This window comes from Strongylocentrotus purpuratus, unplaced genomic scaffold, assembly GCF_000002235.5.
Source record: "Strongylocentrotus purpuratus isolate Spur 01 unplaced genomic scaffold, Spur_5.0 spur5_scaffold_21, whole genome shotgun sequence".
Classification (NCBI taxonomy): domain Eukaryota; kingdom Metazoa; phylum Echinodermata; class Echinoidea; order Camarodonta; family Strongylocentrotidae; genus Strongylocentrotus; species Strongylocentrotus purpuratus.
In genome coordinates, this window is record NW_022145607.1 from 41,047,072 (window position 1) to 41,111,999 (window position 64,928).

At 38.0% G+C, this 64,928-nt stretch overlaps 1 protein-coding gene across 3 annotated transcripts; it reads left to right on the forward strand.

Moving 5' to 3' along the window:
• The first annotated feature begins 27,142 nt into the window (after window positions 1-27,142).
• Window positions 27,143-60,109, forward strand: LOC100891178 (serine/arginine repetitive matrix protein 2). 3 transcript variants are annotated; one of them, XM_030994811.1, is made up of 13 exons: window positions 27,143-27,273; window positions 37,127-37,375; window positions 40,658-40,756; window positions 41,443-41,544; window positions 45,224-45,325; window positions 47,214-47,312; window positions 49,436-49,534; window positions 50,983-51,081; window positions 52,297-52,374; window positions 53,588-53,731; window positions 55,432-55,557; window positions 56,502-56,678; window positions 57,371-60,109. In XM_030994811.1, exons 2-13 carry the CDS (start codon window positions 37,259-37,261, stop codon window positions 60,032-60,034), a joined length of 3,906 nt encoding a protein of 1,301 aa, XP_030850671.1. In that variant the 5' UTR covers window positions 27,143-27,273; window positions 37,127-37,258; the 3' UTR covers window positions 60,035-60,109. The 3 variants fall into 3 exon arrangements, with proteins under 3 accessions (XP_030850671.1, XP_030850673.1, XP_030850672.1); XM_030994813.1 differs by having other exon boundaries at window positions 56,502-56,669; XM_030994812.1 differs by lacking the exon at window positions 27,143-27,273 and adding an exon at window positions 33,206-33,437.
• The last annotated feature ends 4,819 nt before the right edge of the window (window positions 60,110-64,928 follow it).

Sequence of the window (64,928 nt, forward strand, 5' to 3'; positions counted from 1 at the left end):
AAACTCACATGAAATGTAGATTATTATATACCTCATCGAATACAGGGTGCAAAAATTCTAACAGCCGACATTAAAAAGGTATTATTTGAGCGCATATCAACCAATGTTCAGAACAAACTTAAACTTTTGGTGCATAAAACGTCCAGAGTATATAGAAGGTGGTGGGGGTTTATACATTCGTTGCTGATTTCCCATTTGCTTTAAATGTGCTGAAACTCACATGAAATGTAGATTATTATATACCTCATCGAATACGGGGTGCAAAAATTCTAGCAGCCGACATTAGCAAGGTCTTATTTGAGCGCATATCAACCAATGTTCAGAACAAACCTAAACGTTTGGCGCATATAACATCTAGAGTATATAAAAGGAGATATGGGTTAATACATTCGTTGCTGATTTCCCATTTGCTTTAAATGTGCTGAAACTCACATGAATAGTAGATTATTATATACCTCATCGAATACGGGGTGCAAAAATTCTAGCAGCCGATAATTAAAATGTTTTATTTGAGCGCATATCAACCAATGTCCAGAACAAACTTAAACTTTTGGTGCAAATAACGTCTAGAGTATATAGAAGGTGGTGGGGGTTTATACATTCGTTGCTGATTTCCCAGTTGCTTTAAATGTGCTGAAACTCACATGAAATGTAGATTATTATATACCTCATTGAATACAGGGTGCAAAATTTCTAGCAGCCGACATTAAAAAGGTCTTATTTGAGCGCATATCAACCAATGTGGCAGAACAAACCTAAACGTATAGCGCATAACATGTTGAGTATATCGGTGAAGGGGGTTTCGGGCTTTAATACAGTCGCCGCTATTTCCCATTTGCCTTAAATTTGCTGAAAATCACATGAAATGTAGATTATTATATACCTGACCCAATACGGGGTGCAATATTTCTAGCAGCCGACAATAAAAAGGTCTAATTTGAGCGCATTTTAACCAATGTCCAGAACAAACCTAAACGTTTGGCGCATATAACGTCTACAGTATAAAGAAGGGGGTGGGGGGTTATACATTCGTTGCTGATTTTCCATTTGCTTTAAATGTGCTAAAACTCACATGAAATGTAGATTATTATATACCTCATCGAATACAGGGTGCAAAAATTCTAACAGCCGACATTAAAAAGGTATTATTTGAGCGCATATCAACCAATGTTCAGAACAAACTTAAACTTTTGGTGCATAAAACGTCCAGAGTATATAGAAGGTGGTGGGGGTTTATACATTCGTTGCTGATTTCCCATTTGCTTTAAATGTGCTGAAACTCACATGAAATGTAGATTATTATATACCTCATCGAATACGGGGTGCAAAAATTCTAGCAGCCGACATTAGCAAGGTCTTATTTGAGCGCATATCAACCAATGTTCAGAACAAACCTAAATGTTTGGCGCATATAACATCTAGAGTATATAAAAGGGGATATGGGTTAATACATTCGTTGCTGATTTCCCATTTGCTTTAAATGTGCTGAAACTCACATGAAATGTAGATTATTATATACCTCATCGAGTACGGGGTGCGAAAATTCTAGCAGCCGACATTAAAAAGGTATTATTTGAGCGCATATCAACCAATGTCCAGAACAAACTTAAACTTTTGGTGCATAAAACGTCCAGAGTATATAGAAGGTGGTGGGGGTTTATACATTCGTTGCTGATTTCCCAGTTGCTTTAAATGTGCTGAAACTCACATGAAATGTAGATTATTATATACCTCATCGAATACGGGGTGCAAAATTTCTAGCAGCCGACATTAAAAAGGTCTTATTTGAGCGCATATCAACCAATGTGGCTGAACAAACCTAAACGTATAGCGCATAACATGTTGAGTATATCGGTGGAGGGGGTTTCGGGCTTTAATACAGTCGCCGCTATTTCCCATTTGCCTTAAATTTGCTGAAAATCACATGAAATGTAGATTATTATATACCTGACCCAATACGGGGTGCAAAATTTCTAGCAGCCGACAATAAAAAGGTCTAATTTGAGCGCATTTTAACCAATGTCCAGAACAAACCTAAACGTTTGGCGCATATAACGTCTAGAATATAAAGAAGGGGGTGGGGGTTTATACAATCGTTGCTAATTTTCCATTTGCATTAAATGTGCTTAAACTCACATGAAATGTAGATTATTATATACCTCATCAAATGCGGGGTGCAAAAATTCTAGCAGCCGACTTCAAAAAGGTCTTATTTTAGCGCATATCAACCAATGTGGCAGAACAAACCTAAACGTATAGCGCATAACATGTAGAGTATATAACAGGGGATATGGGTTAATACATTCGTTGCTGATTTCCCATTTGCTTTAAATGTGCTGAAACTCACATGAAATGTAGATTATTATATACCTCATCGAATACGGGGTGCAAAAATTCTATCAGCCGATAATAAAAATGTTTTATTTGAGCGCATATCAACCAATTTCCAGAACAAACTTAAACTTTTGGTGCATATAACGTCTAGAGTATATAGAAGGTGGTGGGGGTTTATACATTCGTTGCTGATTTCCCAGTTGCTTTAAATGTGCTGAAACTCACATGAAATGTAGATTATTATATACCTCATCGAATACAGGGTGCAAAATTTCTAGCAGCCGACATTAAAAAGGTATTATTTGAGCGCATATCAACCAATGTCCAGAACAAACTTAAACTTTTGGTGCATAAAACGTCCAGAGTATATAGAAGGGGTGGGGGTTAATACATTCGTTGCTAATTTCCCATTTGCTTTAAATGTGCTTAAACTCCCGTGAAATGTAGATTATTATAAACCTCATCGAATACGGGGTGCAACAATTCTAGCAGCCGACATTAGCAAGGTCTTATTTGAGCGCATATCAACCAATGTTCAGAACAAACCTAAACGTTTGGCGCATATAACATCTAGAGTATATAAAAGGAGATATGGGTTAATACATTCGTTGCTGATTTCCCATTTGCTTTAAATGTGCTGAAACTCACATGAAATGTAGATTATTATATACCTCATCGAATACGGGGTGCAAAAATTCTAGCAGCCGATAATTAAAATGTTTTATTTGAGCGCATATCAACCAATGTCCAGAACAAACTTAAACTTTTGGTGCAAATAACGTCTAGAGTATATAGAAGGTGGTGGGGGTTTATACATTCGTTGCTGATTTCCCAGTTGCTTTAAATGTGCTGAAACTCACATGAAATGTAGATTATTATATACCTCATTGAATACAGGGTGCAAAATTTCTAGCAGCCGACATTAAAAAGGTCTTATTTGAGCGCATATCAACCAATGTGGCAGAACAAACCTAAACGTATAGCGCATAACATGTTGAGTATATCGGTGAAGGGGGTTTCGGGCTTTAATACAGTCGCCGCTATTTCCCATTTGCCTTAAATTTGCTGAAAATCACATGAAATGTAGATTATTATATACCTGACCCAATACGGGGTGCAATATTTCTAGCAGCCGACAATAAAAAGGTCTAATTTGAGCGCATTTTAACTAATGTCCAGAACAAACCTAAACGTTTGGCGCATATAACGTCTACAGTATAAAGAAGGGGTGGGGGGTTATACATTCGTTGCTGATTTTCCATTTGCTTTAAATGTGCTAAAACTCACATGAAATGTAGATTATTATATACCTCATCGAATACAGGGTGCAAAAATTCTAACAGCCGACATTAAAAAGGTATTATTTGAGCGCATATCAACCAATGTTCAGAACAAACTTAAACTTTTGGTGCATAAAACGTCCAGAGTATATAGAAGGTGGTGGGGGTTTATACATTCGTTGCTGATTTCCCATTTGCTTTAAATGTGCTGAAACTCACATGAAATGTAGATTATTATATACCTCATCGAATACGGGGTGCAAAAATTCTAGCAGCCGACATTAGCAAGGTCTTATTTGAGCGCATATCAACCAATGTTCAGAACAAACCTAAACGTTTGGCGCATATAACATCTAGAGTATATAAAAGGAGATATGGGTTAATACATTCGTTGCTGATTTCCCATTTGCTTTAAATGTGCTGAAACTCACATGAATAGTAGATTATTATATACCTCATCGAATACGGGGTGCAAAAATTCTAGCAGCCGATAATTAAAATGTTTTATTTGAGCGCATATCAACCAATGTCCAGAACAAACTTAAACTTTTGGTGCAAATAACGTCTAGAGTATATAGAAGGTGGTGGGGGTTTATACATTCGTTGCTGATTTCCCAGTTGCTTTAAATGTGCTGAAACTCACATGAAATGTAGATTATTATATACCTCATTGAATACAGGGTGCAAAATTTCTAGCAGCCGACATTAAAAAGGTCTTATTTGAGCGCATATCAACCAATGTGGCAGAACAAACCTAAACGTATAGCGCATAACATGTTGAGTATATCGGTGAAGGGGTTTCGGGCTTTAATACAGTCGCCGCTATTTCCCATTTGCCTTAAATTTGCTGAAAATCACATGAAATGTAGATTATTATATACCTGACCCAATACGGGGTGCAATATTTCTAGCAGCCGACAATAAAAAGGTCTAATTTGAGCGCATTTTAACCAATGTCCAGAACAAACCTAAACGTTTGGCGCATATAACGTCTACAGTATAAAGAAGGGGGTGGGGGGTTATACATTCGTTGCTGATTTTCCATTTGCTTTAAATGTGCTAAAACTCACATGAAATGTAGATTATTATATACCTCATCGAATACAGGGTGCAAAAATTCTAACAGCCGACATTAAAAAGGTATTATTTGAGCGCATATCAACCAATGTTCAGAACAAACTTAAACTTTTGGTGCATAAAACGTCCAGAGTATATAGAAGGTGGTGGGGGTTTATACATTCGTTGCTGATTTCCCATTTGCTTTAAATGTGCTGAAACTCACATGAAATGTAGATTATTATATACCTCATCGAATACGGGGTGCAAAAATTCTAGCAGCCGACATTAGCAAGGTCTTATTTGAGCGCATATCAACCAATGTTCAGAACAAACCTAAATGTTTGGCGCATATAACATCTAGAGTATATAAAAGGGGATATGGGTTAATACATTCGTTGCTGATTTCCCATTTGCTTTAAATGTGCTGAAACTCACATGAAATGTAGATTATTATATACCTCATCGAGTACGGGGTGCGAAAATTCTAGCAGCCGACATTAAAAAGGTATTATTTGAGCGCATATCAACCAATGTCCAGAACAAACTTAAACTTTTGGTGCATAAAACGTCCAGAGTATATAGAAGGTGGTGGGGGTTTATACATTCGTTGCTGATTTCCCAGTTGCTTTAAATGTGCTGAAACTCACATGAAATGTAGATTATTATATACCTCATCGAATACGGGGTGCAAAATTTCTAGCAGCCGACATTAAAAAGGTCTTATTTGAGCGCATATCAACCAATGTGGCTGAACAAACCTAAACGTATAGCGCATAACATGTTGAGTATATCGGTGGAGGGGGTTTCGGGCTTTAATACAGTCGCCACTATTTCCCATTTGCCTTAAATTTGCTGAAAATCACATGAAATGTAGATTATTATATACCTGACCCAATACGGGGTACAAAATTTCTAGCAGCCGACAATAAAAAGGTCTAATTTGAGCGTATTTTAACCAATGTCCAGAACAAACCTAAACGTTTGGCGCATATAACGTCTAGAGTATAAAGAAGGGGGTGGGGGTTTATACATTCGTTGCTGATTTCCCATTTGCTTTAAATGTGCTGAAACTCACATGAAATGTAGATTATTATATACCTCATCGAATACGGGGTGCAAACATTCTAGCAGCCGACAATAAAAAGGTCTAATTTGAGCGCATTTTAACCAATGTCCAGAACAAACCTAAACGTTTGGCGCATATAACGTCTAGAATATAAAGAAGGGGGTGGGGGTTTATACATTCGTTGCTGATTTCCCATTTGCTTTAAATGTGCTGAAACTCACATGAAATGTAGATTATTATATACCTCATCGAATACGGGGTGCAAAAATTCTAGCAGCCGACATTAAAAAGGTATTATTAGAGCGCATATCAACCAATGTCCAGAACAAACTTAAACTTTTGGTGCATAAAACGTCCAGAGTATATAGAAGGGGTGGGGGTTAACACATTCGTTGCTTATTTCCCATTTGCTTTAAATGTGCTTAAACTCCCATGAAATGTAGATTATTATATACCTCATCGAATACGGGGTGCAAAAATTCTAGCAGCCGACATTAGCAAGGTCTTATTTGAGCGCATATCAACCAATGTTCAGAACAAACCTAAACGTTTGGCGCATATAACATCTAGTGTATATAAAAGGGGATATGGGTTAATACATTCGTTGCTGATTTCCCATTTGCTTTAAATGTGCTGAAACTCACATGAAATGTAGATTATTATATACCTCATCGAATACGGGGTGCAAAAATTCTAGCAGCCGACATTAGCAAGGTCTTATTTGAGCGCATATCAACCAATGTTCAGAACAAACCTAAACGTTTGGCGCATATAACATCTAGAGTATATAAAAGGGGATATGGGTTAATACATTCGTTGCTGATTTCCCATTTGCTTTAAATGTGCTGAAACTCACATGAAATGTAGATTATTATATACCTCATCGAGTACGGGGTGCAAAAATTCTAGCAGCCGACATTAAAAAGGTATTATTTGAGCGCATATCAACCAATGTCCAGAACAAACTTAAACTTTTGGTGCATAAAACGTCCAGAGTATATAGAAGGTGGTGCGGGTTTATACATTCGTTGCTGATTTCCCAGTTGCTTTAAATGTGCTGAAACTCACATGAAATGTTGATTATTATATACCTCATCGAATACGGGGTGCAAAATTTCTAGCAGCCGACATTAAAAAGGTCTTATTTGAGCGCATATCAACCAATGTGGCAGAACAAACCTTAATGTATAGCGCATTACATGTACAGTATATCGGTGAAGGGGGTTTCGGGCTTTAATACAGTCGCCGTTATTTCCCATTTGCCTTAATTTTGCTGAAAATCACATGAAATGTAGATTATTATATACCTCACCCAATACGGAGTCCAAAAATTCTAGCAGCTGACAATAAAAAGGTCTTATTTGAAGGTATATCAACCAATGTCCAGAACAAACCTAAACGTTTGGCGCATATAACGTCTAGAGTATATAAAAGGGGATAGGGGTTAATACATTCGTTGCTGATTTCCCATTTGCTTTAAATGTGCCGAAACTCACATGAAATGTAGATTGTTATATACCTCATCGAATACGGGGTGCAAACATTCTAGCAGCCGACAATAAAAATGTTTTATTTCAGCGCATATCAACCAATGTTCAGAACATACCTAAACGTTTGGCGCATATAACGTCTAGAGTATATAAAAGGGGGTGGGGGCTTATACATTCGTTGCTGATTTCCCAGTTGCTTTACATGTGCTTAAACTCACATGAAATCTAGATTATTATATACCTCATCAAATGCAGGGTGCAAAAATTCTAGCAGCCGACTTTAAAAAGTTCTTATTTGAGGGCATTTCAACCAATGTGGCAGAACAAACCTTAACGTATAGCGCATAACATGTAGAGTATATCGGTGAAGGGGGTTTCGGGCTTTAATACAGTCGCCGCTTTTTCCCATTTGCCTTAAATTTTGCTGAAAATCACATGAAATGTAGATTATTATATACCTCACCCAATACGGGGTGCAAAATTTCTAGCAGCCGACATTAACAAGGTATTATTTGAGTGCATATCAACCAATGTTCAGAACAAACCTAAATGTTTGGCGCATATAACGTCTACAGTATATAGAAGGGGGTGGGGGCTTATACATTCGTTGCTGATTTCCCAGTTGCTTTAAATGTGCTGAAACTCACATGAAATGTAGATTATTATATACCTCATCGAATACGGGGTGCAAAAATTCTAGCAGCCGACATTAAAAAGGTATTATTAGAGCGCATATCAACCAATGTCCAGAACAAACTTAAACTTTTGGTGCATAAAACGTCCAGAGTATATAGAAGGGGTGGGGGTTAACACATTCGTTGCTTATTTCCCATTTGCTTTAAATGTGCTTAAACTCCCATGAAATGTAGATTATTATATACCTCATCGAATACGGGGTGCAAAAATTCTAGCAGCCGACATTAGCAAGGTCTTATTTGAGCGCATATCAACCAATGTTCAGAACAAACCTAAACGTTTGGCGCATATAACATCTAGAGTATATAAAAGGGGATATGGGTTAATACATTCGTTGCTGATTTCCCATTTGCTTTAAATGTGCTGAAACTCACATGAAATGTAGATTATTATATACCTCATCGAATACGGGGTGAAAAAATTCTAGCAGCCGACATTAGCAAGGTCTTATTTGAGCGCATATCAACCAATGTTCAGAACAAACCTAAACGTTTGGCGCATATAACATCTAGAGTATATAAAAGGGGATATGGGTTAATACATTCGTTGCTGATTTCCCATTTGCTTTAAATGTGCTGAAACTCACATGAAATGTAGATTATTATATACCTCATCGAGTACGGGGTGCAAAAATTCTAGCAGCCGACATTAAAAAGGTATTATTTGAGCGCATATCAACCAATGTCCAGAACAAACTTAAACTTTTGGTGCATAAAACGTCCAGAGTATATAGAAGGTGGTGCGGGTTTATACATTCGTTGCTGATTTCCCAGTTGCTTTAAATGTGCAGAAACTCACATGAAATGTTGATTATTATATACCTCCTCGAATACGGGGTGCAAAATTTCTAGCAGCCGACATTAAAAAGGTCTTATTTGAGCGCATATCAACCAATGTGGCAGAACAAACCTTAATGTATAGCGCATTACATGTAGAGTATATCGGTGAAGGGGGTTTCGGGCTTTAATACAGTCGCCGTTATTTCCCATTTGCCTTAATTTTGCTGAAAATCACATGAAATGTAGATTATTATATACCTCACCCAATACGGAGTCCAAAAATTCTAGCAGCTGACAATAAAAAGGTCTTATTTGAAGGTATATCAACCAATGTCCAGAACAAACCTAAACGTTTGGCGCATATAACGTCTAGAGTATATAAAAGGGGATAGGGGTTAATACATTCGTTGCTGATTTCCCATTTGCTTTAAATGTGCCGAAACTCACATGAAATGTAGATTGTTATATACCTCATCGAATACGGGGTGCAAACATTCTAGCAGCCGACAATAAAAATGTTTTATTTCAGCGCATATCAACCAATGTTCAGAACATACCTAAACGTTTGGCGCATATAACGTCTAGAGTATATAAAAGGGGGTGGGGGCTTATACATTCGTTGCTGATTTCCCAGTTGCTTTAAATGTGCTTAAACTCACATGAAATCTAGATTATTATATACCTCATCAAATGCAGGGTGCAAAAATTCTAGCAGCCGACTTTAAAAAGTTCTTATTTGAGGGCATTTCAACCAATGTGGCAGAACAAACCTTAACGTATAGCGCATAACATGTAGAGTATATCGATGAGGGGGTTTCGGGCTTTAATACAGTCGCCGCTTTTTCCCATTTGCCTTAAATTTTGCTGAAAATCACATGAAATGTAGATTATTATATACCTCACCCAATACGGGGTGCAAAATTTCTAGCAGCCGACATTAACAAGGTATTATTTGAGTGCATATCAACCAATGTTCAGAACAAACCTAAACGTTTGGCGCATATAACGTCTACAGTATATAGAAGGGGGTGGGGGCTTATACATTCGTTGCTGATTTCCCAGTTGCTTTAAATGTGCTGAAACTCACATGAAATCTAGATTATTATATACCTCATCGAATACGGGGTGCAAAATTTCTAGCAGCCGACATTAAAAAGGTCTTATTTGAGCGCGTATCAACCAATTTGGCAGAACAAACCTTAACGTATAGCGCATAACATGTAGAGTATATCGGTGAAGGGGGCTTCGGGCTTTAATACAGTCGCCGATATTTCCCATTTGCCTTAATTTTGCTGAAAATCACATGAAATGTAGATTATTATATAGCTCACCCAATACGGGGTGCAAAAATTCTAGCAGCTGACAATAAAAAGGTCTTATTTGAAGGCATATCAACCAATGTCCAGAACAAACCTAAACGTTTAGCGCATATAACGTCTAGAGTATATGAAAAGGGGTTGGGGTTAATTATACATTCGTTGCTGATATCCCATTTGCTTTAAATGTGCTTAAACTCACATGAAATCTAGATTATTATATACCTCATCGAATACGGGGTGCAAAATTTCTAGCAGCCGACATTAAAAAGGTCTTATTTGAGCGCGTATCAACCAATGTGGCAGAACAAACCTTAACGTATAGCGCATAACATGTAGAGTACATCGGTGAAGGGGGCTTCGGGCTTTAATACAGTCGCCGATATTTCCCATTTGCCTTAATTTTGCTGAAAATCACATGAAATGTAGATTATTATATAGCTCACCCAATACGGGGTGCAAAAATTCTAGCAGCTGACAATAAAAAGGTCTTATTTGAAGGCATATCAACGAATGTCCAGAACAAACCTAAACGTTTGGCGCATATAACGTCTAGAGTATATGAAAAGGGGTTGGGGTTAATTATACATTCGTTGCTGATATCCCATTTGCTTTAAATGTGCTGAAACTCACATGAAATGTAGATTATTATATACCTCATCTAATGCGGGGTGCAAAAATTCTAGCAGCCGACTTTAAAAAGGTCTTATTTGAGCGCATATCAACCAATGTGGCAGAACAAACCTTAACGTATAGTGCATAACATGTAGAGTATATCGGTGAAGGGGGTTTCGGGCTTTAGTACAGTCGCCGATATTTCCCATTTGCCTTAATTTTGCTGAAAATCACATGAAATGTAGATTATTATATACCTCACCTAATACGGGGTGCAAACATTCTAGCAGCCGACAATAAAAATGTTTTATTTCAGCGCATATCAACCAATGTCCAGAACAAACCTAAACGTTTGGCGCATATAACGTCTAGAGTATAAAGAAGGGGGTGGGGTTTATACAATCGTTGCTAATTTTCCATTTGCTTTAAATGTGCTTAAACTCACATGAAATCTAGATTATTATATACCTCATCTAATGCGGGGTGCAAAAATTCTAGCAGCCGACTTTAAAAAGGTCTTATTTGAGCGCATATCAACCAATGTGGCAGAACAAACCTTAACGTATAGCGCATAACATGTAGAGTATATCGGTGAAGGGGGTTTCGGGCTTTAGTACAGTCGCCGATATTTCCCATTTGCCTTAATTTTGCTGAAAATCACATGAAATGTAGATTATTATATACCTCACCTAATACGGGGTGCAAAATTTCTAGCAGCTGACAATAAAAAGGTCTTATTTGAAGGCATATCAACCAATGTCCAGAACAAACCTAAACGTTTGGCCCATATAATGTCTAGAGTATATAAAAGGGGTTTGGGTTAATTATACATTCGTTGCTGATATCCCATTTGCTTTAAATGTGCTGAAACTCACATGAAATGTAGATTATTATATACCTCATCGAATACGGGGTGCAAAATTTCTAGCAGCCGACATTCACAAGGTTTTATTTGAACGCATATCAACCAATGTTCAGAACAAACCTAAACGTTTGGCGCATATAACGTCTAGAGTATATAGAAGGGGGTGGGGGCTTATACATTCGTTGCTGATTTCCCAGTTGCTTTAAATGTGCTTAAACTCACATGAAATCTAGATTATTATATCCCTCATCGAATACGGGGTGCAAAATTTCTAGCAGCCGACATTAAAAAGGTCTTATTTGAGCGCGTATCAACCAATTTGGCAGAACAAACCTTAACGTATAGCGCATAACATGTAGAGTATATCGGTGAAGGGGGCTTCGGGCTTTAATACAGTCGCCGATATTTCCCATTTGCCTTAATTTTGCTGAAAATCACATGAAATGTAGATTATTATATAGCTCACCCAATACGGGGTGCAAAAATTCTAGCAGCTGACCATAAAAAGGTCTTATTTGAAGGCATATCAACCAATGTCCAGAACAAACCTAAACGTTTGGCGCATATAACGTCTAGAGTATATGAAAAGGGGTTGGGGTTAATTATACATTCGTTGCTGATATCCCATTTGCTTTAAATGTGCTGAAACTCACATGAATTGTAGATTATTATATACCTCATCGAATACGGGGTGCAAAAATTCTAGCAGCCGACATTAAAAAGGTATTATTAGAGCGCATATCAACCAATGTCCAGAACAAACTTAAACTTTTGGTGCATAAAACGTCCAGAGTATATAGAAGGGGTGGGGGTTAACACATTCGTTGCTTATTTCCCATTTGCTTTAAATGTGCTTAAACTCCCATGAAATGTAGATTATTATATACCTCATCGAATACGGGGTGCAAAAATTCTAGCAGCCGACATTAGCAAGGTCTTATTTGAGCGGATATCAACCAATGTTCAGAACAAACCTAAACGTTTGGCGCATATAACATCTAGAGTATATAAAAGGGGATATGGGTTAATACATTCGTTGCTGATTTCCCATTTGCTTTAAATGTGCTGAAACTCACATGAAATGTAGATTATTATACCTCATTGAATACGGGGTGCAAAAATTCTAGCAGCCGACATTAGCAAGGTCTTATTTGAGCGCATATCAACCAATGTTCAGAACAAACCTAAACGTTTGGCGCATATAACATCTAGAGTATATAAAAGGGGATATGGGTTAATACATTCGTTGCTGATTTCGCATTTGCTTTAAATGTGCTGAAACTCACATGAAATGTAGATTATTATATACCTCATCGAGTACGGGGTGCAAAAATTCTAGCAGCCGACATTAAAAAGATATTATTCGAGCGCATATCAACCAATGTCCAGAACAAACTTAAACTTTTGGTGCATAAAACGTCCAGAGTATATAGAAGGTGGTGGGGGTTTATACATTCGTTGCTGATTTCCCAGTTGCTTTAAATGTGCTGAAACTCACATGAAATGTTGATTATTATATACCTCATCGAATACGGGGTGCAAAATTTCTAGCAGCCGACATTAAAAAGGTCTTATTTGAGCGCATATCAACCAATGTGGCAGAACAAACCTTAATGTATAGCGCATTACATGTAGAGTATATCGGTGAAGGGGGTTTCGGGCTTTAATACAGTCGCCGCTATTTCCCATTTGCCTTAATTTTGCTGAAAATCACATGAAATGTAGATTATTATATACCTCACCCAATACGGAGTCCAAAAATTCTAGCAGCTGACAATAAAAAGGTCTTATTTGAAGGTATATCAACCAATGTCCAGAACAAACCTAAACGTTTGGCGCATATAACGTCTACAGTATATAGAAGGGGGTGGGGGCTTATACATTCGTTGCTGATTTCCCAGTTGCTTTAAATGTGCTGAAACTCACATGAAATCTAGATTATTATATACCTCATCGAATACGGGGTGCAAAATTTCTAGCAGCCGACATTAAAAAGGTCTTATTTGAGCGCGTATCAACCAATTTGGCAGAACAAACCTTAACGTATAGCGCATAACATGTAGAGTATATCGGTGAAGGGGGCTTCGGGCTTTAATACAGTCGCCGATATTTCCCATTTGCCTTAATTTTGCTGAAAATCACATGAAATGTAGATTATTATATAGCTCACCCAATACGGGGTGCAAAAATTCTAGCAGCTGACAATAAAAAGGTCTTATTTGAAGGCATATCAACCAATGTCCAGAACAAACCTAAACGTTTAGCGCATATAACGTCTAGAGTATATGAAAAGGGGTTGGGGTTAATTATACATTCGTTGCTGATATCCCATTTGCTTTAAATGTGCTTAAACTCACATGAAATGTAGATTATTATATACCTCATCGAATACGGGGTGCAAAAATTCTAGCAGCCGACATTAAAAAGGTCTTATTTGAGCGCATATCAACCAATGTGGCAGAACAAACCTTAACGTATAGCGCATAACATGTTGAGTATATCGGTGAAGGGGTTTCGGGCTTTAATACAGTCGCCGCTATTTCCCATTTGCCTTAAATTTGCTGAAAATCACATGAAATGTAGATTATTATATACCTGACCCAATACGGGGTGCAAAAATTCTAGCAGCCGACAATAAAAAGGTCTAATTTGAGCGTATTTTAACCAATGTCCAGAACAAACCTAAACGTTTGGCGCATATAACGTCTAGAGTATAAAGAAGGGGGTGGGGTTTATACAATCGTTGCTAATTTTCCATTTGCTTTAAATGTGCTTAAACTCACATGAAATGTAGATTATTATATACCTCATCTAATGCGGGGTGCAAAAATTCTAGCAGCCGACTTTAAAAAGGTCTTATTTGAGCGCATATCAACCAATGTGGCAGAACAAACCTTAACGTATAGCGCATAACATGTAGAGTATATCGGTGAAGGGGGTTTCGGGCTTTAGTACAGTCGCCGATATTTCCCATTTGCCTTAATTTTGCTGAAAATCACATGAAATGTAGATTATTATATACCTCACCTAATACGGGGTGCAAACATTCTAGCAGCCGACAATAAAAATGTTTTATTTCAGCGCATATCAACCAATGTTCAGAACATACCTAAACGTTTGGCGCATATAACGTCTAGAGTATATAAAAGGGGGTGGGGGCTTATACATTCGTTGCTGATTTCCCAGTTGCTTTAAATGTGCTTAAACTCACATGAAATCTAGATTATTATATACCTCATCAAATGCGGGGTGCAAAAATTCTAGCAGCCGACTTTAAAAAGTTCTTATTTGAGGGCATTTCAACCAATGTGGCAGAACAAACCTTAACGTATAGCGCATAACATGTAGAGTATATCGGTGAAGGGGGTTTCGGGCTTTAATACAGTCGCCGCTTTTTCCCATTTGCCTTAAATTTTGCTTAAAATCACATGAAATGTAGATTATTATATACCTCACCCAATACGGGATGCAAAATTTCTAGCAGCCGACATTAACAAGGTATTATTTGAGTGCATATCAACCAATGTTCAGAACAAACCTAAACGTTTGGCGCATATAACGTCTACAGTATATAGAAGGGGGTGGGGGCTTATACATTCGTTGCTGATTTCCCAGTTGCTTTAAATGTGCTGAAACTCACATGAAATCTAGATTATTATATACCTCATCGAATACGGGGTGCAAAATTTCTAGCAGCCGACATTAAAAAGGTCTTATTTGAGCGCGTATCAACCAATTTGGCAGAACAAACCTTAACGTATAGCGCATAACATGTAGAGTATATCGGTGAAGGGGGCTTCGGGCTTTAATACAGTCGCCGATATTTCCCATTTGCCTTAATTTTGCTGAAAATCACATGAAATGTAGATTATTATATAGCTCACCCAATACGGGGTGCAAAAATTCTAGCAGCTGACAATAAAAAGGTCTTATTTGAAGGCATATCAACCAATGTCCAGAACAAACCTAAACGTTTAGCGCATATAACGTCTTGAGTATATGAAAAGGGGTTGGGGTTAATTATACATTCGTTGCTGATATCCCATTTGCTTTAAATGTGCTTAAACTCACATGAAATCTAGATTATTATATACCTCATCGAATACGGGGTGCAAAATTTCTAGCAGCCGACATTAAAAAGGTCTTATTTGAGCGCGTATCAACCAATGTGGCAGAACAAACCTTAACGTATAGCGCATAACATGTAGAGTATATCGGTGAAGGGGGCTTCGGGCTTTAATACAGTCGCCGATATTTCCCATTTGCCTTAATTTTGCTGAAAATCACATGAAATGTAGATTATTATATAGCTCACCCAATACGGGGTGCAAAAATTCTAGCAGCTGACAATAAAAAGGTCTTATTTGAAGGCATATCAACGAATGTCCAGAACAAACCTAAACGTTTGGCGCATATAACGTCTACAGTATATGAAAAGGGGTTGGGGTTAAATATACATTCGTTGCTGATATCCCATTTGCTTTAAATGTGCTGAAACTCACATGAAATGTAGATTATTATATACCTCATCGAATACGGGGTGCAAAAATTCTAGCAGCCGACATTAAAAAGGTCTTATTTGAGCGCATATCAACCAATGTGGCAGAACAAACCTAAACGTATAGCGCATAACATGTTGAGTATATCGGTGAAGGGGGTTTCGGGCTTTAATACTGTCGCCGCTATTTCCCATTTGCCTTAAATTTGCTGAAAATCACATGAAATGTAGATTATTATATACCTGACCCAATACGGGGTGCAACAATTCTAGCAGCCGACAATAAAAGGTCTAATTTGAGCGCATTTTAACCAATGTCCAGAACAAACCTAAACGTTTGGCGCATATAACGTCTAGAGTATAAAGAAGGGGGTGGGGGTTTATACATTCGTTGCTGATTTCCCATTTGCTTTAAATGTGCTTAAACTCACATGAAATGTAGATTTTTATATACCTCATCTAATGCGGGGTGCAAAAATTCTAGCAGCCGACTTTAAAAAGGTCTTATTTGAGCGCATATCAACCAATGTGGCAGAACAAACCTTAACGTATAGCGCATAACATGTAGAGTATATCGGTGAAGGGGGTTTCGGGCTTTAGTACAGTCGCCGATATTTCCCATTTGCCTTAATTTTGCTGAAAATCACATGAAATGTAGATTATTATATACCTCACCCAATACGGAGTCCAAAAATTCTAGCAGCTGACAATAAAAAGGTCTTATTTGAAGGTATATCAACCAATGTCCAGAACAAACCTAAACGTTTGGCGCATATAACGTCTACAGTATATAGAAGGGGGTGGGGGCTTATACATTCGTTGCTGATTTCCCAGTTGCTTTAAATGTGCTGAAACTCACATGAAATCTAGATTATTATATACCTCATCGAATACGGGGTGCAAAATTTCTAGCAGCCGACATTAAAAAGGTCTTATTTGAGCGCGTATCAACCAATTTGGCAGAACAAACCTTAACGTATAGCGCATAACATGTAGAGTATATCGGTGAAGGGGGCTTCGGGCTTTAATACAGTCGCCGATATTTCCCATTTGCCTTAATTTTGCTGAAAATCACATGAAATGTAGATTATTATATAGCTCACCCAATACGGGGTGCAAAAATTCTAGCAGCTGACAATAAAAAGGTCTTATTTGAAGGCATATCAACCAATGTCCAGAACAAACCTAAACGTTTAGCGCATATAACGTCTAGAGTATATGAAAAGGGGTTGGGGTTAATTATACATTCGTTGCTGATATCCCATTTGCTTTAAATGTGCTTAAACTCACATGAAATGTAGATTATTATATACCTCATCGAATACGGGGTGCAAAATTTCTAGCAGCCGACATTAAAAAGGTCTTATTTGAGCGCGTATCAACCAATTTGGCAGAACAAACCTTAACGTATAGCGCATAACATGTAGAGTATATCGGTGAAGGGGGCTTCGGGCTTTAATACAGTCGCCGATATTTCCCATTTGCCTTAATTTTGCTGAAAATCACATGAAATGTAGATTATTATATAGCTCACCCAATACGGGGTGCAAAAATTCTAGCAGCTGACAATAAAAAGGTCTTATTTGAAGGCATATCAACCAATGTCCAGAACAAACCTAAACGTTTAGCGCATATAACGTCTAGAGTATATGAAAAGGGGTTGGGGTTAATTATACATTCGTTGCTGATATCCCATTTGCTTTAAATGTGCTTAAACTCACATGAAATGTAGATTATTATATACCTCATCTAATGCGGGGTGCAAAAATTCTAGCAGCCGACTTTAAAAAGGTCTTATTTGAGCGCATATCAACCAATGTGGCAGAACAAACCTTAACGTATAGCGCATAACATGTAGAGTATATCGGTGAAGGGGGTTTCGGGCTTTAGTACAGTCGCCGATATTTCCCATTTGCCTTAATTTTGCTGAAAATCACATGAAATGTAGATTATTATATACCTCACCTAATACGGGGTGCAAACATTCTAGCAGCCGACAATAAAAATGTTTTATTTCAGCGCATATCAACCAATGTTCAGAACATACCTAAACGTTTGGCGCATATAACGTCTAGAGTATATAAAAGGGGGTGGGGGCTTATACATTCGTTGCTGATTTCCCAGTTGCTTTAAATGTGCTTAAACTCACATGAAATCTAGATTATTATATACCTCATCAAATGCGGGGTGCAAAAATTCTAGCAGCCGACTTTAAAAAGTTCTTATTTGAGGGCATTTCAACCAATGTGGCAGAACAAACCTTAACGTACAGCGCATAACATGTAGAGTATATCGGTGAAGGGGGTTTCGGGCTTTAATACAGTCGCCGCTTTTTCCCATTTGCCTTAAATTTTGCTGAAAATCACATGAAATGTAGATTATTATATACCTCACCCAATACGGGGTGCAAAATTTCTAGCAGCCGACATTAACAAGGTATTATTTGAGTGCATATCAACCAATGTTCAGAACAAACCTAAACGTTTGGCGCATATAACGTCTACAGTATATAGAAGGGGGTGGGGGCTTATACATTCGTTGCTGATTTCCCAGTTGCTTTAAATGTGCTGAAACTCACATGAAATCTAGATTATTATATACCTCATCGAATACGGGGTGCAAAATTTCTAGCAGCCGACATTAAAAAGGTCTTATTTGAGCGCGTATCAACCAATTTGGCAGAACAAACCTTAACGTATAGCGCATAACATGTAGAGTATATCGGTGAAGGGGGCTTCGGGCTTTAATACAGTCGCCGATATTTCCCATTTGCCTTAATTTTGCTGAAAATCACATGAAATGTAGATTATTATATAGCTCACCCAATACGGGGTGCAAAAATTCTAGCAGCTGACAATAAAAAGGTCTTATTTGAAGGCATATCAACCAATGTCCAGAACAAACCTAAACGTTTAGCGCATATAACGTCTTGAGTATATGAAAAGGGGTTGGGGTTAATTATACATTCGTTGCTGATATACCATTTGCTTTAAATGTGCTTAAACTCACATGAAATCTAGATTATTATATACCTCATCGAATACGGGGTGCAAAATTTCTAGCAGCCGACATTAAAAAGGTCTTATTTGAGCGCGTATCAACCAATGTGGCAGAACAAACCTTAACGTATAGCGCATAACATGTAGAGTATATCGGTGAAGGGGGCTTCGGGCTTTAATACAGTCGCCGATATTTCCCATTTGCCTTAATTTTGCTGAAAATCACATGAAATGTAGATTATTATATAGCTCACCCAATACGGGGTGCAAAAATTCTAGCAGCTGACAATAAAAAGGTCTTATTTGAAGGCATATCAACGAATGTCCAGAACAAACCTAAACGTTTGGCGCATATAACGTCTAGAGTATATGAAAAGGGGTTGGGGTTAATTATACATTCGTTGCTGATATCCCATTTGCTTTAAATGTGCTGAAACTCACATGAAATGTAGATTATTATATACCTCATCGAATACGGGGTGCAAAAATTCTAGCAGCCGACATTAAAAAGGTCTTATTTGAGCGCATATCAACCAATGTGGCAGAACAAACTTAAACGTATAGTGCATAACATGTTGAGTATATCGGTGAAGGGGGTTTCGGGCTTTAATACAGTCGCCGCTATTTCCCATTTGCCTTAAATTTGCTGAAAATCACATGAAATGTAGATTATTATATACCTGACCCAATACGGGGTGCAACAATTCTAGCAGCCGACAATAAAAAGGTCTAATTTGAGCGCATTTTAACCAATGTCCAGAACAAACCTAAACGTTTGGCGCATATAACGTCTAGAGTATAAAGAAGGGGGTGGGGTTTATACATTCGTTGCTGATTTCCCATTTGCTTTAAATGTGCTTAAACTCACATGAAATGTAGATTATAATATACCTCATCTAATGCGGGGTGCAAAAATTCCAGCAGCCGACTTTAAAAAGGTCTTATTTGAGCGCATATCAACCAATGTGGCAGAACAAACCTTAACGTATAGCGCATAACATGTAGAGTATATCGGTGAAGGGGTTTCGGGCTTTAGTACAGTCGCCGATATTTCCCATTTGCCTTAATTTTGCTGAAAATCACATGAAATGTAGATTATTATATACCTCACCTAATACGGGGTGCAAAATTTCTAGCAGCTGACAATAAAAAGGTCTTATTTGAAGGCATATCAACCAATGTCCAGAACAAACCTAAACGTTTGGCCCATATAATGTCTAGAGTATATAAAAGGGTTTGGGTTAATTATACATTCGTTGCTGATATCCCATTTGCTTTAAATGTGCTGAAACTCACATGAAATGTAGATTATTATATACCTCATCGAATACGGGGTGCAAAATTTCTAGCAGCCGACATTCACAAGGTTTTATTTGAACGCATATCAACCAATGTTCAGAACAAACCTAAACGTTTGGCGCATATAACGTCTAGAGTATATAGAAGGGGTGGGGGCTTATACATTCGTTGCTGATTTCCCAGTTGCTTTAAATGTGCTTAAACTCACATGAAATCTAGATTATTATATCCCTCATCGAATACGGGGTGCAAAATTTCTAGCAGCCGACATTAAAAAGGTCTTATTTGAGCGCGTATCAACCAATTTGGCAGAACAAACCTTAACGTATAGCGCATAACATGTAGAGTATATCGGTGAAGGGGGCTTCGGTCTTTAATACAGTCGCCGATATTTCCCATTTGCCTTAATTTTGCTGAAAATCACATGAAATGTAGATTATTATATAGCTCACCCAATACGGGGTGCAAAAATTCTAGCAGCTGACCATAAAAAGGTCTTATTTGAAGGCATATCAACCAATGTCCAGAACAAACCTAAACGTTTGGCGCATATAACGTCTAGAGTATATGAAAGGGGTTGGGGTTAATTATACTTTCGTTGCTGATATCCCATTTGCTTTAAATGTGCTGAAACTCACATGAAATGTAGATTATTATATACCTCATCGAATACGGGGTGCAAAAATTCTAGCAGCCGACATTAAAAAGGTCTTATTTGAGCGCATATCAACCAATGTGGCAGAACAAACTTAAACGTATAGTGCATAACATGTTGAGTATATCGGTGAAGGGGGTTTCGGGCTTTAATACAGTCGCCGCTATTTCCCATTTGCCTTAAATTTGCTGAAAATCACATGAAATGTAGATTATTATATACCTGACCCAATACGGGGTGCAACAATTCTAGCAGCCGACAATAAAAAGGTCTAATTTGAGCGCATTTTAACCAATGTCCAGAACAAACCTAAACGTTTGGCGCATATAACGTCTAGAGTATAAAGAAGGGGGTGGGGGTTTATACATTCGTTGCTGATTTCCCATTTGCTTTAAATGTGCTTAAACTCACATGAAATGTAGATTATTATATACCTCATCTAATGCGGGGTGCAAAAATTCCAGCAGCCGACTTTAAAAAGGTCTTATTTGAGCGCATATCAACCAATGTGGCAGAACAAACCTTAACGTATAGCGCATAACATGTAGAGTATATCGGTGAAGGGGGTTTCGGGCTTTAGTACAGTCGCCGATATTTCCCATTTGCCTTAATTTTGCTGAAAATCACATGAAATGTAGATTATTATATACCTCACCTAATACGGGGTGCAAAATTTCTAGCAGCTGACAATAAAAAGGTCTTATTTGAAGGCATATCAACCAATGTCCAGAACAAACCTAAACGTTTGGCCCATATAATGTCTAGAGTATATAAAAGGGGTTTGGGTTAATTATACATTCGTTGCTGATATCCCATTTGCTTTAAATGTGCTGAAACTCACATGAAATGTAGATTATTATATACCTCATCGAATACGGGGTGCAAAATTTCTAGCAGCCGACATTCACAAGGTTTTATTTGAACGCATATCAACCAATGTTCAGAACAAACCTAAACGTTTGGCGCATATAACGTCTAGAGTATATAGAAGGGGGTGGGGGCTTATACATTCGTTGCTGATTTCCCAGTTGCTTTAAATGTGCTTAAACTCACATGAAATCTAGATTATTATATCCCTCATCGAATACGGGGTGCAAAATTTCTAGCAGCCGACATTAAAAAGGTCTTATTTGAGCGCGTATCAACCAATTTGGCAGAACAAACCTTAACGTATAGCGCATAACATGTAGAGTATATCGGTGAAGGGGGCTTCGGTCTTTAATACAGTCGCCGATATTTCCCATTTGCCTTAATTTTGCTGAAAATCACATGAAATGTAGATTATTATATAGCTCACCCAATACGGGGTGCAAAAATTCTAGCAGCTGACCATAAAAAGGTCTTATTTGAAGGCATATCAACCAATGTCCAGAACAAACCTAAACGTTTGGCGCATATAACGTCTAGAGTATATGAAAAGGGGTTGGGGTTAATTATACTTTCGTTGCTGATATCCCATTTGCTTTAAATGTGCTGAAACTCACATGAAATGTAGATTATTATATACCTCATCGAATACGGGGTGCAAAAATTCTAGCAGCCGACATTAAGAAGGTCTTATTTGAGCGCATATCAACCAATGTTCAGAACAAACCTAAACGTTTTGCGCATATAACGTCTAGAGTATATAGAAGGGGGTGGGGTTTATACATTCGTTGCTGATTTCCCAGTTGCTTTAAATGTGCTGAAACTCACATGAAATGTAGATTATTATATACCTCATCGAATACGGGGTGCAAAATTTCTAGCAGCCGACATTAAAAAGGTCTTATTTGAGCGCATATCAACCAATGTGGCAGAACAAACCTAAACGTTTGGCGCATAACATGTTGAGTATATCGGTGAAGGGGGTTTCGGGCTTTAATACAGTCGCCGCTATTTCCCATTTGCCTTAAATTTGCTGAAAATCACATGAAATGTAGATTATTATATACCTGACCCAATACGGGGTGCAACAATTCTAGCAGCCGACAATAAAAAGGTCTAATTTGAGCGCATTTTAACCAATGTCCAGAACAAACCTAAACGTTTGGCGCATATAACGTCTAGAGTATAAAGAAGGGGGTGGGGGTTTATACATTCGTTGCTGATTTCCCATTTGCTTTAAATGTGCTGAAACTCACATGAAATGTAGATTATTATATACCTCATCGAATACGGGGTGCAAAAATTCTAGCAGCCGACATTAAAAAGGTATTATTTGAGTGCATATCAACCAATGTCCAGAACAAACTTAAACTTTTGGTGCATATAACGTCCAGAGTATATAGAAGGGGTGGGGGTTAATACATTCGTTGCTAATTTCCCATTTGCTTTAAATGTGCTTAAACTCCCATGAAATGTAAATTATTATATACCTCATTGAATGCAGGGTGCAAAAATTCTAGCAGCCGACTTTAAAAGGACTTATTTGAGCGCATATTAACCAATGTGGCAGAACAAACTATAACGTAATAGCGCATAACATGTAGAGTATATCGGTGAAGGGGTTTCGGGCTTTAATACAGTCGCCGCTATTTCCCATTTGCCTTAATTTTGCTGAAAATCACATGAAATGTAGATTATTATACACCTCATCGACTACGGGGTGCAAACATTCTAGCAGCCGACAATAAAAATGTTTTATTTGAGCGCATATCAACCAATGTCCAGAACAAACCTGAACGTTTGGCGCATATAACGTCTAGAGTATATAGAAGGGGGTGGGGGTTTATACATTCGTTGCTGATTTCCCAGTTGCTTTAAATGTGCTGAAACTCACATGAAATGTAGATTATTATATACCTCATCGAATACGGGGTGCAAAAATTCTAGCAGCCGACATTAAATGGTCTAGGTTATGAACTCTGCGATCGAACAGAAACAAACAACATTTTAATGTGGTTAGACTTTCATGAAATCATCTGCGAAAACCCAGATGATAAATTATATAAGATACAGACTTGCAAATTCATGCACTACCTGAATATAAGCGTGACGGTTGCACAATTGTTGTTATGTTGATAGGCTTATTTAAAATTTTAGGGCGAGAAGGCGAGAGCTGCAAATACCACATCCCCCCCCCCCCCCGCCGCATCATCAAGCTTTTCAGCAAAAGCTTTTCATTATATGGGTTTCTTATTATTGTTCTCTTTGATTTACTGATGGATAAAAGCTACACTGATTAGCAGATCAAAACTATATTATTGTTTAATAGAGATGTAAATTCGATGTAAACAGCTACCAAATCTAACTGATTCCAACCGATTGAGACGGACTGTTTATACAACTTTTGACTCCATTTTGCCTTAATCACAATAGCGAAACTTTACTAACCATATACCTTTAGCAGTTTATCAACAATTCACTGATAGCATATGCGTGCACATGGGTGTCGCTAGACATTTTTCAGTGGGAGGGGGGGGGGGGGATGTAGAGGCAACCGATTACCGAAAAAACTAGCCACCAATTACCGACAAATATATTATTCCCATTGTCTACAAATCCAGCCCTACAAACCCGGAAGCCAGGAGCTAAATTATTTGTCAGTCCCCCCCCCCCCCCCCCCCCGCGCGAAGCTTTGACATTTCATTAAATTATTAGAGAAAGAATACGATTCGTTGTACTTTTTTCGACTCTTAATCCTTGTCTGAATTCAGTTTCTCCCTTTCGCACGAAGCGCGGAAGCGTTGACGTTTCATTAAATTATTACTGTTTATCCTTTTCTAAATTCATTTCCACCTTTGATGTTTCATTAAATAATTTTTATTAGAGAGAAGACGATTCTTTGTACCGACTCTAAATCATTGTCTGAATTTTCAAACGATGTCAGTTCCTAGGGGGGAAAAATTGCCGGCCGACCGACATAATACAATCATCTAACCGACTTCAATCTTCTGTATTGATTTAGAACACGAGGATCGAGCAAGAATCCCGACACAGCGGACCCGACACAGCACCATAATCATCTACGTATCTTTTTTGCCCCCTCGACGTGGTGAATCCACCCAACATCCCACACTCTCTCTCTCTCTCTCTCTTACTCCCACCCCTCTTCTCTTAGGCTCTTACCACCCTCTCTCTCTCTCTCCTCTCTTTCACCCCCCCCCCCGTTTCTTTTGTTTCCTTTTCTCTTTTTTCTTCATTTTGTCCTTTTGTCCTTTTGTCCTTTTCTTTCTTTTCTTTCTTTTCCTTTCTTTCCTCTTTTTCTTTTTTCTCTCTCTTTCTTCTCTTTTCTTTCCTTTCTTTTCTTTCCTTTCCTTTCCTTTTTTTCTTTTCTTTCATTTTCCATTTCATTTTCCCCTTCCTCTTTTCTCATTTTTCCCGACAGCAGTGCAATATTACCGACAATATCCTGACAGAAGGGAAGGGGGTGTCGCACCCCTCCCCACCCCCCCCCCCCCCCTTTTTTTTTAGCGACGCCCCTGTACGTGCATACATTAGAAAACGACTTAAACCCCGTCTGCACTAGTTTGGCCAGGAGGGATTAGACCTCCCTGCAAGGTCAATGACAAGTGGTTATCTCATCAAATCAGTTCTCAATTAACATAAGAAAAAGGAGACATGGGGGACCAACAGGCGAACCGATTACTCATTGTTTGCCATAATAGAGGGCGCAAGTAGCTAGGCAATTTTCCAATGAACTGAAATAAATTAGATGGCCTAAAAATAAACTGATTTATTGTTGCAGTATGTGCGTGTGTGTGTGTGTCTCTCTCTCTCTCTTTCTCTCTTCATCCCTCTATTTTTCTTTCTCTCTATTTTTTTATTTTTTCTTTCTCTCTCTCTCTCTCTGTATGGGATGATGCTTAAACATTATGAGGGGAAATTAACCTCAAGTGAGCTTGGGAACAGACAAAAGAAAGAGAAAACGGGGAACTCGGGGGAAAACCAAAAAAAATGCGGACAAATAATATGGAAGTTGAAAATTCATAAAACAAATCTACTCCTATAGATGAGTCCGTCACGGTGGGTGATGTTATTTTGGCACAATTTATCGATTCTTTTGTAACAAATCGAATTCCTCATTTTGTTTTGTTTTTATTGGAAAGTGGACGTTTTCGTTTGGAATTCTAGTACGCAGTAGATGTTTACATGAAACAAACTTATACTATGACATTACTAATCAGACTTCATATAGTAGGAATCAGGGGCGTACGCAGGGGGGGGGGGGGGTTGGGGGTTCAAACCCCCCCCCCTTTGGTATTTTTATGTGTGTAAACCCCCTAAAAAAAAACTAAACCCCCCCCCCCCCTTTGTATTTTTTTTTTTTTTTTTTTTAAATTAAAAAAAAAAATTATACCCACGGCTAACGTAAAGTGACCTTACCCCCCCCCCCCCCAACGAAATCAAATTTTCAAATTTCGAGACCAAAAAAAAAAGTGTCCGCTTACCCCCCCCCCCCCCCCCCCCCCCCCCCCCCCCCCCCCACTGAGTGACTTTTCATTTGGCTGATTCGTTGCGATTTTTTTTTTGGACTACCAAAAAAGAAAAGTGTCCGCTTACCCCCCCCCCCCCCCCCCCCCCCCCCCCCCACTGAGCGACTTTTCGGGCGGCGCGATTTTCAAATTTTCGGGAGCAAAATATTTTGGGCCAGATTTTAAACCCCCCCCCCCCCTTAAAAAAATCCTGCGTACGCCCCTGGTAGGAATATCTCTGTATCATAACTGATTTTGGCTGTTTCCCTGCTATCAAATTTCTTTTCTGTCTTTTCTTCTTCCACAACTCACATTTTTTTCTTTTTCGGGGGGGTCTCGATATTTGAAAAATTGACATTTTGCTCCGTAGGGGGGGGGGGGGGGGGGGGTAGAGCCACTTTTTTTTTAGGTCAGCCATTGGCATATTTTGTTATTAAAAAAAAAAAAAAATCCACAAAAGGGGGGGGGGGTGGTTGATCAAAAATACACACATTAAAAAAAAATCAAGGGGGGAGGGGTTTAAGCCCCCCCCCCCCCCTTGGTAGAGGTAACTCGTTATTAATTAGTTGGAACATAAGGATACCGAGGTATCAAGAATACAAATTATTTATTTTTTATTTTTTTTGGTCTAACTTCCTTACTATTTTTCCTATTTATTTCAAACTGTTGCCATTCTGTTCCTGTAATTTTTCTGCTTTCATAGAAATAATTGTTTTAATTATTTCTCAAGATTTCGGTGACTTTTTAAAGAGCGCCATCTCGATTATATCGACATAGGCCCTACAGGTGGTTGTTATAATTGACGCGACGCTGTCTCCATCGAAGAAGTACGGAGCTGCTTTCTCCTCGGAAATAGGCAATATATCGCATCTGTATCGATATTATATCATCATATGGTTAAATAGGAAGCCCGTCAGAATATATAAGTGAGTTTCGTTATATTTATTTCATTTCCTGAAAATAAATTTAAGAGAAGTCATACACAACGAACTGCACCAAGCTCTCAGCTCAGCTGAGTCTCTCGGGCTCAATGGCAAGACGGCACTAAACGACATGTCGGCTTGGCCGCCGCCGTCGGGCGCTAGACTAGAGCTAACTCCGGGATCGGGAAGCTCCAACACCGGCGCCGCAGTCCTCGGAGCTTCGGTAAAACTGTCGTGGGGGCTTCTAAAACAGCCGATGGGGTAACATTATCGTCAAATCTGCAAAGGTAGTCTAGGCCTACTTACAATTTTTACATCATAGGGTGCACGAATTCTCGGGGCATTCTGCGCTGCCGGTGTTGGAGCTTCCCGGAGTTAGACTAGAGCCTAACAAGTTAGACGGGCTTAGACCGAAAGCTTCAGTCTCTATATCGTCGGTTGTTCCACTGAGACTACGTCTGGCTCCACTAGACCTTCGGATATAGAGACTGAACGATCTGCTACTCATGTTTGAGTTCTCGTGTTGTCTGCTTCACGTGCGTGCGCTATCCTCGACGTGACGCACTGAGGAGCTAGCCGAGGCAAGGTCATTGAATATTCATTAGCCACCATTTTGATTTTTGTCGGTCAATGCTTGACGTGGGTCATCGAGAAGCAGCCAAAAGCTCGGTTAGTCCTTTTATTTCTATTATATTTTATATTTCGTGGGGAAGGGGGGTAAAAAGGGACTGACAATTGCCTAGAAAATTACTGCAATTGAAGATAAATGATGTATTTTTCGTGAAGTTTGTCATGTTTGTGGGAGGGGCCTAACGGCTAAAATCTAGCCGTGATATCTTCAACATACGATGGCATAGGCTATCGTTCAGTCTCTATATCCGAAGGTCTAGTGGAGCCAGACGTAGTCTCAGTGGAACAACCGACGATATAGAGACTGAAGCTTTCGGTCTAAGACGGGCTGTGCTGTGCTCGACCTAGGCTGCTCGCTTATTGTAACCGTTGGACCGAAAATGTCTGTCTCTTTCGTTCGTTAGCTTCTAATTTGGGTAGGGTCGGCTCCTCTCTTTAGAGACAAAAACTGACCACACAGTAGGGCCTTTTTTCCGGATTTTTTCCGTCGAAATTGAGCTCTGAGTTGATATTCTTGCAGCTGTATTTTAAACTGTTCAACAAGTTCAATGACAATGGCAATGCCATGGATGATGTCATCTTCCTTAATGCGACAGCAACAATATGCGTTGCAGATCTAGATCTAGAGTCTAGGCCTAAATCTAGATTATTCTGGTGTTGAGGTCTCTCGTCATTTAAAAAAAACATCATGAAATTAGAAAATGACGGACCATAGGCATAGCTTGATATGGTTGGCCCAATCGGTAAAACTAGACTAAAATAGATTCTAGGTCTATCTGCAAAACCAATGAAATTTTCACAAAAGAAACTTGTCAGGAGGCCTACCATTCGTTACTTAGGGTCTATTTTTAATCAACATTGATTCATTTAATTGTTTATCATATCATTTGAAAGTATCATAGGGCCTATAGCACCCAAAGAATTTTACGCATTGAGCACTGTAGGTTACAGTGAGTTTACGTGCTCCCATTGGCCGATCCACTTGAGTGACTTCGAATTAAAGTGAGAGAGGGCATACTTAACTTAAGCGCAACTTAAGTTCAATGGCAATGTCAATACGTAATATTACGTCACACTAAGGAGATTTTGACATGTCATGCTTTAAACAGGTGATGCACTAACTGACGCACACATGAAATTGGACATGCATAAAATAGAAATATCAACGAACATTCAGAATAAATTTCAAGTTTGTACCTTTAATATTATGACGTACTGTAAATGAGAATGGCCAGTATACATTTTCTACCAAAATTGTTCGGCGAATGACATTATTTGTAATCTTGAAAATTTAGTGTAATTTTCGTTTGATTATGTGAGAATTCATTTTCGTTTTTTTACCAGAACTCACCTTTATTTTTAAGTTGTACGTGTAGCAGGTTTGAACAAATGTTGTGTGAATGGACTGCAGTACAATGTTGCCCAGCTTAATAGTAACTTTCTCTTTGTCCTCCTATTACATGTAAGTGCATTATTCCTTGGGACACTACTCAAAATATATTATGGATATTATACAAATAATGAATGGTTATGAGTTCAATGAATGACAAACATTCATTATTTGTTTATACAACATCGAAGAAGATCTGATAAAAGGTTAATCAACAAGTTATGCTTTACTCCTTATATCAAAGATAAATTAAAGTTGGAGTCAAGCGTTTTCGATTACATTCAGTTGCCTTCGCATCAGATACACGCAGGGATACACGCACGACAGAGAGGTATGCAGTCTGCATATAACCAAAAATGCTCGGCGAGTATAACCAAAAATGCACGCCCGTGCAATAGAAGTTAGAACCTCATTGAATATCATGTGACCAACAATCCTCCAATCAAATAACAAGGATCCACGTAGGGGTTGTATAAAGTAAATTATTATCGGTCATCTAAAAAGAGAAGACGCTCCTAAATCATTTTAATCATTTTGTGGTTGAAACAAATGGAAAAGTAGTCCTGCGTTTATTTTGTCACAGTGCCATTAATGATTCAGCCAATTTCAGCCATATGTACATGTACATGTATAGTGATTACAACACCAGAAGAAAATTCACTACAACTGATCATTATGGACAAATTATGCAATGTGCATGTATATTGATGGAAAGATTTCCTGTTGAAAAACACTTAAGAATTTGCTGAAAAATCATATACCGGTACGGGTAGATATCATGGAAAGGCGTAAAATGCAATTTTCCAAGACCCTTCTCAGACCCCTGAACGTAAGCCAGCACCCCCCAAAAGAAAAAAAAATTCAAACAAAAAGGGTAAGAAAGATAAGACTTTTAAATCATGCCCATTCAATTGCTCAATTTCCTAGCCTACAGTTTATCCCCGTGGCCACACACACATTTTTCTGTGATTACTGATTAGGCATGATTAGTTATACCGTTTCGGGATAGTTATAAGATGAAATTGTGTGTGTGGGCGCTTATTAACTATACGTCGTATAACGAAATGTTGTATAACTAAACGATGCCCAAACATGCGTTTCGTTATACGACGTATAAATAATCACGAATAATCACGCCTAATCATGCCTAATCACGGAATGTGTTGTGTGTGGACGTAATGTAACTAGTGTAATTAGTCGAACTAGAACAGTATAACTGGGCGGGGCTTAACGTGACCTCGAGCAAAAGGAGACCTGATCTCTCATTTCCGCTTCCATTCATGATCGCAGTAGCAAACTGCGCACCTATACAACATTTCACTATCTAGTTTCAGGATTACTTTCTTCTATGTGTGGACATCCTGGAATTTATATGATGATTCTTTATACAACGTTTCTTGTGTGTGGACACCCACAAATTTATACGATGGTTCTTTATACTACGTTTTGTTATAGAGTTTCGGGATAAATTGTTTTGTGTGTGGACACGCTGTATAACACTGGCATTGTCTACATAGTGTGGTACTGGTAAGCAATGAATAAATTAACATGTTTAGATTGGTGTGATGTGAGTTCAGAGCTGAGCAGGTGGGGTCTGTGATGCATGAAATTAAAATTATTTGTGAACACTAAATGATCTCCATAATTTGATGTGTGTTTGATATACACCACATGTACGTGTACAGTATGAGTGATCACGCATTTTAATTACAAACCAGAAATAATCGACATATGACAAATGTACATGTACATTTTGTACATTAAGTTTGGAACTGAATGACCTCTTAAAACCCTCCATCAGATTCAGTTTAATATCATGTTGACAGAAAGGATTGCCCAAGAAGAAGCTTATTTAATTTTTGCAGTAAAAATCAAACAAGCAAACTTTCCCTCCTTTTGAAATCCAAGCTTCAAATATATGTGGTTTGCCATGTTTTGAAACCCAATACCCCGAAATTACGTTTGCAATAAGGCCATTCTTTTTTTGCTTTGCATGATTAATGTACTGGTAGCCCCTGTAATGGCGTGAGAAAATTATTGTAATTGGTGATGAAAAGAAAGGCAAATTGCCATTTTATTTCAGGAAATTGAAGTTTGAAATCAAATCTATTTTATCCCCACATTGAAGGATTTATCATTTGAAATGATTTCTATGCTGCTGCTTTTTTTTTTTTTGCTTTTTTTTTTTTTGGGGGGGGGGGGGGTAATCTCATAGTTCTCTTGTACTGTATGTACTGATCATACATGTATTTCATTGAATTATGTTATTTCTGTCTTGGTACATCATATACAAGTCAATAAAAGTTACACTTCTCCAAAATACAGGCAACACTCATCTCTGATTTTGAACTCACTGTTGAAGTTTTGAACCAGTTTGCCAACTCAATTAAGATGTCAGATACAAGCCTTATTGACCCAGGAAAGGGATTAGAGTTGGATTAAGGGCTTAATTGAATGGGGTTTCAAAGAGCAATCAGATTATACTTGACACTAATCCCAAATTTTAACCCAATTACACTTCCTAGTTTCCATGCTTGCATAAAGCGTGCTTCACAAGATGAATGAGATCTGACACATTTTTTTAGGGTGGAGCTTAGCAGGTCTGAGAACATTATTTTTAAAAAATATTTAAAAATCAATGAAATATATTTAGATGTTTGAATAACAAAATATGAGTTTTGTGCAACCCCGCACATCAACAGGAATCAACTTTTATTTGGATGTCACCCAACCTTTAAGCATGTACACTGTTGATTTATCAAGAAGAAATCATATTCTTTATACAGTCACTTCATCAAAAATTATTCCAACTTTATAGGCAACATTGTTTAAAATCACAAACTTTCATACATGTATGTACAAAATGTTAGCAGAATTCATGAGTAAAGATTTGTTTCATGCTGTAAAATTATTCGCATCGCCACTGACACTACAAATTTTTTGCAATACATGCTAGCATTTTACCTGTGAAAATTGCTGATCGTTTTGTAAAAAGTGTATGTTTTAAAAAAAAACTGAGTTTATAGTTGTCAGTGTCAAATATGGTAGCTTGATCTCACTAGGAAGATACTTAGAGAAAAGCTTTTGAAATTGGGTGGAAAAAAATCAAGGCATACCGATTAGTTCTGATTTGGTGATAATTCATGAAAGTTGTACAGTCTTTATAGTTTATACACTGTACATCTTGAATGATTGAAAAAAATAATTTGTTTCTTAGATAATTATCACCAATCCGTGTTAGACAAGTTAATCTGACATTCTTAGAATTAAAAAACAAGAGAGTATTACTTAGCCAATATATGTACTGTAGTAAATACTGCTTCATCTGAATGTAAACAATATCACCAGGAGTCATTTTCAGATTTTTCATCTTCTTTCTCCATTATAAAGAGTTCTACTTTTAGATCACAGGCTTATAGCCACATTCATGTATTATCGCAGCTTGTAAATGTTAGCATTCCTATGATAAAGGCCTTAAGCATTGATGATGGCAGCAGACCCCAAACCTTGTGCCAAACACTCATCACAGTCAGAGCAGAACAATAGTCTTTTTCTTGCTCCTTGAGCCCAAAGCTTGACTTCAAAGGATAACAATAGCAGGCTCTTGCACTTCATTGATCCGATAGCGTACCCATGCTTTGGTGTGTAGTACCTGTGATGAAAACACCACGCTACGTGGTATTCTGGATTTGCAGACCCTATGTGGGTAAATGAAGTTTGTGCAGCTCAATTTAAAAGGTTGAGAAAGGTTGCCAATAGATAAACCAGTTTACATGTACATGGTATAACACCATGGAGATACATGACAAGTGTTGGCCACATGCATTCCATGTGGGATCCACTGGATGTAAAGTAGGAGAGCTAGGAGGAATCGTTGACCATCGTTAGCGTTTCACAGGATCTGATTCTCTAGACTACTTGGATAAAAAGAGATAACTGGAATGGGATCCATTTATTTGGTTTGTGAAGTGGCATCCAAACACACAGCCTTCAGAGTAGAGTGCAGTGGTGTGTAATCATATTATGACCTACGCTAATGGATTGTTTTACAGGATCAGAACATCGTGCAAAGATTGGAATCTAACTGTTAATAGTTGTGGATCACTTGTGAATGAATTTAGCCATTATGGAACAAAATGGGAGGCAGGTAATGTTCAATTCTAATAGGAATTCTCTTACCAAGGAGGTACCACAACGAACAGTTTGGGTTTGCATGTACATTTACACTACATAATTATTGCATTGATACCCATTGTGAAATTGATGTTTATTGTATTTTTCGTATTAAAGTCAAGAATGAAAGATTGACTGGTTGAATTAGGGCCTTTGTTGAAAACTTTTAGTTATACAATGTAAGCTTCATTCTGTCACATTCTCAAGAAACATAAATAAATTTTTCTTATATTAAAAAATGTACAAACTTGGTAAGACTATTAAATTAAAGTAAGAGTTTTAATGATTTAGTTACGGTATAAACTGTACCGGTATCTACAACTTTTTTTTTGTCAATGTGACTTAATTTTGATACAAACATAGCTGTTATTATCATGTGTAGGACTAAATAGAAACGGTGGCAAATAATAATAATAATGATATTCCGCTTTTATAGCGCTTAATACATCAATGATGTCTCTAAGTGTCTTTACAGATCATTACCTGGGTCATCAGATTCAGGCTTACCCTCACACAATGTACATACATTCCCTACCCCCTGGGGAGCATTCCAGCCAGCTGTCATTTAAGTGTACACTTTCTCATCTATAAACCACATTAACTTTCGCATCCTACATGTACCAGGTACCCATTTAACACCTGTGTGGAGAGTGGCAAATGTAGATTACCCGGTTACGTCTTGCCAAACGACATTAGTGCCGCGGCGGCCGGGACTTGAACTCCGTACCTTGTGATCTGCAGTCAGGTGACTTATCCATTAGACCACAACACCTCTGTTAATAGTATATATGTTAACTCTGTGTCAAAATAATACCCTTCTGGCTCCAAACAGACTAAACGTTGAGTTTTGTAGCTCATTGACCCTGTGACATAATTTGAAATAGAAAGACTCTACTTGAGTTTTTACTGTGATTGCTTATATTTGCTTATTTTTATAATAACCCATCAGATGGAAACAAATCGGCCATTTACCCATAATGAGCTTGTTTACTCTGTCATTAAGCTACTGTTCATTCTGCACTTTATTGTACAATGTAGGTCCTGTGTGGTATAAAATGGAGGCTTTTGTTCTCAGTTCTGGGAGGTTATATGACACTTTATCTGGAATTATCCCTACATCTTGAACTATTATCCCTTGAGCCTGTGCTTGTGCTACATGCTAAGAATACTGGTAAAAAATCTCTACACATTGATGGCTAACAAATTTTACAAACATTTGATGGAAACTGTTGTGCAAATCTTGAAGGAATATTTCCTATTTTCAAGAGGATCATACATGTACATGTCCGATCTCATATCCTTACGTTCCCGTACGTCGTCACGAACACTTCGTTCATCTTCCACATTACTGTTAACACCTGGACCCCGCACTAACACCCGGTATGGTGACCGCGCCTTTTCAGTTATTGCCCCCGCTCTCTGGAACAAACTGCCCGCCTTTATTCACTGCGCCCCCTCTGTATCTCAATTCAAATCTCTACTCAAAACCTATCTTTTCAAATTTTAAATTGCAGTTGTGCGTCGGTCAATGGAGGTGCGCACCATATTTGTCTTTATTTAGTTGATTGCCACTGTTTTTCTTACCTTATCTATGTTACTTTTGTATTTTTGCTTTTTCTTCTAATTTAATTCTACGGGTTATAGTCTTCTCTTAATCAGAACACTGTGCGCTTAGAAACATCAGTATTAAGCGCCTAATAAATGTTATGTATTATTATTATTATTTACATGTATGTTCCAAAATTTGTATTGAAGACCGTCAATACTACCATGGAAATATACCATGATACTACTGGGCCAGAAGGGATTAGACCACCCAGGAAGGTCACTGACAGGTGGCTATCTCATCAACTCAGCTCTCAACTAACATAAGAAAAAGAGGATCATGGGGGACCAACAGGCACCGATTGGGGAAGTTTTCTATATAGAGGGAGCAAGTACATGTAGCTACAAGTAGTATAGTGGGGCTCAAAGAGAAAGCTTCTGTTTTATCAGGTGACAGATGTTTTGTGGTACCAGGCCCATTTACACAGCCCTGAAACCATTTTGAAAAGCCATTCTTTCATTTTACTGACATTTATTTTACACTACTGGAAAGACTCATGAGATGAGAGACTGTCAGCTAGTGTTTGATTATTCTGGTGTTTTGGTGAGTTTTGCGCATACATGTGCTACTTATTTCTGCCCTGCATACGTATTGTACATGAACATGTACATGTATGTGTTAGCACAGAAGCAAGGAGAGACATGTCACCAAATACCAGAATGATTCACCGATGTTTTGAGAGCAAATATTTACTCCGCCAAACCGGTGAAGTTTTTTGCTTGCAGTACAAATGCAGCCACTGATAAAAGATCCATCGTTGACAAGAAGTTACATGTACATTGATTCAATTGATGTCTTTTTCCATTGTCAGGATGCTGGAGACTTTTCATAAAGAATTATATACACACTGGTTATATTCAGGGGCATCCTGAACCTGCAGTGAAAAAAATACACAGGGGCTCAGGCGAATTAGCCCCCAAAATGCCAAAAAGAGCCCAGAAAGTCATGTGCATAGAGTTCAATGCAAAACAAATTAAAGGGTGATATTTTCATGCAAGCAAGGTTGAAAAGTAGCCCCCCAAATTGTTTAAATAATTTTTTTCCCTGTCAGAACCTGTCCACAGCCCTTGAGCAATTGTTGCCAGAGAATTATGAGCACTATCTCTTCTGTTTTTGGTGAACTTTGATAATAGCCAGACAGACATGACTTGAACGTGACTTTGATCTGCTGATACTATAAACCATGGTCAGGGTTTGTTTGACAGCTAGTCTGGTGATTAATGACTTGTTATAAAGGCAGTAGCATCTTCAATCTGCCCATTAGAATGTAAACCCTCCATGTACAGCATTCTTCTTGTGAGGCCCACTACTGCCTCAAATCTGGGGAGGTTGTACAATATTTATTCCAGTACATGTACAGCGTATCAATAGATGTTAATAAAATATCAAAATTACATTTATGTCAGATACTACTTTGCATGTACAGGTATGTACACAATGTATGCTACATGTGCATGTACTGGACATGTATATTAAGTGGACTTTATCCTTTTGATAGTAAATGTTTTAATTGTTTTATATGCGGAGTCCTTAATCTCATGATGACGTGTAAACAGTACTTTTTTGTTAACGGATGCCCTGTGAGGATTTGGTGTAGTATAACTGTGATTTTCTCACAGTGATATTTAAGTATTATTTTGTTTGTTTACCAGAGCTCTTTTGTCAGTTCACCAGAGGTAAATTGCTCGCCACTCCTGTGTATTATTTTTGCTAGGTAAAACCAAGTCACTGCATGTTGCCAAGTGTTTGTGAAAAGTTGTTTTTACTTTTGTTTCTCCCTACAGTATTGACCATTCACATTCACTAGTTGTTTTCAAAATGTGCTGATACCACTTTTTAAAATGTTGCATACAATTAGATATTGGTATAATACACTATTAATATACCTCATTGTGAGATAACACAGTAACATTTAAAATCTATTTTCGCTTTTCCTGTAGCCCTGATCATGGAATATCTGAAATTATTTTGTATTCCCTACTAAATGTACCGGGGATCAATTTCTACTATTTTTAGAACAGTCATTTACCAAAGTTTTGTGTCTTTTATTCTTGCAGATCGTGATGCTTGGACCCGCACAGTGTGTATTCCTGTAGCTTTTCTGCTGAAGTCCTAGGCTAGGGAGAATAGTGGAGAAGGGCTAAACAGACGGGGGCTGGCCCAGCCCTGCGAAGAAGAAGGGATATAAAATGGCCTCTGGATCGATCAGCGCACTTAACGAGCGCTTGAGAAGCTCCGCTGGCAAAGGAAACTGGGAGGAAATCGAGCAGCTACTTCGGCATGGGGCAACCTTTGAAGCTGATAAGGTACATTTATATTGTACTTTAAATAGGATCCATGTTATTTTGAAAATAGGAAGGAGGAGGCACTTTTTTTCTCTTCAAACTGGCCACTCAAAATGGTCGCTCAGTACATTTTCCCTGACAATCTGGTTATTTTTCAAGATGGCCACAGGCATTTAAAAAAAAAAAAATCAGAAATAGATCGTTTTAGCAGTGTTTATCATGATTTTTTTCTTTAAAAAAATAAATAAATAAAAAAATTAATAAAATATTTATTTAAAAAAATGGAAGCGTGCGGGGACGCTGAACATGTACATGTATATATTTTTTAATGGCCCTAGGTTTTAACATTTGACTATGAAACTAGAAACTTTCACAATTTGTTAATGATGGGCCTTTTTCTGTGATATGAATTTCACATATTTTATCAAAATTCAGGTTGTGATAATGTGAATATTCTGTTTAGGCATGCCTACATATACATCAAACTGAGATTGTAGGACTATGCCTTCTATGTATTAAATAATTCATCTTTCTTTGTATTTGTTATACTGTAGGGTTATCTTGAAACAAAGCTATTTGGGTACCGGTATATGTAGTTTTGAAAAATATATACTATTTATGCTAATGATATCTTTAGGGTTTCAAAAAGATATGTGTGTCAAATAGACTGGTATCCAAACTGAGTACTTGCAGGAGTAAGGAAACTGATGCTGGACAAAATTGTGTGCAAATTAGTCCAGCTTCCTTCTCTGTCCTGTTCCTCTGTGCGTCCCGCTGCTAGCGCCCTGTGATGTTAAGTACTTAGGCACTTTGTATCTCTGCATGAATCTTCTCTCAGTCTTGCCTGGAGTATAGGGCTCTCTTTCTAAACTATTTGGACGTATCTTGCTGTGTGTGCAAACATACCTCTAACCTTTGACCCCACACTGACATGCCGTGACCTCTACTCCAAGTTGGTTTTGGCATTAGGAAGAAATTGTAGATAGTCTGTAGATACATGTAGTCTGTAGACATGTCAGAACAATTTAGACGTTAGACTAAATGATGCGCTCTTTTATAGGCTATGGTCAACTGTATTTGTACCGTGACATACATTGTATGTTGGTTTTAAAAATTGAGCCTTTCAAATTTCAAAATTTTCCATGCAAACTGCAAAGGAATTATTTTTATAATTATTTTTTTTACAGGGAATAAATGCATGCTCCAGAGTCAGAAATTATCCTTAAATGTGGATCAGTAGTGACCTAACAATCTAAAACTGTATTTAATAAAAGTAAGAAAGCTTACAGTGTTTTCTGACTTTCTACGTTTTTACTTTCTTCTGTCCGCCTGTCATGTCACATTTGTTTGTAAATTTACTAATTACTGCAGGTTATGTGCTAAACCTATCATTTGCAACTCCCACGCACAAATTTTAAAGTTAAGCATCCCTTCTTCTTTAATAACGACATGTACGTTTGAAGGTATATTTTGTATACTACCACATGTAGAAAAGGTACATACTAGTATTGTACTATCTTGTCCAATATTTGCTTTGTTGTACCGGTAATTGTCCATTGATAAAAACAACATGCAAATAGTGGTCTTTGTTTTCTCAAACTCCTCAAATATACATGATAGAGTCAGAGCATAGTCAGCATACCTAAAGATCCATGATGCTCAGCTAATTAAAAGTAAAGATGATAGTTTGTTTCAAAACAACTTCTTCAAGATTGCAAACATACATGTACATGTACATACATGTAGATGGGGGTAGTGATCTTCATCACAATGATGTGTGTACAGCCAGGGGTTTAGCTATTAAAGGGACCAGAGGGGTCATGTGTCCCCTTAGCCTATAATCCCATGTCCTCCCCCCCCCCCCCCCCCCCCCCCCCCCCCCCCCCCCCGTATCAGACGTTCTGCTTAAGGTTAGTCTAGCAGCAAAGAAAAACGCTCGGCACTCCGCCTAGATTATAGGCTAGTGTCCCCTAGGCAAGTGACAAAATACAGAAGAAGAAAGGAAAGTCATATGGGGAAAGAAAATATATAAAATGAAAATGCAATGCCCCAGTTCCCCCACCTCCCCCACCTCCCCCATGGCTGGACCTATGCTTAGCCTCTGTCTACAGATGTGATTTTGCAGTTTTGCTGGCATTTTATTGTTTGGTGCAGTTTCTTTTGGTGATGAAGATAAGTTTGTTGAAAGATTTAGACTTATTCATAATAAGAATTGTTTTCATTTCATTTCATCGAAAATTTGTCAGCTGCTGAGCAATGAATATGAACCTATAAACTGTACATAAAAAGACCAACAGTATACATGTACATATAAACATGTACAGTACATCTGATATACATGTACTGTACATGAAATATAGCCTGGAAGTTATTTATCAGCTGTTTGCACTTTGCACTACACAGTTAATGGAACTTCTAGTCAGCAAGTAAACTTGTTAGTGGTCTTACATTGCAGGTTCACAGGGCTAAGTGATTTGAGGGCATTTCACAGTATTATGTTACACCGGTTGTCATGGATATGAGATGGTTTGTTTGAAAAGATTAGCACTCGGGAATTCCACATACTGATATACACCTACAGATCTACTTCATGTACTTTTGTAACATTGAGATTAAATGTTGATATCTTGTTATTGCAATAGTTTATAGGAAGACTCTGATTTTCAGTATTTTTTTTATTCATCTCCTCTCTCTCTCTTTCTCTCACACACTCTCATTTGATAAATTCTCTCTCTGTCTCTGTTTGTCTCTGTCTCTGATCATCCCCCCCCCCCCATCTCTCTCTCTCTCTCTCTCTTCTCTTTTTTCGTTGGTTTGTCTTTGTCTTCCTCTCTTTCTTAATATGTCTGTCTCTCTCTTTCTCCCTCTCTCTCTCTCTCTCTCCCCTCTCTCTCTCTCTCTCTCTCTCTCTTGCCTCTCTCTCTCTCTCGCCCTCTCTCTCTTCCCCCTCTCTCTCTCCCCTTCTCTCTCTCTCTCTCTTGCCTTTCTCTCTTGCCTCTCGCCTCCTCATCTCCTTCCCTCCTCTCTTCCTCTCCTTCCCTCCTCTCTTCCTCTCCTTCCCTCCTCTCTTCCTCTCCTTCCTCTCCTTCCCTCCTCTCTTCCTCTCCTTCCCTCCTCTCTTCCTCTCCTTCCCTCCTCTCTTCCTCTCCTTCCCTCCTCTCTTCCTCTCCTTCCCTCCTCTCTTCCTCTCCTTCCCTCCTCTCTTCCTCTCCTTCCCTCCTCTCTTCCTCTCCTTCCCTTCTCTCTTCATCTCCTTCCCTCCTCTCTTCCTCTCCCTGTCTCTTCTTTCCATCCCGTTCACAGTATGGGAGAACAGCTCTGCACTATGCTGCACACTATGGGCAAGTCAAGACCCTCAGAGTCTGCATTTCAAGGGGGTGTGAGCTAGACAAAGTGGACACAGTAAGTGGAATTACTTATCAAATTACCATCTCTTTTCACTGAAATTTATTGTCAAGAATATTTCATTCTGTCAGTTGTATCTCAAAGTGTTGACAAGTTGAGAAGATTTTTAAAGATGTACTGTAAACAAAAATTACTGTTCAGAGCACCGTAAAAAAAGTGACCTTATCAAAACGATGCAGCTAGTCTCTTTAAAGGTATTTTAGCACTTGACACCTACATGTAGGGCCTACATGGAACAATAATGAGTTCAGGAAAGAAAATAAACAAATTAATTTTATGAGAAGGATGCTTTTAACATCAATTGCTTATTATTTCAATCTTCTATTCTCCCAGTCATATAAAGGCATTTGTTTCCACATTTTTGTCATGTATAAGAGTCCATTGTTGCTTTCAACTTAATATGCATTTGTTTCTAGATTCTATTGGCATTTGCTGTAAATGCAGTTTTACTCAAAGGAATGAATAAGAATTGTTTGCTCTCAAGTACATGTTTTTAGTCCAGTCTAGAATATTTGGTAATCTACAATGTAGGTGTACAATTGTTAATGCCAAGCGAATGTATCTTGTATTTTCAATGTTAGAACTACATGTACATGTAAGTGGGTAAATTAAGGATTGGTGATTTTCCCCAGAACTTGAAACCATCTTTCAGCTGAATTTATTCTTTTATTACGTGTCCCCAGTATGGCTGTACTGCGTTGCACAAAGCTATAGCACCAGATGGACACGTGGAGGCTGTGAGGGCGCTCATCGACGAGGGGTGCGATGTGGACGGCCAAGATGGAGTAAGTATATGCAAATTGGCAACCTTATAATTTTTGTTTTTTAATGTGTTTTTTTTTGCAACCTTATAATTTTAAGTGTACGCAGGAAGTCTTTGGTAATTGGACAGGCCCAAGGTATTTTGTCCCATTCGTTACTGGCTACATCCACTGTTCTACTTCATTTTAAATGCCAAAGATGAAGTAATGTACTTAATAAATTGGCAACCTTGTAAGTAGGGAGTCTTTAGTCCAAGATATTTTGTGCCATTTCTGATAAATCTATCCGGTGTATAACCCTTCTAGAGCTTGGACCAGACAGGCATCAAGGAAACATGTCACTTTTGATGTCAGTTGTCGTTCAGCTTCCTTACTTCTTGATAAAATATGGGACAGCAAATGACGGATTAAGGAGTACCTTGGACTTGACCAATTTCGTTGGACAAATTAAGTTTTTTAATGTAACTAGAATAACAATGACAATCAATTGATACAGTTTTTCTTATAACGTTAGTTATTATAACACAACAAATTTCCTTTTGGACCAATGAATTGGAATTGAACTGGAATTGAAATGGCCCCTTTTGGTGCATGGAAGAAATACAGTTGAGAAGAAACTAACTTATTTTACAGCTAAGAAACACCAAAGAAACAAACTTATATTACAACAACTAAGTTTTAACTAAGGGAAATTTTTGTACCATTAAAAAAAACAATGATATAATGTAGATATATGCAGTAATTAACTTGGTATATGGGTTCATTGCTCCTTAGGGCAAGTCAATCATAATTCCTAAAAGCCTTTGGAACATAAACCTGCTACAGTTTGTGGTAGACGGACATATTGCTGATGGTTCATCAAGATAGGGCAGGGAGTTGTACTTTTTGGGGGTAAATTGCTCTTCCTCCAATCAATATCAATATGTGGTTCTTTTATGCAGTCAAATATTTTGATTCCTTTAAACCAACATTGCTTCATCAAATACCACAAATGTTACATTATGATAGAGATAGACATCTTTCAAAGGCTTTGACACAGACCCCCCCCCCCCCCCCCCCCCTCCTTCCAACTGGAAGTGGTTTTCTTTTCTTAATACTGTAACAGCACTCCAGTAATTTCTCTATTGAAATATTTTCTGATTGAGGGGATTTTCGATGAAAGGAATATGAAACCCTCGAGGGGGGCTATGAAATTCCACTCAAATGTGAATGATTCCCTATAGAAAACAACCAAAGCTTTTGATCTGCCTTTCATGCATTGTTGGTTTTCACCCACTGTTGTGTCCTGGTATAGGGTGTCAGAGGTGTTGAAACAGGGCCATTGTAGGGAGCGACCGCAAATGATAGTTTGTTGATATTTCAAAGGGGGAGGTGAGAACTCTGGGTTGGGTCGAAGGTCAATGCTTAGTCTGGCAAGGCAGACATCTTGTACTGTAAGTTAGTGTTATACATGTACAATGTCTGATCATAGACTATGTACATGTATGTGTAGCCACTAGCATGGTTGGCTAGCTACACTGGGGTAACTTGGAATTGACAATAATAGTTGATAATGAATCTTAGTTTTCTATGAACGAAAAGGCTTGAATGTTTGAGTAAAATAATGGCACCTAACACTTACTCTATCAGAAGTCTCTAAGCACTCTACAGCGCTGCATAATTACCCAGGCTTTAGCAGTGCAGCTGTTACGCGCTCTGGGTTTCAAGGAATAAATTCCTACCAGGTCCCCATTTACTTCACCTGGTGTAGATCAATGATAAATGATGAATAAACACCTTATTCTTCTGCAAGATATGTCCCCATTGGGCCAGGTCCATGCTAAGTAAATTTAGAATCTTTGAGAATCGTTTACTTCCAATATTTATTATCGAGAAAAGAAAAGGTGACCTAATAAGTAACTTTAGGGAATAGCACTTGTACAAATGACCCCCGAATATCCACAGATCTTTTACACATGGAGACTTCCCACTATGTGCATTTTAGAATAATCACTGCCATAGCAATATACATCTATGCACCAATGGTACATTCCATGGTACACAGATGAAATTAAGTACCAGTACTCTTTTCAAAGGAGAGGAAACGGTAGCTATTCATGAAGCTAAGTTCTCGTTTCAGACCGCAAATGCCTTCAAAGTGCATGGTTATTGCTCTTATTCTTATCTATGACATTTCTAGTGCTCTTTTAGGACCAAAAATTGCTATGAAGGTAATTTTAGACCCCAAAATGTGTGAAATTTAGCCAATACGGTCATACCAATTCAGCTCCACTCTCAAAAAAATATATGGTGACCGTTGATTCATTAATTAATTAATAATAACAATACATGGGCTGGCTGGTTGTGCGTATTATAACCAACACAAAAAAGCCAACATCGGCATTGGCTGGAATAAAACATTTAAAGCTTATCTGCCATAGTTTACAGGAGGGATTAGAGCGCTCTGCAAGGTCACTCAGCTCTCAGTTAACATAAGAAAAAGAGGATCATGGGGGACCAATGGTCACCGATTAGGCTTTGGTTGTTATATAGAGGGCGCAAGTAGCTACAAGTAGTGCAGTGGGCCTTTAAGGCGCTATCCCGTTTTTTCAACGGCCAGTTCAAATTATTGAATATTTGTGGGGCACCACAAATATTAGAGATCGTTATGGATAATTCAGCCGTCTCTGAACTAATTTTGTTCAAACAAAAATGATTTCATCATTGAAAATAGTTTGTCATATATCTCACAAAAAAAATATTTTGTGTAGCGCCCTCTCACTCTGCAACCAAACTCAACTATCCCTTTAAAAGTGACTCTTTTGGAGTGTCCAAAGGGCTGCCTCTCCTTTTTTATAAATGTGAAATAGGGTTACAGTACTCCTGCATAACTTCACTTGTCTGAATTCCTACAACAGGTGCTGTTCAAGCAGGCATTTGCACTTGTTAGTTGACATTCCTTGCAAGTTGCAATATGCCAATTTTATGATGTAATCAAATTTAATGCACAAATCTTTGTGCCTTGTTACACATTATTTCATTCACCTGTTATTAATAATTCTGTATTAATAGTCAAAATGCGAAGTGCATGCGTTACTTTTTGTTGGGTAAACTGTGATAATGTTTGTCCTACCTAGCAATCTGACTATTGACATACAATTATTTGTAATGGATGGATGAAATGATTTGTAAGAAGCACTTAATGGTAAAGACCAGTTTTGGAAACGCCCCCCCCCCCCCTCTGAAAAAATGAAATGGAAGCTCTTACTACCAATCATGTGAAAGAATATGTTTTGACTAATACGTGATCATACAAATTTTGCAGAGAAACTGCCTACTAATTGATATATTTGGTCAATTATTATATCTATTTTAACGTGATAGATACATCGCACATGTCGCGCATGTGTGCATAGTCCCATATATATCTTTCTGTGTACAGTGCTTGTAAACTTTACCAAGACTGGGCCAAATTTCTTATCATTTTGATGATGCCAGAACCTTGCAGTACACATCAATACTTATATGCTGGATGATCAACCTTTTCTGATCGATTCCACAACATTTCTTTCACAATCGATCGCAAGACCATAACTGGTCTTTTTCTTTAATAAATTATGAAAATGGTCTATTAGACATTTTTTTCATGTTTTGTGGAGCGTCCTGACACCATAACACATATTAATACATGTCTAACCATCATGTTTGAATTGTTTCTCCACAGAATGGTAACACGTGTGTGCATGAAGGTGCTATGAAGGGCTTCAGTCAGTCTATGGATGTGCTTATCAAGATTGGAAAGGCCAACATTCACACCGGCAACAAGGTAGTATACAACACACCTCAACGTTTCAATAATAATAATAATAATCTTTTAGAGTCCACTCCAAATTTCATTAAGTTAAACCGAAAATGGAAATTCTTTTTGCCCAATTGATCGTGAGCCCGGCACTGAGCAGCGCCAGATCGACATTGCTCTATCCCTTATTGTTGAACGCCAAACAAGCAACTCCCGTCTTTTAACGTCTTTTGGTATGACGCGGCCGGGGTTCGAACCCCGGCCCCCCCCCCCACTCCGTGAACGGAGGGATACCATGCGTGTTCCTAAACTCGTAACAAAAGAAAAAGGTCGACCCGTATTGACTTTACATACCAGACTTTTGCTGAAAAGGGGGGGGTCGCTTGGAACACGCATATGCGTACCCTAAATAACACTGAGTGGGGGGGGGGGGGGCCGGGGTTCAAACCCACGACCTGCCGGTTGTGAGGCGGACAGTCTACTGACTGAGCCAACACACCGGTATGCTGAGAGGCAGAAAGGCATTACCTTAACAGCCTTCTGGCTCTCAAAATATGATGTACATGTATTTAACATGTTCGTGAAGAGGTAGCATTACAGGGGAAGTCCACCCTGATATTAATTTGGATTTGATAGAAGCAGAAAAATGAGAGCAACAGGTCTGTTATAGATGACAGAATCAATTGTTTTCATACAGGGGTTGTATGTATGCAATAATTATATCATTTCATTTCATTTATTCAACCAGTATAAAACATTTTACAATCAAAGTGCATGTATAAATAAAAACTTTCTGGAGGGAAACTAAACATTTTTTTAATTTTTTGAGTACAGAGCAAATAGGAGGTGAGCTCGCAAAACACGTCATGGAGTTGCCAATTTGTATTTGATTGATCGCAAGTTCAAACATTCATAACTTTCTTGTTTTTTATCAGAATTTGCTCAAAATTTCACTGACCTGTTCCTCATTTTTCTGATTCTGTTATAACCAACATCAGGGTGGACTTCACCTTTTAAGCGCTAGGTGATAATATAAAATACGATATTGATATCACCCAGTCTGAATTGGCATCTATTTGCCTGCATGAAGAGTGCTGTAAACCTCAAATGCATTTGTAATCACCCATTCCCGCACTTGACGAAGCAAGAATTTAACCAAAAATATGGAAATTTGTTACCGGAGTAATAGAGCTCTGCTCGGCTTCCACCTGTTCTTGATGATGATTAGCTAACAGGCGATTTTCATTACAAAAAACACTGACCTTTGACGAGTTTGTGGTGTTGGTTATGCTGCAAATGCAAATACATGCGGTGTACGCAAAAATTCATTTCCTTTCTATTACTTTCATGTTTATTAGATTTAGTCAATTTTTTAATTACAAAAAAAACAAACTTATTTCATGGAGGCAGCAATTGTGTGATATCTTCTTTGATCTTAAAGAAAATATTAATTTTTGGTTCTCTTTAGAAGATATCATAATTCATTAAATTGTATGTACACGTTTTGATGAAATTGTTTTTCAGACTTTGCCTTGGTGCATTCTTTTTTCATTAAAAAAAAATTTGGTAGACTTTTATTTAGCTATATTTACATGCGTGTTGTATCAAGAAGAGTATTAAAACAAGCTGTGATTGGCTGCCAGAAAGTAGACGTAAAGCCAGCCATTTATTGACAACAAGCCGTAGCAATGCTAGCTAGAGTAACACGAGAGTCCTCACAAACTCTTTCTGTAAGCCCAGTATCTGACTATTGCAATGAATCAAAGTGATATGACACATTTGTCAATTCAAGTGCAGAACTCACTAATAGTAATTGGTAATGCGTGGGACACCATATACATCTTGTGCTGACTGGTTTAATAGTGATACAGGTATATCATTAAGTGTGTTTCATCATCTTTTGTTTTCTTTGTAGAATGGCGAGAGGGCTATCCATCTTGCATGCCAGCATGGTCACAATCAGAGCACTAGAATACTGCTAAAAGCTGGTTCTCATCCAGATGTAAAAAACAGTGTAAGTTCAGTGAACACAGTGTTGAGTTCTGGGCCCTGTCTCATAAAGAGTTGATATTAATCGCAACTTATTTGCGATTGATATCGATCGCAACTATGCACATAAGATATGGGAGACTGCAAATCTGCGATTGATTGGAGGAATTGTGATTGATCAAAGTCCTCCAATCAAGATTTACGATTCTGATCCATCGTAAGTCTTTATAAGATGGAGCCCAGGTTTAGGGTAAATGAGATAACTTGTGAGCTTTCTCACTCTTTGTATGTTAGTTTGGAAGAATGTCATAGAAGAAATGCCTCCTGAAAAGGATCGTACTTCAAATGTTCTCATGTTCGAAATTTGAAGAGAACTAGCTGAAAAGCTTGAACCAAATTTGTATGTCACATGTGTGTGGCACACATACAGTGTACACATTTCTGTGTACAGTAGAATTGATTTTCAGCAAGATGGAAGTTAGTTTCTTATCATTTTAATGATACCCAAACTTCACAGTGTGCAACAATAAGCCAGTTCGTAAATAGCTTTGGAACGCATGACCCCAAAATATCCACAGATCTTTTACATGATTGATACTGTACGTCCCACTTGTGCAATTCAGAATAATCACTGCCAAAGAAATGGAGGTGCTTTATGAATAACTTTTGTTTGCCTCTTGAGAAGAATACTGCTACCTGTGTATTAGATAAATGTACTGCCGGTGCATAAATGAATACTGATTACATAACTTTCATGAGCAAGATACCAGTAATCGTCTCAATGGTTTTACAATTTTGGGAAGGAATGACCTTTATCTGCCTATGCCCAAATCCTAATTACGAACTCGCTTATTCTTATGTCCTGCATAGTCAGCCTTACCTTTTGCTTCCAGATGGTTCCTTTTATTGTATAATTGCTCGGCTAAAAGTCAACTATTGGATTTTAAATTAGGTGACAGTTAGCTGTAGTGTTTAGTCCAGGACTGAATTTAGGAATTTGAGTAGTGAAGGATATTGACCATGGAGCAATTAAAGACCGTCACCACTACTGGGCCAGAAGGGATTAGACCACACAGAGAGCCATCGAGGTCACTGTGACAGTCACTGGTCTCATTAACTCAGCTCTCATTTAACATAAGAAAAAGAGGATCATGGGGGACCAACAGGCACCGATTGGGGAAGTTTTCTATATAGAGGGAGCAAGTAGCTACAAGTATGGCAGTGTGCCTTTAAAGCATGTGTCCGGGAACATTGAAAAGGCATTGTCTTGTGTCTGCCACTCTTTATCCAGGAGTAGCATAAGATAAACTTTAATTTTATACCCATGGAAGTATACTCTTCATGGAGCGGAGATGGTGTACAAATACATTTCGGGCATAGAATTTAATGACATAATTGTAAGTTTAATGATACATCCATGTATCCTACATGTATGTACATTTTTATGAAACGTGCCAGTGGCATTGCACTTATGGACACAAAGGTCCTCACTAATAGATTAAAGCAGAAATAACAAGGTGTATTTGGACTTGACTAAATATTCCCTTGATAAAAATGCACAACAGTTTAATACATGATTGATTTTTTGTATACCGTATTTGCTGGCGTAAAGGCCGCAGTATTTTTGGAAGAGAAAATATCAAAAAGTCTGGGTGCGGCCTATGCGCAACAACATTAAAATATCGGTGGTCAAAACAGCACGTATTCGTACATATGGGACTACAATGACTATACCAGTTAAAGTACAAAAACTACAAAGGTACAGGACATTTTTAGAATAACTCCACACATCTTACCGACCATTTTGTGTTATATTGTTGACATGAAGTTTTGTCAATCTCATGAATAAACTTCATAACTTATTTTTCAAACAAAAACTACCAGTAGATCTAGATCTAAGTTCATGCCATCGCTAAAGGAACCTCAGTCCTAGCCAGCCCGTGCGCGCCCAGCTATGGCGCAATACACGACTGTTCAACTGCGGCAGGAGAGGGCAGTATGGGGGGGGGTGCGGCCTTAACGCCGGCAAATATGGTACTATGTAAGTACATGTAAATGAATAGATGAATAAAGTTGTACCTTCCTTCTGCATTCTCTTATCTTTTTTCACCCTTTCATCCTTTCATATGTTTTGTTGTTTTGATACAGTCTGGAGAAACACCACTTCATATTGCATGCCTCTATGGCCAGATAACATGTGCAAGGATTCTCATTAGTGCAGAGTGTGATATCAACATGAAAAATAAGGTATGGGACTACATGATTTGAAATATTGAGTGTGGGGGGGGGGGGTTACAGAATTTATGTCTAGGAGCACCGGCTCAAGCTCAATATTCTTAATGTTTATCAAGAACTACGAGTATTATACTTTGCCACAATCTTCAACTGAATATGGAAGTTGGCAAAGTAATTTTTCTAAGCCGAAAATTGGTTAAAATATACACATTTGTGCCATGATAAGTGTTGAATTGAATAGCAGCCTTGGTACTCACTCGTGTATTTGACTTTGGATGATGTCTGTTGAGAGCCAGAAGGGAAAGGTAATGTAAAGTTTTGGGTAATTTTGAAAAATGGATGGATAGTAATTCTTTGAAATTTTGGTATATTTGGATGCCCATGTGGATGTTTTATTGGCACTAGAAAAAATTAGCCCCTAAAACACTTCTGCTTTTGAGAAATTGAATAATCAAAAATTTACTGATGCCCCCGGTAAATTTCAAATATTTTGAATCGCGCCTAAGGCCATTCCATGGTAGCTGCTTCCATAAAAATCTCAGAATATGCAGTTCTGATATATAATTTATAAACGGGAATAGCAAATCGGTCGATTGTAGTCAAGAAACATTGTTTTATAGCTAAAGTAATATCAGTTGTCTTGAGAGGGAGCTATACAACATAACGAGTTTATTATTGTCAATGTCATCACGTTGTCAACTGCGACAACGATCATTGAATATTGTAAAATCGCATATGCTTCCAATATGTTTATTTGAACCAAATTCATGACCCCATACCAAAACTTTGTATTACCTTTAAGGTATATGAGTTGATGCCCTTCTGTCTCCGAACAATAGCCTAGCCTGAGTTCTCCCAGGCTTCATATTCAGTAGGTTAATCTTACTTATTGACTGTCATTTACCTTATGATGATTATTCTGATTATTTAACATTTCGTCAACCGCAGCTAATGTCATTCTTGTTGTCATCAATTTATTTTGTGGTCCATGATTTGATCCACGTTCTTTGTTATTATCATTATCCACTTTTGACATCATTCATGAAGTCAGCAGAAGAAAGATTTTCTGCAAAGCATTTTACTAATATCACTAGACACATATACCTGGTGATAATGATTGTAATGATGATGGCAACGATGACGACAACGATGATGATAACAACAACATTTATATGCCGCATAAACATCAAAGGGGGTGCTCAAGGCACTCAAAACCACTATTGCTATTATGCAGCGGTCACAAAGGTTGGTACGAACAATTATTTTGTACGAATCTCCCTGTTTTTCCATTGTCTTCCCGAATTTCCATTGTCTGAAAATTGTTCGTACGGTGTTCGTATCAGTTCGTAATGGCTTTTGCGATCGAGGCTTTACCTGGGCTTTTAGCCCATCTGCTTATGTTATTAAAATGGAAGTTCAAAGGAATGGCTTGTTTGATTTTGATTTCTTTATGCACTCAGGACGGTAACACACCTCTGCACATCGCAGCTGGACTTGGCAAGCTCAAGATTGCCAGACTTCTCTTAGAGTCACTGTGTGAGGTCAAGATACGCAACAAGGTAGGATCAACTTACACTATTACCTCGAAAGTTGGAATATTTGTTCTTGCCTCTTTTCATGAAATGATGGTTTATCCAATCCAATCCAAAAGATACTTGATATAGCGCCTTTTTTCTTGCGGTTACAAAGCGCTGCACACACCGCTCCACAATTGGGCCGCTTATAACCAAAAGTTAGTCCCTTCTCAGAGATCAGCAAAGAATATGTAGGCTGGAAATAAATACTTTCTAGCAGAATCGATGTGACTTGAGTAATTTCTTGAACTGGTCAACAGATGAGGCCGTCTGCACAGCAGTAGGTAGCTGGTTCCACAGTTTTGTAGCAACTAATGGGAAAGACAATTCACCAGAAAGAATTCATATCTTCTCTCAACTTTTTTGATCAATTTATATGAATCTTTAGATTGCTCAATAATGTTCTGAGGAGATAAAATCTTATTCTCACAATTGCTTCATGAAAAGAGGTGAACAAAAATTATTCAAATTTTTTTAGGGCAACAGTGTATCAAGGAAATTTGTCTTATATAAAAATGAGGATTTTATGGAGTTGAATGGGTTTATTAAAAGCAACAAGACAATGGTAGTAGGATGCAGCAGGTCAAATATGACTACCGGTAGTCAACTGCTCCAGTCACATTATGAGATCAAAATATGCAACAATGTAAAAACAGCTAAGCAAGGAAAGTTTTCTTATACAAAAATTTGGATTTTATGTTCAATGGGTTTATTAAAGTGACTTGGTATTAAACATTGCCTCATATTCTGGAAAAAATCCTGTATTTAGCTCATGCTGCAATCATAATTATAAACCTTTGGGTCAGTTAGCTTTCCCATGACTTTTACAAGCTGGTTGCCTGTCTGATTTTCAAGATATTTATGTTTGGAAATCGAAATTTCATTTTTAGTTTTCCTAACGGTTTTTATAATACTACAGTCTATTGGGGAAAATGAGTATGATAAAAACTGGTCACACAAAGATTTTTACTTTTTTGAGGCACTTCATGATCATTTTGAAGCGCAATTTTTTAAGGGCTTCAATATTACACCATATTACATACGCTGATAACACGTAGGGCCATGCATCTCAGATTTTTAAACGATGCCTTTAAAGCAACAAGACAGAGGTAGTAGGACTTGGCATTCCTACTGCTCGAGTCACATTGTGGGATCAAAGTGTAATAATGTTGTTTTTGTTCATTTCTTTGCTGTATGCAGAGCAATCAGACTCCTCTGGATGTAGCCCGACAGACCGACCAGCGTGATGCAGCACTTCTCATCATTGGAGCACATAGGGTAAGCTCAATCTACATCTATTTCATTCCAAGTTCTTGACATGATGTTTGCAGAAACCTCCCTATTCGCCTCATGTTATTATGCATACTGTCAGTAGGGTGATAAAACCTTGTAACTCAATGTCTGACAATTTAGTAGCTAAGTTGATGTTCTGATAAGCTTGTGAAATGCATATCTCCAAAAAGTAACGCCACAGGCGACCTTTACACATAAGGAAGATTTTCAATGCTCTTGAATCATGGAAGGTTTTTCACTCTCCTGAAATTTGACAACATCTTTTTTTAGTTACGAAACTTTATTACTCCACCACTTACACATTATTAATTTGCTTTAAGCATGGATTTTACTAGCACTGGCTATGTAACTCCCCCACCGTTTCCCCAAGGGAAATGGTGATATATTAAAGGCTGATAGATAAACAGACACGCCACAAGAAAAAACAAGGTGACCCTTATGCAAGAAGGTCACCCTGCCCTGCTCGTAAACACAGCGATAAGGCCACCCTTGGAAGTCAGGTCAGTGGAGTCGTCATGGTTGACACTTTGTGGTGTGGGCTGATTGCTCTTATGTCTAATTACTTCTTTACTTTTTGAACAGCTTGTTGTCAATATAGGATATTTTGTACGACAACTTTGACATGACTATCAAACTGAGGAAATGAAAATTAGGGACAGGTAGTGCAGAAGACAAGTGTAATCAATAGTGTAAACTTTGGGCGCTTACAACTTCCAACTGGATATAACTCTGACCTTTAATTATAAACCATGTGAGCATGATATGAAATTTTGGTAGCTCTGTTCCTTCATTTTTTCTTTCAATTCTTCTACCCTTTGTAAAAGATGATAACAAGACCTATACTTATACCGGTGAGTTGGCTCAGTCAGTAGAGCGTCCGCCTCACAACTGGGAGGTCGTGGGTTCGAACCCCGGCCGCGTCATACCAAAAGACGTTAAAAGATGGGAGTTGCTGCTACCTTGTTTGGCGTTCAACAATAAGGGGATAGAGCAACGTCGACCTGGCGATGATGCTCAGTGGCTGCCGGGCTCATGATCAATTGGGCAAAAAGAATTTTCATTTTCGGTTTAACTTAATAAAATTTGGAGTGGACTTTAAAAGATTAAAATTATTATTATTATTATAACACACAAAGCATCATCAATACCGGTATTGCTGATTGAATATTTTGTTTATATTTTTATTGCCAATTTGCAGATGAAGAAAGGGAAGCTCTCGTTTTTCTCTCGGAACAAGAAGAAGGATAGTAGCAAGCTGGATGGCTTTGGAAATTCATCTCATCATCACCAAAGTGACAGTTCACCTAATGATAAACATAAACGCAAGCACACCGATGATAGGGTATGTTTAAAATGTAATAATAGGCACTGATTAGTTTTATATACCTCACTTAAGAAATCCAGCCATCTGATTGGTCGAATTGCATTCATAAACTTCAATTGTTCCTGTAAAATTCTCGGTAACCATGCTTAAAACATTTCAATATTTTTAATAACCATGGTTATTAAAAATAGTTGGTCAGCCTCCATGGTTACCCCATAGGTTTACATGTTAAAAAATGGTTTGAGCGATGGAGGATGCCGTATGTGTGCGAAGGATTGGTCGGTAATTTCAATACAATTGAATCTCGATCGATCTTACCGACAATTTTATCTTGCATTGTTGACATGAAGACGAAAATAAACTTCCAAAAACAAAAAAACAACATCTGCCGATAGATCTTGATCTAAGTTCGTGCCAATATGCATTGCAAAAGTAAAAGAAGAGTCCGTATATGGAGCTTTTGCGAAGCATTCATCACACGCGAAGCCGGTTTCAATTTATTTTAATGTATATATTGGAGAAAACTGCCAAGCATGTTAACGGCGGGCCATAGCCGAGTGGTCTAAGCGTTGGTTATCGGTACACCTCTTGTTGTACGCAAGAGTTCGACTCCCGTCTTCGACAAAAATGATAAATATTTTTAATTTTTCATTTTTTAGTCTATTTTTTTTCGGCATATAAAAGTATTAATGACTGCTTTAATATTCGAGAAATAGTTGTTTTCATACGCTCTCGGGAAGGTTACAATTGGGCTATTCCCCTCGGCAAGCCTCGGGGAATAGCACAATTCTAACCTTCCCTTGAGCGTAATAAAACAACTATTTCTCTCAAAGCAGTCATTAATACTATAATGTAGCCAGTTATGATGTATCCAATAAAAGCGTTGACTGTATCATTATCCGGGCCAGAATTTCACGCAACTTTAATATCACTACAAGTTCATTGACATCCCATTGAAATCTGTGTATTGTTATTAAAGGTAAAGACCAGTTATGGTCATGCGATTGCATTGTGAAAGAAACATTGTGGAATCAATCAGAAAAGGTTGATCATCTAGCATATAAGTGTTTGTGTGTACTGCAAGGTTCTGGAATCATCAAAATGATAAGAAATTTGGCCCAGTCTTGGTAAAGTTACAAGCTCTGTACACAAAAAGATGTACATGATGTATATGGGACTATGCGACACATGCGCGACACGTGCGCGATATCTATCAGGTCCAAATAGATATAATATTTTACCAAATATATCAATTAGTAGGCGGTTTCACGCCAAAATTTGTATGTCACATATTAGTGAAAACATATTCTTTCACCACATGATTGGTAATAAGAGCTTCCATTTCATTTTTTGAGACGGGGGCGTTTCCAAAACTGGTCTTTACTTTTAACAGGTGTTTCAATCTGATGTCAACAAACTTGTATTTACAGGACGGTTTCGTGAAATGATGCTCTGCGCTCTAAGATTTCCTTATGTTAACAGAATTTTGGGACTGAGAGTCGCGGTTTAACTGATTTACCAGCATTTCCAATGTACTTTTCTTTGTGTGTATGACATTATATTATAATGTTACTCATGGATATTTAATGTAATATGCACTGTATACAAAATGTATATCTTATATATGTCAATGGTCTTACTGCATGAAGTTGTGCAGGTCAGCAATATTAATATTAATTCATTTCTCTCTCTCTCTCTCTCTTTCTCTGATTTGTCAGAGAGGTGATGATGATATGGATGGGGGCCAGGGTGGGGCTAGGATCCGAGGACGGAGAGAGATGGAAGCTGGGGACAGACATTCTTCAGGAAGCAGTAAAGGAAAGTCAAAGAAGAAGAGAGACAAGGTAAATATCTAAAAGCAACATCTTATTCCCTAACAGTCTATCGTCATGTTTTAGTGACATTATAGCTTTATCTGTTGATCTAGAATGCTCTGCATTACAAATTCTACATGAGCAGAAAGCGCACAAAATCACTGAAAGGTAGTGTAGTGGCAAATACTGGTTAACGTCTTTTTTGGACAACTGCATGTAAACGAATGGACTTGATAATATATATACATAATATTTGTTTTTATTTTGTTGGTATAACTATGAAAGAGTGGAAAATACAAATAATTGGTGTCAATTTGAAGAGGTAAATCTGATTCCTTTAAAACTTTAGAAAACTCTGAACTGCTCTGAGTTAAACCACCCTGACACATGGACACAAATTGTTTATGCCGTGGCATGCAATTGGGTATGCCATGGAACAGTGAGGGAAGGCAAGTGCTATGGTGCATGATAGATGAAAATCTGTGCACTAGTTATTTTTAGATCAGAGCAAAAATTAGGAAGTTACAAGCTTTTGAATTTGTAATCGATCATACGATCAACTTTGTGTGACGTGTCTTGAAAGGTCCCCAGCCATTTGATCTTTACTTGAACATTTTTAATTTCTCTAATTATGCATGCCCCTAAAATTAATCACTGCTAATAATACACAACCCCTGTATGAACAAATAATATTCCTTTCTCAGCAACTAAGAAAATAGAAATTTTAAGAAACATTTCTTTTCAGAGTTAATGAGAGAGGACCTTGTATCATCATTATTACCATTTTTGTCTCCATTACCATCATCATCATTGTTGTTATTATTATTATTGTAATCATCATCATCACTTTATTATTATTATTATTATTCTAATCATCATCATCATCATCATAATTTTTATTTACCATTATTGTTATTATTAGAAGTAGTAGTGACAAAAATGTCTTTGATATTTTTCTTCTAATGCTTGTTCAGAGTCAAGGACAGAACCTCTTTGTGAGAGAGGAGATGAAGAAACATTTGAAGTCGGAGAAGAAACTCCAGGAACAAATCCATCTTGGTCGGGAGTTGGGCAATTGCCAACACACAGAGCAGGGGAACCCCCATTTCAGGACTCAACTCTTCAAAGACAAGACTGGAAAGGTACTTCATGTAAGCAAGAAATGTTTAATTACTTCAGCAGCACAATCCTTATGAAGTTTTATTTGTGGCAGTGTATGAATGAATGACCCATATGTTATTACAATGAATGTACCAATCATTGAAGCATGTTTTGCTCCTGATGTAATGGGTTCCATGTGAATGTAATGTATTCAAAATAGAAGCTGCAAATATTACTTCTACAAAGAGATATTGCATTTTAAATATCCAACGCTAAAAGAAATCCAACATACGGAAATCCAATCTATACAAGTACTGCAGTAAGGTAGTGCAGTTACTGCGGGGCGGGGATTGGTTTTACACATTGGTACACTTTTAACACGATGCTGGGTTCAGGTATTTGTTCAAAATTGGGTATAAGAAAGGAAACCAGTTGGGACATTGTTCCACAAAATGTTCAAAAGTACAAGTTGGCCGATATCCAATTTAAATGAGTTTAACTTTTAATACACACATTTCTATCTGATGTCGGCAAGCTTGGACTTCTGACAGTTTCGTGGAACAATGCTCTGCGGTCTAAGATTTTGTTATGTCAAACAGAATTTTGGGACCAAGAGTTGGGGTTTAACGGAGCTACAAGAATATGGACCAAAGCGTTTACCTATTATGTTATGTTTGGAACGATTTTTCTTAAATTTGAAACTGAAATGATCTAATTATGCTTGACCATTTATCTCACTCAGGTTCCCATGCCGGTGCACTGCAACTGTACCCCTTACATCAAGAAACTTGAGAACCAGGTGGAAGCGAGTAAAGAGAGACTCCTGCATGAAATAGATATATCCAAAGCTCGCTTTGAGAGCAGAATGAACAACATGGAGAAGCGTATGACCCACCAAGCTCAGTGCATGGATCAACTGTGCAAGGAACGAATAGCAGCTGAGAAAGGGGACTGCATTCATAGGATAGATAAGAGAGCAAGAGAGGAGAGGAAGGCATGGTCGGAGGAGCATGATGCTCGGACAGATGTGCTGAGGAGAGAACTGAGGCACTGGTTTGAGTCGAGGATTCAGCCTCTCCATGAGCAGTTGAGCAGGACCATGGATGATGCAGAGACTGCATCTTCTACGAGGAGAAGTCGTCCCAGGGCGGGGTTCTACCGGTTGAATGGTCGTGAGGTGGTCACTCATCGAAAGAGATCAAAATCACTTGGGAATGTCAGTGATTGTGATTTAGAGGAAGAAGACGAGGAAGATACCGATGAAGAGAGCGAAGATGAAAGTGAAGATGAGGAGGAGGAGAAAGAGCATGCAAGGAAAAACAGCCGTGTCAAGGAGCGTCCTGTATCCTCCAGTCAACCTAGCGAACAGTCTCCTCACCACTACAAGAAGACAGAGACAGCAAAAGCTAAGGACTATGCCAAGTCTGGTGCCATTCCAAAGTCATCCAGGAGTGGCAGCTTTAGACTAGCAGTTAGCGATGAAGATCGTGCCAGTGGCAGCAGTAGCAATAGTAGTACACCTCTCAGTATGGTTGATGGTACTTACCGACCTCCGCTCATTACTGCTCATGAACACTCCCCTAACACCGATTCCCATCACTCGCTTCCCGCCGATTTTGTCTTTCCATCTCAAGAAACGGACGATACTGAATCTTCAGAATCCTCAGAATCTGAAACCACATCTCAGCAATCGCTGGAGACGGTGTCGTACAAACCCAAATCAATAAGCGGTGTATCATCGTCCACCAGAGACTCTGGTCTTCACACCTTGAAGGGGTCCAGTGTGTCATCAGATCGAAGGTCGCATGGCCCAACCAGGGCAGACTTGATAGCCTATCAAGCCCTTACCGTCAATGCTAGACCACCCCCACCGTTACATGCTCAAGTGCGTCCCCCTCATCCAGTAAGCACTCAACCACCACCAGCAGAGTTACGCATACAAGCAAGCTACACACCTCCGTTCAGCCCACCTGTCTCGCCAACTTCAACTGCATCTCAACCGCGTTCAACGTCAACCCTCGCATCATCAGACGGACATAGAGTTGCTACACCAAGTACAGAGCAACCTTCAAGTGACAACCCTTCTCCAACAGACTCTGGGAAAGCTCACAGCACATCCTCTGGAATTTCGTCTGGGGAGGCGTCATCTCTTCAAAACTCCTCCCCGATCAAATATAATATCATCAGCCCCTACAGTGGACAGTCATACCAGGGGACCTACAACCCTCGTTCCTCATCCTCAAGCCATCAGCCTGATCTCTTTAAGGTCATCAAGTCTGAGACTATGAAAACATCTCATGATGAACCACCACCTCCCTACAGGAGTAAAGATAGTGCTTCATCTGACAATAGATATAGGGTTGCCCAACCATACCATCAAAATGTAAACAATGCAAACAATGATCAATCTTTGAATCAGAGTAGGTCAAACGAAGTTCCCCCCAAAATTGGACATGCCCCAACATTGAGCAATCATTATGCAAGCTCATTACCTGGAGGTAGGACGATTTCACGTACAGATCAAAAGAGAATTGGCAGTGGAAGCGACTCAAGTACTAATGTTAAGACACAAAGCATGGGGTACTCTGCTGCACCCTCTAGATCAGCAGCCAGTCGGCTTGGTGTGACCCCTACTTTGGGTGCTGTTCGAGGTGTGTCCAGTAACAATAATACTACCTCTGGAAAGGGTCTCAATCAGCTTCATCTACAACCAAGAACTCAAGCTTCCCAGCAGTCCCTTCCACCAGGGTACTCAGTGGTCCAGGGAAGGAGCGGGAGCAACGGTGCTGTGTTTGCCATCACCAGAACCAACCAGTCACATGCCGGTAACCTCAACCGGCCAGAGATACCAGTCAACAAAAACAACAATGCAGCACCGAATTCAACGTCAACATTCGTCCACTCTGGCTCAATAACATCTAGCACCTCAAGAACGTTCAACAACCATGCAACATCAGGCAATCAGTACAATGTTCCTACTGGTGCCGGTACAAGAAACAATGGTACCTTTAATGCTCCGAATAATAATTTTCATTGTTCTGGTGGTACAAAGGACAGTACTAGCGGTAATCGGGCTACTTCTTCCTCACACTCCAATAGGACAAGCAGGGAAAGCTATGCAAGTAATGGTACTTTGAGTTCAGATACCAGAAATCCTGTTCGAATAGGCGGTGCAATCAATGGCGCCGATCACTCTTCCACAAACTACACCATAGACAAACGGACTAGTGGTACCAGCAATAGCATCCCCGGTGTTAATTCCATGAGTACTAACAGAAGAAGTGGTGCAGCTTTCATTAGTAATGGTGCCAGTAACGGCGCAAGTCTTGTCAGTACTGTTGAAAGTTTTAATAGGACTGCTGCTCCAGAACAGAAATTGAAATACACCAGGGAAATTATTCTTTGAGTTGGCAAGTTTGAGCAGAATTCATGTTATTTATCTATTGTAGTGTAATTGATCTGTATCATGTATGCATGTAGAAATGATACCTTGAAAGTATTCATATATCTCCAAGATCCCAAGTTTTTATAGTTATCTTGAGTTCTGGTGTGGGATCGATAGAAACTGATTTCTCAATGGATAAAACCAAATCATCCAGTTATTATTCAAGAATACATGTACTATGTTGTACATGTAAATATCTGCGGTACAGTTTTTGGTAATTGCTCAATTATAAGCAAAGAAAAATAACAACATTGAGGTGGTCTTATATGCAAATGTAAGTTGTGCTTTTCAATGAAATTGATTTCCAGAAAGTCGTTGATTGTAATTTATGAAATATTTTGCTGGTCTAAACAGCGCAACCACTGCATGATAATTGACTCAGAGTGTATTTGAGTCAGTTTCTCTTGAAATGCAACATCGTTATCAGAACTGGAGACTAGTTTTTAAACGGATAACTGTGAGCATGATGTGAATAAAAGCTTTATGGAATAAAGTCTGTGCCTGCAGACTACGTATTTGAGCACTTCATAACAATAGCACTACAAGACTTAACAGTACTCCTCCTCTTTCATTCCTCCAAGGATCAATTGTCGTCCTTTAGTTTTCATATCCAACAAACCTGGCAAGTCCTGGGGCTTATGATCAGTATTCCATATTACCTCTTTGAATAGGATGAAATGGTAACTATTTCTTTTTGCGAGATTTGAAATTCTCAAGCCATAACCAATCCACCAAATACGCAATGAAGTCTTGATTATTTTACTCTCCTTTGTGTGGGTATTTCTAAAGGAAAAAGCAGCTGCAGAAGCATTTGTACTAATACCATGAATCATTGTTGATAAAAAGTGAACCCTTTTCCAATAGAACTCTTTTCCATCAATGATATCAATATTTATATTGGGTTGGGATGTTGGGATATATGAAAATAGTGCAAGGTACAGACATTTGGCACAGGATAATTTATGCACTCTGAAGAAAGAACTTGATATATTGCAGGTTAGGTTTTCAATGGAAATTATGGAAATTGGAAAATGTGCATTACTATAGTGAAACCTGTCTATAAAGACCACCCAAGGGAGACAAGAAAAGTGGTCTTTATAGGCAGGTGGTCTCTATGTATAGGTTGCTTTAGTACATGTTTCAATGAGAAACTTTTTTTGAGTGGAACAAAAAATGTGGTTTCTATAGACCTAACAATGTCTTTTTTCTCCGAAGTTACAAACATGGATTTAGCTCCTTTTGGAATGAAACTCTTCCTATGTAGACAGATTGTTGCGAAAGCAGGTTTGACTTTTGTAGACCACATATCAAACATATTGGCCCGAATTCACAAAGGAGATTTATCGACAAACCTAGATTTATGTGCGTCATATGACGCGTTTTGACGCGTTTTTACAAACCTTGAAACGCGTCATATGACGCACATAAACCTAGGTTTGTCAACAAACCTCCTTTGTGAATTTGGGCCATTGATTCAGTTTGGATAAATTTTTGGATCCACTACACTAAGCCAGTGTGTAATTTGGCGTGGCAGTTGGTATGTTAGAATATGACATTGCTATCTGTATTATAGGTTAATGTAAACCTATAGTTTGATGATCATCTTCAACAGCTTCAAGATGTTATTAAACATGCAGAACATCTGTGTTGTAATCAGTCGCCAAATATAAACACTAATAGAGGAAAATTGAAATATGCACACCTAGTGTGTATAGAATAAAGGCCCAACAAACAACTTTTTTTTCTTTCTTTTTTTTTCAAATTTAAACAAAATTATGTATGTGATCCACATCGGACAGTTGACTGGTGTGTATGTACAGGCTCATCCATTAGTCTAATGACAAGTCGCTTTTATCTTCATTTATAAAGATTTGGAATTTCCAATTTTTCTTTACAAATGTAATATTGTAGATGAACATTTAAATGTAATATACTTGTTTGGAACCCAACACTTCCAGAGCAAGTTATATTTTTGTGACTTATTCCTTTTCAGCTGTCCAAGTGGTTATAAATGATTCTTTCTTGCCCTTTTCTAACAATGCTTTCATAATTTATATGAAATCAACAATATGCCTTGAGTAACTGCTTTCACAATTTAAATGTAGAAAGAATTCCTGAGATTTTATAGCAATTTCCATATCGATGTTATGTGTATTTTATATGATGTCCTGCATGTAGGACTCCCCGTTGTCTTTCCAATTGTTTCTACTATCTTTTTTTAGAAGTGCTTTTTATCTGACAAAAAAAGTAAACCCAACTTTGGTAGCCCCTAATAAAAAATGACTAGTTGAAATTGGATTTTAAATAGAATTTTTAAAGGTGTTGCCAATTTAAAATCTTGTCGCGTTCACTTTGCCCATGCAGTATTTTTTGCACAATTGAAATACACCCAGACTGATTCTGTGGGCCCTGTCCATCTTATAAACATTCATGATTGATTCATATTGATTGCAACATGATATCAATCACAGCTATATATTAAAGTTAAAGACCAATTATGGTCATGCGATTGCATTGTGAAAGAAATGTGGAATCGATCAGAAAAGGTTGATCATCTAGCATATAAGTATTGGTGTGTACTGCAAGGTTCTGGAATCATCAAAGTTATAAGAAAATTGGCTCAGTCTTGGTAAAGTTACCAGCACTGTACACAGAAAGATGTATATGGGACTCAGTACATATTAGTAAAAACATATTCTTTCACATGATTGGTAATAAGAGCTTCCATTTCATTTTTTTGAGAGGGGGGGGGGGCATTTCCAAAACTGGTCTTTATCTTTAAAGAGGTAGTTGTCTTGTTTGGTGTTTGATTCCCTTGCAATCAATCTGGATCAATTGGAACTCCCTATAAGACGAATCTAGTTCCACATTGTATTTATTTTAACCCTTGACGGCCCTATCAATACATGATGATGATCACAAGATCTATCTTGACCAGGGGGTGTTTCACAAATATCCTAAGTCGGACTTAACTCTAAGTTGGACTTAAAAAGTATGGAGAGCCATTTGTAGCCTTAAAATAACATATATTCAAAAGAAAAAATTCAACTATTTTTTACTTTTTATAAATTCCACATCAAGAACATGAAATCTCCCATGATAATAGATAATATGAATGATTTGAATCAACATTTGATGCCTTTTAAAATAACTTTTACAATAACTTTTACAAAATATTTTCAAGGATGCTAATGGCTTTCCATTATTTTTAAGTCCAACTTAGAGATAAGTTCAACTTAGGATCTTTGTGAAACACCTCCCTGACGTAACATTTGATATTACCTTGAAGTATTTTATCATACAAAGAAGACTACAGTGTACCAATCACTAAAACAGGTTTTGCTCTTGATGTAAGGGATTCCATCTTGCTGTACAGGTTTCAAAATCAAAGCTGTAAATGCTATTACTGTAAAGAGAAATTAAACATGAAAACAACTTGCGGACTAAACTATCCAGTTCAGTTGTATACGTTTGCATCTGAAGCCTTGTCCGATTTGTGTTCCCTGCGCAATGTCTAATGTTATCCTTTATTTTTTGTCATATTCTACAGAATGTCATTTTCAATTTTTGTTAAAGATTAATTTTATACATTATATGATTCTAGCTACACACATATTATTATTTCAGGTGATTGGAACACTTTAACAACTGTGAAGAAGTTAGATATCATACAAGTCAAACCCTACATTGCAAGGGTTATCCCATGTTATATTCAGCTGTGTATTCCTATTTATGGTATCTCTCATCGCTTTCATATTCATATTCATCAAAAGTGAAGTACTATTTACCATTTGTACTCGTGTGATTTTGTATTTATGACAGTTTTTGTACATATTTATACATAAGATATATAATAAATTACAAATCATAATCATTGCATTTAAGTAATATTATTTCAAGTGAATTTAAGCATCATCTAATGAAGTAATTAGGGGTTACATCGAAATTAAGATGAATGTTGCAATTATGTTAACTTCTAAAAAAATGGCAGCAATTTGTCGATGGAGAACAGATATAGGATTTCAATGAGGCTTATTATAAGGGGAGAAACCGCCTCTCCCCCCCCCCCCCCCCCCATTTCAAACGTGTTAGAAAAATAATGAATTGGAGATATACAAGAAAGAAGAAAAAGGATTTATGATGGTAAAAAGAGTAATTTGAGATTTTGAGAAGAAGTGGGTAAAAATGAGATGAGATAGACATTACCCTCTAATTGACAAAAGATGAGGAAGAGAAAAAGACGAGAGAGATAGAGAGAAGAGGGGATCAGGAGAGGGACGAGCAAGATGGAGAATGAGGGAGAGGTTGGGGTTAATGTTAGATGGGAAGAAACAGAGAGGAATTGACAGAAAATACAAAGTTCATAGTAGGATAGGAGCGATAAAAGGGAAAGTGAATAAAGAAAAGAAAATAAAGGGGGAAAAAAATAAGAAAGGAAAGAAAATAAGATAGGAGAGAAGCAAAGGCGATCATAGAAAGGAAGAGAAGAAGAAGAGAAAAGAGACGTGAAATGGGACGGAGAAAAGAAAAGGAAGGAAAAGTGAAGGAAAATACTAATGAAAAATAAAACTTAAATAAACAAAAGAGAAGAAAAGAAAGTTGAAACCCACAGAGCATGCATCTATACAACGAAGATGAGTGGATATGAAAGCAATACGGAGCAGATTTACTTACCCACAAAGCATTCTATTTCTTAAAGGAGTAAACGAAAATGAAAGTATTCAAGTGGAAAGTACAACTTAAACGTTGATTATATAGTTCCACAATAAGATTTGTTTAAAAACCTTTATTGTTTTTCAAATGCTTTCCTTTTCTTCATCAAGGCCTTTGGATTTCGAGTGTTTAGCTGACTAAA

Excerpts from the sequence above, each read along its gene's own strand:
- LOC100891178 (XM_030994811.1), top strand. The coding sequence starts at position 37,259 with ATGGCCTCTGGATCGATCAGCGCACTTAACGAGCGCTTGAGAAGCTCC. Across the intron at positions 49,535-50,982 it reads ATATCAACATGAAAAATAAG|GACGGTAACACACCTCTGCA; the intron begins GTATGGGACTAC and ends TTATGCACTCAG. Across the intron at positions 51,082-52,296 it reads AGGTCAAGATACGCAACAAG|AGCAATCAGACTCCTCTGGA; the intron begins GTAGGATCAACT and ends TGCTGTATGCAG.